The 72,089-nt window shown below is 46.3% G+C and overlaps 1 long non-coding RNA gene across 1 annotated transcript; it reads right to left on the reverse strand.

Annotated features, from left to right (window-relative positions):
• Nucleotides 1–27,927: 27,927 nt before the first annotated feature.
• On the reverse strand, nucleotides 27,928–34,179 carry LOC144370835 (uncharacterized). Its single transcript, XR_013430820.1, has 3 exons — nucleotides 33,910–34,179; nucleotides 32,201–33,488; nucleotides 27,928–31,668 (listed from the first exon to the last, which is right to left on the reverse strand). It is a non-coding gene; the product is annotated as an uncharacterized LOC144370835 (long non-coding RNA).
• Nucleotides 34,180–72,089: the final 37,910 nt, after the last annotated feature.

The raw sequence follows: 72,089 nt of genomic DNA on the forward strand, positions 1-72,089 counted from the left end.
TTCACTGTAGCTATTTGGATTTAGGATTTTGAAGGGACATACATCTTCATTTCCCGAGGGTTATGACTCATAAGAAATGGACAAACTATTCCCCAAATGGATGTGTCATTTGGAACTAACAATGTATGCGAACTCCAGTTGTTTTATACTCGATATTATCACTTTATAAAAAAAAATCTTTGATTTTAGCGAATCTAATAGGTGTGTAGGGATCTCTCATTGTGGCTTTCGTTTGCATTTCCCTAGTGAATGATGTCGTTGAGCATCTTTCCAGTGTGTGCTGTTTGCTGTTTGTCTATCTTCTTTGCTTAAGTATCTGTTAAAAGTTTTGCTCATTTCTTTTCATGGTGCTGTTTATTTTCTCATTATTAGGTCTGGAGAGTTCTTTGTATCATCTGGATTCAAGTCTTTTGTCGAATATGTGATTTGCAAATATTTCTCTTCCAGGCTGTGGCTTGTCTTTTTTTTGTTCTCTTGACTGTGTCTTTGGCAGAGCAGACGTTTTTAATTTTGATGAAGTCCAATTTATCATTCTTTTATGGATGATGCTTGTGGTGTCATTCCACCAGTTTTTAATTTTATTTTAATTCTCCTCAGGCTGTGGACAGTGTTAGGGTGTGTCTTCCAGGCAGAGGCTGTGTGGGAAGCTGGCTCCTGGTTGGTCCCTCCACGGATCCCTCCTGGGGTCCTCCCATACTCACACTGTGCTTATCTGCCCGAACCCCCCACCCCCCCTGCTTTTTTTCCCTAGGTGTCTTCTCATTCTAGAAGCTTCATCATTTTTTACAGGTCCCGAGCCTCAGCTGGGACGACTCCATCCATGCCATGGGTTTCTTTAATTTTGAGGATCAGGAAACAAGGCTGACTTACTTCTCCCCTCATCCAAGAAGGGTTTTGGACTGGATGTAATATCCAGGGACTGGAAGCTTCAGTAGACCTGCAAAATCCCTTTTTATTAATCCTGGTATACTGACCACACGAGGCTCCAGCCGCCACCTGGGCCTGGCCACTCTCAACTGGGCTTTTCGGTATGGGGCTCAGGACCTCTCCTTTGACTGCTGCTTCGACTCTGTTCTCTTGCACCGGCCCTAGGGGAAGACAAGGCTCTTGGGCATAGGTGAGGGTCCCTCTGACTTTGCCACAGTGGGTCTAAGAGTCAAATTCACGGTCCAGACCTAGCATCCTCGTATCCGTGCTTGGCAAATCTGGTATTAACAAGAGAGCTCTGGGGCTTGGAAGCTGGGCTGTGAAGTCTATCTCGCCTGTTCAAGGGAAGTGGTCATTGCCGCTGGGTTTGCTCCTAATGTAACGATAGTATTAAAATGTCAGCTGATTCCTGTCTGACCGAACGGGAGTCAGAGCTCAGTAGCTAAAGTAGATGTCTTGCCTGAGTTGTAGGAGCCAGAATTTGGAATTTCGCTTTAGTGGCGTGCACACACACAAAGAAACTTCTTCCTTTGTGTGGCCTTTCCCCCCTGGGGACTCCTGCACATAATTCTTGGTGAGAGGGGGTTGGTTGAAGACCTCGGAGCATCCTTACCTCACTTCGAGGCATTTATCCCCCTGTTCCAGTCTCCGAGACAATACAGCGATGTGTAGTGGTTGGTGACCTTCTGCTGCAGTAATTCCCTCCTTTGGGCATTGAAATTGATTTTCTTCCTTGTGGCATGTAAAGATTCAAAGTGTGCCCCTTGCTCCCTGTCCCAGGAGGGCTCCTACATCAGCAGCTGACTTGGGGACATGGAGAGTGCTGGCCAGCACTGTGGGTTGGGGGGGAGGGGAGGGGTCCCTGGAGCTTCTGCCAGCTCCTGAGCCACGTCTGTGTGTCCCACTGTGGCTGCTGGGCATGGGTTCTGGGGGGCTCAGACGGTGCAGCAGATTCCTTCTGAAACCAGATTTTAATAATAGAGAAGCAGTGGCCCTGTACCTTTCCGTTGCTTTCTTGGAAATTCTGCATTTGTGTCAGTTGTGTGGCCTCTCTGATGTGGGGTCTCTGTGACTGAGGAGGGTGGCTTAAAGCTCAAGGAGTTCTGCATCCATGTTGTCTTCCGTCACTCAGCATCCTGGTTGGGATGCGCCCTGTCCTGTGCATGGTGTCCTTCTGGATCCCCTCTTTGTCCTCCCCCTCCCCCTCATCACGAACCCTCTGGCCTGCCTCTGCCTACTGCCTGCTGCTGAGGTGGCCGAGGACACTCCTGTCACGCCCCTTTCCGGGTCATCCTGCCTCTGCTCCAAGACCCTGCCCCTATCTTGTTGTTGGGGGACCCAGGCAGGCGACTCAGCCTGGGGTGGGCGTTGGGTTTGGACTGCATCTCAGCTGCTCTTCTTTTCCAGAAGATCCACAGAACACAGCCCTCACCTGCTCTCTCTTCCCGCCCCTCGGCTCTTTTCCTTCTCTGCTGCTACCGTGATATTTCCAGAGGGCAAATCGGATCCTGTCACTCTCTTGCTTAAAATCCTCTCCTTAGTTTCTCGAGCATAAAACCCAAACACCTTCAAATCCCTTGTCAGTCTGCCCTGGGTTCAGATGACCGACTCAGAGTCCCTGCCATTTTTATGCCACAACAATGCCCTCCAGACACACTGTCCACTGGAAATTCCCCTGAAAGCCCTCCCTCCCTCCCTCCCTCCTGCCTCCGGCCACCCCTTGTTGACTTGCTTGTTTTCCTAGTCCCAGTCTCAGGGGCTGGCACTTGGTGAATGCAACCCCATTTTCCTGGCCCTTCAGGTCAGGTGCTTCTCCTCTGAGTTCACAGTCAATACCACAGATATTTCCTGCAGACTCTTGTGTGCTGGCTGCTGTGCTAAAGGGAGACAGGGAAATGGGGCAGTTCTTCCCCCACCCAAGGCAGGGACCTGAGGGTGCTCCATGGGAGCAGGACACAAACACTGAAGAGCAAGGGCATTAGCAGAATCATGCAAAACTATAAGACCTACCTTGGGGCAGCAGGCAGAGGCCCCTCTGAGATCTGATAGGAAGTCACTCCAGGCAGGAGGAGGAGCAGGATCAAAGGCTGGGAGTTGGGCAAAAGCTTGTCCAGGGGGACATCAGGACCGAGGTGAGTCTGGTAGGTCTGATACACAGAGGGGTGTCTCTTCCAACACCCTCTTTCCTCTATAGGCCAAAATGATTTCCAGTGATAATTCAGAAATGAAACGAAGACCAATAATGACAAGAAACGGAGGTGAGAAAAAAATCTTCTTTTGTTGAACTTCATATGTATCATCGTGTTAGAATAAAAAATGATAGAATTACAAAAAAGAAAGCTACGCGATAGACTAATACCACCAAATTGCATTAATGCGGACAAACTTACTCCTACCGGTTAGTCTGCTGCATCGTGAATAATAACATGATAGTTTCTCATTTTGAGACTTGACTCCTGCAAATTTGCCAATGGCTCTGCCCGTCTTTTCCCATATATTCATGTTCAGTACTCACTACAGCCAGATCGGTCAGGTTGTCTTCACCTACGGTTGGGCAAAGAACGCTTCTTTATTAATTTTAATTTCAAAGGATTTCTTTCCCATAGCAGAGATTTATAAAAATCCCATTTGAAATGTCTCCCCTCGTTTAAAATCACTAAGATATCATCACCAGAAAATTCATCATAAATTTCTATTTTATTCCGTAAAAACTTTCAAAGTTTTTCTCCTTTTACAAAAATCAGAAAGAATGGTTGAACGATAGTGGACCTGACATTAATGGATCCATTGCTTTTGGCTGAGTGTCCACTTCTTGGCGAAAATAACCAAGACGTTTAAGCTTTGCTTTTCAATTTTTCTTGGCAACGGTAGACCTGTGTCTTTTGTCATTTCTCCTGGAATTCCTTCTTAAAATTTGATTCTTCTTCTATCTAATTGACCATTTCCTTAGCTTTCTCTGCTGTGTGAAGGTTTTCCCCACAATTTCTGCACATGGATCTTCAAGGAGCCATTTTAAAGCTTAATGTTTCCCTGTACAAGGCTGAATCTGGCTGTTTATAGATGCTGTTGTGACTGATTAACCATCTATAATGTCACACCAGGAGAAAAGTACACAACTGTACCATCGCTATAAAATGTTCTTCATTCTCTTCTACTGTTCAATCAATTAACAATTGACAATGATGAATGTCATTTTTTTGGGGGGCGGTAATGGGGATTCAACCCCGAGGTGTTTAACCACTGAGCCATATCCTCAGATCTTTTTATTTTTTTTATTTTGAGACAGGGTCTTCCTAAGTTGCTTAGGGCTTACTAAGTCACTGAGGCTGGCTTTGAACCTGCGATCCTTCTGCCTTAGCTTCTCGCTGGGATTTTAGGTGTGTGCCTCTGTGCCCAGAATGAATGTCAGTCTTAAGAGTGCTATTAAAATTCAATAAATCATGCATGAACTAAAATTTTTTCTATTTATCAAACAAAAAAGTCACACACTTTTACACACAATTTTAAGGACACATGAACTTCCAAATATTCACTTTGGATGAAAGAGTCAGAATGCTAGAAGTTCTGTTTCTTTGCCTTTGCAATGACCAGTCTTTCATTGTTTATTTTCAATATGCATTTAATCCGTTTTGTCTTATTGTTGCAGATGTAGAACTATATAAAAATTTAAATATAGAGTATCAGCACATTATTATATAACGATAAATTTATAACACAACATTAATTAATATAATAAAATAACACATAAGCTCTAGAGTATGATATCCAACCTATGTTAATGCAGCATGTCCATTTCATTGAGACTTTTGGAGAAATATAAACTAGGGACTTAATGGGTTAAATGTAGGGAGGTGTAGTTCCACTGGGCTTGGAGACAGGTTCTGTGCCCAGATTGATATTCAGGGATTTCAAACATCTACAAACTTACTCTTAAATGCAGTTGAATCCATGTGTCTCATGGACCTCTACATTCCTGGGAGCTGTTTGGATTAAATTCCATGCAGAAATCAATGTGGATTAAAATGTAAATGGTAAAAATGTGCTAATTTGAAGTTTGCATGTATAGTATCAAAACTAAAAGCAATGGATGGGACCAATTGTTTAGAATCTAGACCAACACCCCACCCCTTGCAAATCCCAAGGCAGAGTATTTTTGGATCACTGGTATTATTTAGAATGGCCAGCGCCTGGTGAGATGTCATCAATACGCTACTGTAAGCATTGCCCATCCTTACCATGTGCATCTCGGGTGGTTCTTCACTGGCAAAATGCTCAGTGCTGTTTGAAGAACAGGGAAGGCTAATGAGAATGAGGTTGCAAGAGCCTGCAGTGCAGCGCCCCTGGTGGTGGGTGTGACTTATTTCAAGTGCACCTGCTCTCATAGTGCCAGGTGGACAAACCTCCCCATGGTAGAGCATGGGCAAGTCAACCAGGAAATTCCAAAACAATGGGATATTTTTTTCCCCATCTAAACATTACCTTCTTGAGGGCAGCAATCTGTTACATAGACTTCTGCAAACCCAGCATCTTTCTCAATGCTGAGAGAGACCGAATACACAGACAATAACCCGACCATATATAAAAATGAAACTCTGATCCACAGTTAGCAGCATCCAGTCAACCATTATTTGAAGTAACCAGTCCAAGAAATTAAACGACTATCTTTAGCAATCAGAGCAGGACACCAAACAATAAACCTTGTAACATTTGGCCCCAAGTGACCAGGACTTAAGTTATATTTATCACTGTCCCTATTTTTATCCTCGCTTCCAGCCTAGGACCAGTTGTGGAAAGGCAAATATGCACTTCTAACCAATCACATAGGATATCCTGCTTCTTCCTGCCTGTCCACGGCTTCCCCATGCCAACAGGGCACATGAAGCCTTTCCTTTCTTCTCTGTAAAACTTTCCACTCCTAAGCCTGCCTTTGAATCTCTGCCACATGCAGGTGTTGGTGGCTGTCTGACCCCTTCACTTGGCGATCTCTGAATGAACAGCCTCTGCTTCTCTCGTTTGGGTGGTCTTGGTTTTATTTTCACACTCAAGTGACACAATAAATGACTGAATGAATGAATTACAACACCGACATCCAGAAACTGACCAAAGTAATGGGGGAGATAGAGCCCAGGAGGGAAAGGATGAACAGCAACAGGGATGATTGACAATTCAAACACTCTAGCTGCGGGTAAAAAGATATGGCACAGATTTCTGAATTTCTGTGTCTGTTCAATAACCTTCTCTATATAACCTTCCTATATAAATGTGGGATCCTACCATTTAAAGTGGTTCCTGACCTGCATTTTCCACTTAATGCATTGTGAGCTATCTTTCCACTTAATGTCTTTCAAGATGCCATTTTAGAATGGTTGCATTGTATTCCACAAAAGCATGTGCATAGTTGCTTCTCATTTGAAACATGCAATTTCAGAGTCAAACTTTGTATCACTTTAAAAAAGTTTTCTCACGTATTTCCAAATTGTTTCCCCCCCAAATTAGAATTTTGTCCTCATATTAAAGTACATATGAACCACATAGTTTCCTGTTTCTTAATCAGCAACTGTGTTTTATCATCCTTTCCAATCATTGCCCATCTGAAAGCCAAAAAGTGTTCATTTTGTATTAGTTACTAATGGGCTAAACACTCTATTAATGTTCCTTGACTTTTCATATTCATGACTTTTTAAAAAAACTTTGTGGGCCATTCTAATCCTACAATTCTGTAAAATATTTTAATATATGATAGGTTAAATCCCTTTTAATTCCTGTTTTGTTTTTCAAAAATTTTATGAACATTTATCTCTTACAATGATTTTGAATGAAATCACATTATGAATTAATTGAAAATGTGTTATCTTCATAATATTATCAGAACATGATTTATCTCTCCATTTATCCATGTCTTCTTTGAAGATTCTTAATTTTTTATTTTGCTAATAGAAATTCTTCACTTTTGTTGTATAGCTTATCCTATGCAGTGAGATTTTCAACTTTTTTATTATTATTAATTGTGGTTAGCTTTTTGCTGGTCATTGTGGGTAAATAGGAAAGCATATTTTAATATTTCTCTGTAATAACTGATCAGACTGAGGTTTCTTTCTTCTTTTTCTGGTGGTGACTGGGATGGAGCCCAGGGTCTCCTACAAGCCAGGCAAATATTCTGCCACTGAGCCACATCCCCAGCCCTCTCTTAGTTGTTCCAATTTTTATTTTTAGTTAATTCTCTTGGGGTTTCTAGGTCAACAAACATTGAGAAATAGTGAAAAATTTGCTTCTATCTTTCTGATGATCACAAATTTATTTTTATCCTTGTCTTATTGAACTGCCCAGAACAGAGAGAACATTGTTCATGACAATGACGAGTAGCCTTGTTCCATTTCTGACGTGGATGGACATGGTGCTAGTTTTCTATGGTCATGTGTGTTACTGTCTGTGGTTTGGGGTAGCTCTTTTGTATGGTTTTCAGGTCAGATACTTGTATTCCAAATTTACTGGGTTTTCGGCTTGAAAGAGGTGTTGAATGCATACCGTTCCATTCGGCTCCCACCAGCGTAACGACACAGTTTTTCCTTTAACTTTCCCGTGAGATGAGCTGTAGTTAATAGTGATTTTAGGTTGAGGTGTCTCTGCGTTTTGGCAAGGAAACCTTGATCTTGTTGGATCAAGTTGTAATATTTTAGTTCAGATGTTTACATCTGAATTAATAAAATCGACTTGTTCATAGATTTTTATATTTTATTTTTGTTATATGTTTGGAACTTTGGGTGTTGAGATTGTGCCTGCTTTCCACAATGGCCTGGGAGACTCTCCAAGGTTTTCTTTTCTCTGAAATAACTTAAATGGCTTGGGAATTCTCCAGGCCTTGATCATCGCCACGTTTGGAAGAAATGCCCTGAAAACCTCACTATGGTGACTTGGTTTGGATGATCAGTTCTTCAATGGTTTTTCTTGTCCCTTCATGTTTTCAATTAAAAAAAAAATAGACTTTTCAATAATTTTTTTTTAGTTTTGATTCTCTCTCTCTCTCTCTCTCTCTCTCTCTCTCTCTCTCTCTCTATATATATATATATATATATATATATATATATATATATATATATATTTCCAAGAAATTCCTACATCTTACCTGATTTTTAAGACACTTGGTAAAACTGGGGGATGTTCTCTATAACACCTGGACTGTACTCCTCTCAACTGTCAAGGTCATGTTCAATAGGGAAGGGCTGAGAAACTGTCACAGACCAGGGGTGGTGAAGGGGACTCCATGGCTAAGTGGAAGGAGGTATCTTGGACAAGATTCCTGTACAGAGAAAGGACAATTACGGGGAAATTGCTGACATCCGAGTACAGTCTGGAACTTGGTTGGAAAGGAATCGGTGCGGAGTTACCATATTCTTTTACAAGGACAACACCATCCCCCATGGCAATGATTATTCTTTTCGATTCTTACAATGTTGTTGTTTTTTTTTTCAATTAGACTTGACAGGTATTCATTTGTTTTGAGGAGCTCATGCTTGAATTTATTTATAATTTATTTCAAAAATTACATTGTTAATTATTTTAAAAGTTTTGTTAAATTTTGTTATTATTTCCAACTCACATAAAAGTTGCAATAATTTAAGGAATTCCCATGTGTCCTTTACCGGTTGCTTAATTGTTTCAATTTGCCCCATCTCTGTACATGTAAATAATCAGTAGACTCTTCTGATCATGATAATTAGCATGCCTATACTAATACTTAGGATGCATTGGCAGGCACATAGTGTTTTTTTCTGAATCATTTGAGGATAGGAGACATCATCTCTTTGACTCCTAAATGCTTTAATGTTATCTCCCATGAACACTCTCTTACATAACCACAGCTTAGTTCCCAAGTTAGAAAATTTAATTCTGATGCAGCTACTGTGACTAGCCCACAGTCCATATTCCAATTTTGTCGACTATCCTAATGCCGTCTTTTATAGCTGTTATTTTTTTTTTCCTTGCAGGATCTAATCCAGGATCAAGTTTTGCATTTAGATGTCCTGTTTCTTCCGACTGCTTTAATCTGGAACAATTTCTCAGCCTTTGATTGTGTTTCTTGATCATGACATTTTTGAAGAGGAGAGGCTGGTTGTTTGTCTCTCCTTTGGGTTCATTTCATGATTCCTCACATATAGATACGGCTTATGCACTTTGGCAGGAATGTCATACTACAAGTGACACCGTGCCTGCTCCATGCACCTTGTTGGAAGGCATGTAGTGGTGACTGGTGCTGTTAACTTTGATCACTCGGTTAAGTTGTCTATCTGGATCCTCCACAGTAAAGTTACTATTTTCTTCTTTGAAACTAATAACTAATTTGTGGGGAGATGCTTTCACGCCAGGTAAATTGTCTATTCCTTATCAGATGACGGTTTCCCCACTCTCTCACTCATCCTACATTACGAATCAGCTTGCTGGTGCTCAAGAGAGCTTGTTCTCCCAACGCCCTTAATTAAAAGATCACTTACAAGTTTAGATCACTATGAAGTCTCAGACTCTTGATTTATTCAGTAAGTATAATCCCTTACTATCATTGTAAGAAAACATTTTGATCTTCAAGTTGTCCGGCAATTGAGATTCCTTCAATCTGGTTCTTGTCTCCTTGACATGTCTCTGTGCATATTTCCTTATTTTCTGGTACAGAAAAACATTTAGATGCATTTGGTACTTTTCCTGTCTCAGCTCAATTATTTCTGCAAGGATCCCTGCCTAGAACCAACCAACCAACCAACCAACCAACCAACCAGTAAAACAACCAACTAACTAACCAACCAACCAACCAACCATAAACAAAAACTAACTCCTAGCGGGTTTAGCTTCTCTTTCTTATAATGGAAATGGGTTAGTTTAGAACCAACCTTCTGTGCCTTACAGGGTTGCACAAATAAATATATATACTAAGGATAATGGGAGCTGGGTTTCTCATTGTTGGGGAACTATGTAAAGGAGAAGACAAAAAAAAAATGTACCCTATTGTGCTAGATTGGAGTCCAAGGTAGCTAATGAACTCATGGCTTTCAGTGTCTATCTTCCTATCTGTCTGTCTGTCTACTTATGTATCACCTACAGATAACAAAAATAAATATTGATGCCTGTGTCATCTGTGTGTGCAACACATACCCATATTTTCCAGCTGTCTGCTGAGAGGGCCAGTAGCAATGAGCACATCTTGTGCTAAGATGTGATTTTTAATTATTCATCTCAATTAAATTTTTAAAAAGTTTATCCTTCTTTTGTGCATGTTATATTATAGGAGAATTTTGTAAATGCTATGTAGCATTTTAACAACTGCATTCCGTATGCAGCTCTGACCAGCGGAACTTTCTGCAATGATAGAAATGTTATGTATCTCTGCTGACTGGGGTGGCATCTGCTAGACACATGAAACATTGCTAGTGAGAAGGAAGAACTGATTTTTCTTTTTGTTTAACTTTAATTAGCTACAATTTGAATTTCAATAGCCACTTGTGGTTAGTGGCTACCATGTTAGACCTTTGGGTAGGAGTTCTAAAATGGATTATGTGTGTTTGTATTCAAGTTTATTAATATGGGTAAAATCCATTTTGTTCAAAACTATATAGGATCTTTGAATATATGATTTTTGCATGTTTTTAAAAATTTATTTATTTTTTTAAAACTGGGGATTGAACCCAGTGGCACTTAACCACTGAGTCACATTCCCAGCCCTTTTTATTTTTTATTTTGAAACAGGATCTTGCTTAGTCGCTGAGGCTGGCTTTGAAACCTGCCATCCTCCTGACTCAACCACCCAAGCCGCTAGATTATAGGTGTGTACCATCATGCTTGGCTGATTTTTGCAGGTTTATATATGTAGTATATAATGTATATGTAGTCAAGTTTATTAATAGTCTTTGACAGATCCTCTGATTTTTGCCCTCTATATCTGCAAAGACTGAGAGAGAAAAAATTCATATTGACCATTTTACTTCAGTCTCTATCTTGTTAAATATTAATATTATCATCTCTGATTTATTTTTGTTTATGTTTGCCCTGGTAAGTCTTTGCCCATCACTTTTTTTTGGCACATAGAAAAAAAACCTAGTATTTATTTGTTGAATGAATAAATGCATGAATGAATTTTAAAAACTTTTTGGAACATTTTATCATAGGTCTGTTCCAAAACTATAGCACAAAACTGGATTTTTGTTTTTGACCCACACTAAGTCTTTTAATAGAAACATTTAGCTCCCTTCCACATTTGCATTTTGTGTTTAGTTGCTGATGTGGCTTTTTATATGAAATTAAAGCATATCCTGTATTAGTTTTTGTTCCCAGGGATCCTTTCCACATTGAAGACTTCCATATTCATGCACCCTAAAAAAGATTTTGCTTTCTTTTTTCCTTTTTTTTTTTTTTTTTTTGGTGGTGCTGGGGATCAAATCTAGGGCCTTGCACATGCTAGGCAAGCACTTTTCTGCTGAGCTGCACCCGGACCTGTTTTCCCTTTTATTATTAATTCTCTACCCTTCTTTAAAAAATTTTATTAGTTATTATTATTTTAATTGCATGCATATGTGGATAAAATGTGATCATCTGGTACATGTATGCAATGTATAATGGTTGAGTCAAGATAGCACGAACATGTTCTTAAACATTTAAAAATATGTTTTCAGGCATGATGGCACACGCTTGTAACCCCAGCAGTTTGGGAGGCTGAGGCAGGAGGATTGCAGGTTTGAAGCCAGGCTCAGCAATTTAGCAAGGCTGTAAGCAACCTAGTGAGTCTCTATCTCAAAATTCAAAAGAAAAAATAAAGGCTGGGGATGTGGCTCAGTGGTTGAGTGCCCTTGGGGTCAATCTCTGGTACCCACCCCCCAATTTTTTTTGACTAATACATAATAATTATCCAATTTATGAAATGTATATTTCACAAATAACTAGAAGAAAGGAGCTTGAGTCTCCAAACACACAGGAAGGATAAGGAGATGGAAACGTTAATCACCCTGATTTGTTCAGCACACATTGTATGTGTGTCTTGAGGAATCCACTCTTCTTTCATCCACGTTAAGTGCCTCTGTTTCTTATTTCTTCCTCATTTTCATTTATCTTGAGTCTCGGTAATATCTTGTGAGCTTGTCTTCTAATTCTCCATTAAAAAAATATGTCAATCATGTGTCTCACCCTCAAAACCATCTTTGCAGAGGTTTCCTTTCTACATGGCTTTTCTAGTTTCATGATTGAAGTGGCCTCCTGAAGATAACCCAGAGACGATCTGCATGCTTCTCCTCTTTCTTGCACTAACTCTGCCATATAATGTGACGTTGGCTCTAATTGCTCAGATTTATGTGTGCATCGTGAATGGCTAAATACTTCCACATGTCTTATGACTCTTCTCTTTTTTCTCTCTCCTCCAGGGTAGGTCAGGGGGTTATCTAATGATGGGGTTCTTAGAAAGAGGACAAGGGCTTCTGTTAAAAGTATCTGTGGATGCCCAGTCAACAATATGGACTTTCCTAAAAAAGCTAAAAATTGATCTATTATATGATTCAGGTACACCATTCCTTGGCATTCATCCTAAAGAGTTAAAGCAGCATGCTTTAGAGATATGCATATCAATGCTTACTCAGCACAATCCACAATGCATGGGTAAATTATATATATATATATATATATATATATATATATACACACACACACACACACACACACACACATACATACATATATAGAATAATTGGAGTTTCTTTTTAATTTTTCTTATTAATTATACATGACAGTAGAATGTATTTTGACATATTATGCATATATGGAGTATAACTTACCATTCCTCTGGTTGTACATGAAATGGAACTACATTGATAGTGTATTCGAATATGCACATAGGAAAGTTATGTCTGATTTATTCTGTCTTTCCTATTTCCATCCTCCTCCATTCCCTTCATTCCCTGTTATCTAATTCAAAGCACTTCTGTTCTTCACTACCCACACCCTTTATTGTGAGTTAGCATCTTCATATCAGAGTGAACATTTCGGCTTTGGTTTTTTGGGGATTGGTTTATTTCACTTAGCATGATAGTCTCCACTTCCATCCATTTACCCATAAATGCCATCATTTCATTCTTCTTTACGGCTGAGTAATATTCCCTTGTGTATATGTACCACATTTTCTTTATCCACTCATCTGCTGGAGGGCACCTCATCTGGTTCCATAATTTAGCTACCCAACGGAGTTTTATTCAGCCACAAATAAGATGGTAATTATGTCATTTGCAGGAAAATGGATGAAACTTAGACCGAAATTTTGAGCAGAATAAGTCTGACTCAGTGAGAAAATTATCAAATGTGGAAGGTGGAGGCGGGGAATTGGGCAAAAAAGGGAAGCCAAGAAAGTAGAAGAAAGCCATTAGAGTCGGTAAAGAGGCCAGGGGGAGGCGGGAGGGAAGGACAGGGTTGAAATTGATCAAATTAAGTATTACGATGTATGGGTATCCCACAATGAAATCCATCGTTCTTCATAATTGATCTGCACCCATTGGTGGGGGAAGGAGGGGAGAGAAATTTAGATTAGCCGTAGCTTCCCTTTGCCAGGTAGCTCCTGTGAGACAGCAGTCAGAGATGCCCTGGGCAGGGGTCTCTCCTCTGTGGTCAGGTGTGTCTGTCTCTCATTCGCTTCCTTCCTTCCTTCTTGGCCACGGCAGAGGTTAGAGTGGTGTTTCATGGTTTCAAGTCTTCCACAAGGTGCACGCAAGTGGAGTGTTTTGATGCTACGTAAGACACAAACTGTTAAAAGACTGAGGCAGGGAACCTCTTCAACTTGAGGGTGATTCTACGTAGGAATGGCCATCTTATCACTGTGCCCTGCTTACCTCCTCTGCCTGGACCAGGGTCAAATGGACACAACCCAAAGGTGTTCTCTTGTCTACCCTTCACTCTTATTTGTGTCTGAGGTTCAAAATTGGAACTCTCAGGTGGTGGAGTTTGGTTTGTTTTGGAACACAGGAAACTCTGTGTGTGTGTGTGTGTGTGTGTGTGTGTGTGTGTGTGTGTGCGTGCAGCTATTCTGTAGCATACCTGGGGAACTGATTTCAGACCCCCTGCAGATAGTATCTGCAGATGCTGAAACCCCTATTATAAAATGGCATAGTATTAGTACACAACACTCCCATAATCTCCCCCTGCTTTAAATCATCTCTAGATGACTTGTGATATCTAATAAGATGCCTACACAGCATTTCATTCACATGGATTCAGCATTGTACTCCACATATGACAAGTTCCAGATTTGATTTGAACTTTCTGGAATTTTGGAACCTTGTGGACTATTTCATCTAGATATTTTCAGTCTGTTGATTGAATCCATAAATGTGGAACCCACAGAGATAGGGAGGTGGCTGTGTATATGAACATGCTTTACAATTCTGTTCAAACCGAAATCTCAAATTACTATAGACCTTTTGAGAGTCATATCCACTTAACCTTAGGAACTATTGCCTGAGAAATGCCAAAGATGAAATTGTACCTCTGTGCCCTTCTCCAAAGTTGAGGACTTCTGTATAAAAATTCTGGTTTTGTCCTCACTGACCATATATCCTGAGCAATTAACTGAGTTTCTTTGAGTTTTATGTTTTTCATTCATAAAAGGGTGATTAAATATTCCCTGCCTCATAGTTCTGGTAATAACTTTAAATGCAACATGTATGTAAATACCCTAGCATACTGCCTTGTGCACAGCACAATTAATAAAATATTTTTAAGTTAAAAAAAGTAGCACCTCCAGAAAGGCAATAGAACAAGTGCACAGGATGTTGACTATAGAATTGTGGTGCTGTGTGGATATCTCGAGAAAAAAAAAAACCAAACCCAAATGTTCACGATGGGAAACTTTACACAAGGAAAGTTAGTACAGCTATTATGAAAAGCAGTATGGAAGTCCCTTAAAACTTAAATCTAGGGCTGGGGTTGTGGCTCAGTGATGGAGCGTGTATTTCAGAAAAGCTAGCATGGGCGAGGCCCTGGGTTCCATCTTCAGCACCACATAAAACTAAAAAAATAAAAGGTATGGTGTCCAACTACAACTAAAAATAAATATTAAAAAAATTAAATCTAAAACTACCATATGATCTAACAACCCCTCTTCTGGGTATATACTCAAAGGAAATTAAATTAGTATGTCAAAGACACATCTATACTCCCATGTTTATCGCTTCACAATTCACAATTGCCAAGATATGCAATCAACCTATGTGTTCATTAACTGCGGGATGGATAAGGAAACTGTGGCATAGATGCACAATGGAATACTATTCACCTATAAAAAATAAAATCCTGCCATTTGGGGCAACGTGGATGAACCTGGAGTACATTATACTGAGTGAAATAAACCAAGCGCCGAAAGACAGATGACCACGTGTTCTCATTTACAAGTAAAATCTAAAAATGTTGGTTTCATAGACATGGAGAAAAAAAGGGAAAGGGAACTGGAGGCAGGTTGGTCGACAGTTGGGTGCTGCAGTTAGATAGGAGGAACACGTTCTGGGGTGCTATTGTGTGGCAGGTAATTACAGCCAACAATAAGGTAGGGTGTATTTCAGAAAAGCTAGAAGGGAGGATTTTTGCATGTTCTCACAAAAAGAAATATCAAATTGTACCCCATAAATATGTGTAATTATCATGTCCATCAAAAAAATAAGATAAAACTGCAAACAATGGTGCATCCTCCTACAGAGTGCTATGCTGCAATTTGGAGAATGAGGCAGTTCTGTTTGTAACCTGTCCTTGGACAGAGCCCCAAGATCTATGTTAAGTAAGAGGTAAGGTAGTGGAACAAAACATTTGTATGATGACATTATGCAAAAAAACCCCAAAAAACAAAATAAAACAAAAACACGATCCAAAACAAAACAAAACAAAACAAAACAAAACTCCACAAAATTAATCTCCACACTGAGCAGGCAACCTGGGAAGGCTGGGCATGGGAATGTTCTGCCAAAGAGTTCTTGTTATGGAAGTTTTGGAAATTCTTCAAAAATTTGTCTTAGAATGTTTAGTTTGTAAGTGAAGTCTGATGGGACAAAGGACATGCACAAGAGCAGAGGAGACACGCTGGGTAGCAGTGCGGACCAGGGACTGGACTCAGATTGCTGGGAACGATGGCATCACTAGCAGCCAAAGCAGCAGCGGTGGTGGCAGCAGCCCTGGCCAGGAACACCAGTGGGACTTGAGGTAGGTGGCTGGCTCATCTATCTGTTCCTGGAGCCTGTCCCTCTTGTGTCTGTATAATCATTAGCTCTTTGACCTGAACACCAGGGCAGGAACTGGGGATGCTCAGACAGTAAACTTTCTAGGTGAATGATTACAAGAGGAAATTGTATATGTGGGTGCTGCCATAGAGGGAATCAGAGTGATCAGAATCCTCAAAGACTTCAGAGTCTCTGGTTTTGAAAACTCTGACCACATTGCAAAGCAAATAGCCACAGCTCTGATCTACGGGTTGTCACGTCTGATGGAGGAGCACGCTGTTTTCATGTGATGCTTCGGATGAACCAGTTATTATGGAGGAAGTCAATTTTAAAATTAATTTTTTCCCTGTAATTGAAGACACAGTGATCGAATGCATGAACGGGCATTTTGAATGATATCCAAATCCTGAAGCCACTTTTGGTTTCTTGTATGATGACCCCCACAAGTTACAGGAAATGTCAGAGGAAGCATTAAAGTGCCATCGTGTAAATCTACATGGAAAATTAAACCCAGACTTACCACAAAACTGATTGTGATGAAGAGTTAAATCTTTTTAGAAAAAATATTCCATGAGAATCATGGGCTGTCGATGTATGAACACATCAGAAACTCGTCCCAGTGCTGTCACAGCCTGTTAAATACTAAAAGTGCCCGTTAACAGTTGCATCAACAGAGAGATCATTCTCAAATTAAAAACGATAAAATATTACTTGTAATTTTGAATTTGCCAAGATTGACTAACATTGACTTTCCATAGCATCATCTGAAAAACCTGGCTGAAAGTATCAATTGCTGGGATCTACTAGATGAAATGGCAGAAATTTGTAGAAAAGTGGACTAGAAAAATTGTATGCTCAAACTATATCAGTAATAAAGTGTGATTCGCTGAATTATAGTGTGTACTATAAAACGATGACACCCGATATTTTGTGTGTAGTTTTTAAGTTACATTGTTATTCATGTAGTCATATTACCCCTATTATACAATGATACCCAATTGTATCATAGGGGGTAATACTTTTTAAAGGAAAAAGATTTTGCTTTTGTATCTCCATGTATCTTATCAATGGGGTGCATTATGTCTATATATTATATTACAAATGATGTTATATTTGATCACTTGATTAAGGAACCATCTATCAGGGTCTTCACTGTGAAGTTACTGCTGCTCCCTGAAAATTGGTAAGCATCTACTGGAGAGATTCTTTGAGACTCTGTAGATCGCTTATTTCATATCATACCTTTGCCCACTAATTTTAGCATCCACCACTGCTGATTCTTGCCTTCGATGATTATTACCAGAGTGTTTGACAAATGGTGACTTTTTCTTTCCTATCCTTCTTTCTGTGGATTGGAATTCTAAAGAAAGGGACAGATATCCCTTCTCCCCCATATATTGACGGATTGAATTATTTTTGTATGTCAGCACAGACAAATGGATAGAACATTTGTTGTATAGGTTATAATTACTTATTTTCTTGCTTAAATCATCCCAGATTTGGTTATTAAGAGCTCCTTTGATTTGTCTTTGAAGTCTTTCCATTTTAAGGCCCCCATTACTTGAGCTCTAAGTTACTTTCTGACCCCACAAGATTTTCCCCTGCCCCTGCCCTGAGAATTCCTCTTTTAATGCTGCATTTCCAAAGTGAGTTAGGAGGATTCTCTTTGAAGCTCTGGATCCAGATTAAAAGAGCGTCATTTGCCCAAGTCAAGTGAAGTTTGTTCTTTGGGGAGCTGTGATGAACAGGGGAGGGACTCAGCCTACCAGCATCTGGTGACAGGTGAGGCTTGATGGGAGTCTCCCAGGATGCAGGTGTGGACACACATGGATTATCCTGTCTTTTCTCTTAATCCTGCTGCCATGATTGGTGACCGGCTTTGTGGAACCAGCATCTTCTTTCCAGCCTGAATGGAATGGAGGGGATCCAAGGGACAGCTGGGGTATGGAGGTCCTGGCTGGGAGCAGGGACTGGGCACTGCTTCTCCGTTTCACTGACTCTACCTTGAATGCCAAAGAGCGTCTGATTTTCAGGCTCTGGACTCTTGGCCCAGCCTGCCTCTCACCATGATTGTACGCAGGGCCTTGCTGCTCATAGGTATTGTGGTACCAGCACCATTTCCCCAAGAAACAAGACTGTTTTGCCTGGAAAGAAATCTGGTGCCCTGATCAGTGACCTCAATTGAGAGCAAATGGCAAATATTCCAGATGTTTTTAAAAGAAATACAGACACTGCACTCCAGTGCCCGCCTTGCATTCCTATCTCAAATTTTCTTGGGTAGAGGTGTGGTACCTGAAACTTTGAGCCTAAATTGTGTATAATATTTTAAAGGCATTGGCGAAAAATTCAAAGTCACCTTGTTTAGAGTAAGAAACAGAACTTACATAATCTTTTGGTGGCTTAAAGATGGACCGCTTCAGTTTAATATAAAGGTAAAGTTTATTTAGGCAATACTTACAATTTTACCAATTTAATGTGTAACTGTATCCTCTTGTTACTGAAGGGGCCAAGAGGTAAGAACTTCAGTTTTCTTCTAGATTTCTGGCAGTTAGAGAAGGTCCCATTGGCATCAGTGGAAAACAGGGCATGTGAATGCTTTTTTTTTTTTTCTAGAGTCTTCCATGGGGTCTGGAAGTAGCAAAGGAAAAATGAAAGGACAAAAGAAACCATTCCTTCCACCTTTGCTTGCAAAGGTACGTTTTCCCCAACTTTAGCCATTTTTTATTGTATCCACTCAACAAACGTTGCATTTCACTGGAGAGTGATTGAGGATTTTATGCCAAATCATTTTGCAAACAAGTGGGGGTGTGCTCATTATGTAAATTTTTTTTCTTTTTTTAAAAAAAAAAATTGTCCCAATCTCATTTAAAAGTCATTAATTACTTAACTGTCTTTGGTGTGATATTAGGATGCACAGAGTACTTGTGAATATATGTTAATGCAGTGGTGACGATTATACAGTGAAATAGGGGTGTTTATTCATTCCCTACTATGTGATACAAGTAATTGGCATCATTAAAGGCAGAGGCAGAAGGTGGAATAGGGGTGAGAAAAGTGGCCCCAAAGAAGATGGCTGTGGGAGAACTGTGGCCTCAGGTCCCTGGATGCCCTGTTCTGGATTCTGGAAAGATGATCCATGTAGTACTAGAGTAATCCCCAGCGTCAAGGCCTAGTGATCCCCATGTCCCTAAGGCACTATGCCTTGGCACACACCAGGCTCTTGAAGAATTTTTTTTTCTTCTTATAGTGCTGGATATTCAACCTAGGACCCTGTGCATGCTAGGCAAATGCTCTACCACTGAGTAACACCCTCACGAGGAATATTTGTTAATCAATGAATGAGGAATATTTGTTGAATGAAGAGTGAGGAAGTACAGGTTGTATAGTGAGGGGGGATAATTTGCTGGAAGTGCACTATCTGGTAGGGATGTAAAGACTCCTATCAAAAATTGTTTAAAGCTCATTAATGATTTTGGGACATCATCTTGGGAGAAAAGGTGGCAGGGAGGCACTTTGTCCTAAATGTAGAATCCTGGGACTGGAGGAAACTCCTAATTCAATAGTGTTGCGGATCTTAAATGTCCCCCCACAGCCATGTGTTGAACCAGCCCCTGCCCGTGGTGCAGTTGGGGATGGTGGACATTTATGCAGTTGGGGAAGTAAGGTCACTAGGGACGTGACCTTGGAGGGGATACTGGGACTCTGGCCCTTTCCTTTTTCTCATAGTGAGCAACTTTACTCAGCCTCACGCTCCCCACCATGATGATGCCCTGCCTCACCACAGGCCCCCAACAAGGGCCAAGCAACCATGGACCAAAACCATGAACCAAAACAAGTCTCTCCTCCTTTTAAGTTGATTATCTCGGGTATTTTGGTGACAGTGATGCTAGCACACGTAGACAGGTGTCCAGCCTCTGCATTTCCACTCCTGGGGTACTCTGATACCAAAAAGGACAAATGTGGGGCTGAAATCTGCTGTCACATCATCCCAACCCACGCTAGGCCACCCATATCTGTCTTCTCAAGACGATTCATGCTCCCAACCCTGACACTCAGAAACAAGGGCCAGGTACAAAGCCTCCTTCTACCATGTCATAGCAGGTGATCCTGAACGAGTCCTTAGCTTCCCCCGTGCCCTGCCTGTGTCTCCGGTTCTCATCTGTAAACACGGGGCCACAGTCCTGCTGAACTGAATGGCCTAACGTGGTGGACAAGAAGGTGATCATGTGCAGAGGACTCAGCTCAGCTCTGGTAGCAAAAATCTCCGGAATGGCTAACCAGAGGCATTTATAGACAGTAAGCGTGTTTTCCGGAAATGTCTTCTCCTCCAGTTTCTCCATTTGTGGTTCAGTTATCATACCTAATAGCCTTCTTCCCATCCTGTTTGCTCCTCCCCAGGCACATTCTACTTGGGGAGAAAGTGCCCAACTAGAGTCAAATATGTTACGGAGGCTACCTCCTGGTACTGGCCACTGTGTTCCTAAAAATACAGACTGTGTTTAATTTGTCTAGGAACACATCTTAAAATCACCCAAGAAAGTCTGCTGCCCTCCAGTTTCAGCGTTTCAAATCTTTCTGGATTTGGAAACTCAAGTGAATGCCTCTATTGTGACCTACATGTGAGATGACCCAATACAGAGCCATCCTCTGGGGGCCACAGGTGGATGCCCAAGGACATGCACACCAACTCCTAGACTTGCTCCCTTCTCTCTGGCTGCCAGTCTGTCTCTCTCTCTCTCATGAGTCAATCTCATCTGTTTCTTCCCTCCCTCAGGATGGGGGACTCTGGATGGCAGGATCATTTTCTTCTTGCTTCCAACACAGGAATTTAAAACTAGTGCTACAGCTTCTATGAGAGCAAATGATTCCTTAGGATTCCACAGATGGGAAGGAAAGGTTTGGACTCAAGGTATGAGTGCCTTTGGAGACGCTAAAGACCATTGTCCAGTGACTAGCCACCATTACCTTAGATGCCCTACTCATCTGTGGTCTCCTGGGAGAAGGAGGAACCGGACCCTGTGGTTGCATCATGGAAGACCTTGCTTCGGGTCTCCACTTTCCCACTTCCTGAGACCACCACGTTCATCTATTCCCATCTGTTAGAGTTTAGATCTGGAATGTTTCTCAATGGCCCGCATATTCAAGGCTTGGTCCCAGCCCGTGGACTTCTGGGAGATGGCGAAGACTTTAGCAGATGTGGCCTCGTGGGAGGAAGTCAGGTCATTGGGATTGTACCACTGAAGGTGACAATGGGACTCTGGTTCCCGCCTGCTTCTCTCTTCACTTCCTAGCCAACATGAGGTGAAAAGACCTCTTCCACTATGTGCACCCACCATGACGTACCGGGCTGCCACAGGCCCAAAGCAACAGGGTCAAGCAACCATGAACTGAAACCTCTAAAACCATGAGCCACAATAAAGTCCATTATCTCTGATATTTTTTGGTCACAGCCATGGAAGACTGACTAACAACACCATCCTTGAATGGACTATGGTTTATTTTCTTTCTTTCCTGGTGATGCCTTTTAAAAATTAGCCAGAGAAGCTTAATATGAACAGAGATCCCAAGAACCAAGATCTGCATGCCCAGATCCACCTTCTAGGATAGGTTTGTGTGAATACAAGTGGAGAAGGGCAGCCTAGCTGATTGTTGACACATCAGACAGATGATATCCTTTTGCTCTATCTATATCCCCGGTTGTGAGCTCTGCCTGGGAAACCAAAGAAACCAGAACTGAGGCTTTTGTGCTAAAAATCTGTCTTTTACCTGTTTAAATTACAATGCTGAATAATTATGTATGTGTAAAAACTGTCAAAAGTAGGCTTAAATTGTACCTCTGCCGTGTGCTAAAATTACTTTTCATTATGACCTATTTGTACATCATTTGAACCAAATATCTCAGCCCCGGATATGTAAATGTGTTTTTGTTTTTGCTCTGCAGGTTAGGTCAGCAGACGTCTGCAACAAATATGATTGCAAGGGTGAAAGTGACATGATTTACTTAAATCAGGCAATTTCTCCATTAAAGCATTGAAGCCTCAATTCATAAAGATGCTCTTTAGCAGGTGAACTATAACGTCGGCCGCATTTGTCATATTAGGTGATTTGAAAGGAAAGAACAATTATAAAAATGAATGTAATTCTCTGTCGAAGGAAAAAAAAAATCCCGTTTTTGCAGCAGGGGGTGCTTAATTTTCCACCGATAAAAACAGGTTTCACAGCAATTCTGCTGCTATAACGTTCCACAATTAAAACATAAGGAGAAGAGGCGCCAGTGCCAGAGCAGGCAGTTGTAGGAATTAGTTGTTTGGGGATGGGGAAGCAGGTTTCCCCTCCAGCATCAAAGGTTATTGCATTCCCCATAGGAACCGCTCTGTTGCCATAAACGGGGCTGGTGTGCCCCTAGCTCCCCCACCTTCCCCCCGTTTCTGAGCCGCTTTCAATTAGCAGGGATTATTAAACTGGAAACATTTTAAACTGCTGCCGAAGCTGCTTTCCGGCCTTATGAGCTGAGCTAGAGGCGTCACAATAAAAGCTGATTGATTAGCAAGGAATGTACTTACAGCAACTGATGCCCAATGTCATTTTCTATGCATTTCACAGCCTCTGTCCCCTCCACCCCCACTGCATTGGGTGTTTTCAGGAAGAGTTTGACTTTGGCTTCTCTCTCTGGCATCTTCTCGAGCCTGGAGGCTTTCAGCCTCTATCCCCAATGCCCCATCTGGACCTGCCCTAGATGCATGCCACATCTCCCACCTGGGCCTAAAGAAAGACGATTCACAGGCTAGGGTGGGCCGAACCCAGGGGGAAAGCTACTGGGTTCCTGCATTATTGGCTTTTTTCTCTCAGCACATTAGGATAAAAGCAATAATAACTCATTTCCAAAGGACACGGGCCACAGAGCATTGCTGGCAGAGTGGAGGGTGGGGGCAGGTGTCTGCGTCCTTTTGGAGGGATTTGAAAATTCCAAGTATTTGCCTTAAAGTATTATTCATCCTGCATGACCTTCTGTCTTCTATTGATCTTTCTTAAAATTTATTTTATGAATCCTTTATTTCACCAACTGAACTTATTTTGATAACACATACTATTTGCTTAGGACTGTGCTGAGGTTTTAAATATCTATCTATCTGTCTGTCTGTCTGTCTATCTGTCTACCTATCTCTATCGTCTAAAGAGGTCTGGCCCTTTAGATTGGATTCTGCACTTGTGGACTCAACTAACCTGAAGATCAAAAATACTTAAAAAAAAAACTGTATCTGCATTGAACATGTACAAACTTAATTTCCTTGTCATCATTTCTTAAACAATGCCATGTAACAACTATTTACATAGCACTTAGGGTATTATAAGTAATCTCAAGTTGATTTAAAGGATATCAGAGGATGTGAGCAGGTTAGACATACTATGCTACTTTATATAAGGATGTGGACATCCTTGGATTTTGCTATCTGTGGGGAGTCCTAGAACCAGTCCCCTACTGAGGTGGCATTGATGGACAACTGTATTTAATTCCAGCAATAATACCACGAGTTAGGGACCATTAATCCCTCCATTTTTACAGATGAATAAGTTGAGGCTTTAAGTGATAGAGGCTAGCTTCAAAATGAGGCAGACCATTTGAACTTCTTGGACCAAACTTGTCCCAGTTCGGAGCTTCAGATTATCTGTCAAAAGAGAGGTGTTTTAGACAGTTTTTTTTTTTGTTGTTGTTGTTTTTTTTTTTTGTTTTGTTTTTTTTTGCTGTTGTGACTCAAAGACCTGGACAAGAACGATTTTAGAGAAGGAAAAGTTGATTTAGGGGCTCACAGTTTCCGAGGTCTCGATCCATAGATAGCTGGCTCCATTCTTGGGGGCTAGAGGTGAGGAAGAAGAGTGCGGTGGAGGTAAGCAGCTCACATGGTGGTTAGAGAGCAGAGAGAGACTCCACCTACCAGACACAAAATATATACCCCGAAGCCATACCCCTCGTGACCCACTTCTTCGACTACACCCTACCACCTCAGTTCCCACTCAGTGGATCCCATCAGGAATCAATCAACTGATTGGGCTAAGGCTCTCATAACCCAATCATTTCACCTCTAAACGTCTTGCATTGTCTCACACTCGATCTTTTGGGGGACACCTCACATCCAAACCATAAGAAGAGGTTTAGAAAGGATCAGTCTTTTTTCATGCATTGAATACATGCTTCCTGTGTGCTTGCCTTATACCAGCAAGTTCCTGGCTCTGGGGATGGTGATGAATTACTCAGATCAACCACCTCTTCTTGTGGGGACAGGGCCCATGCCCCAGTTCCTTTTTCCATCAGTTTGCAAGGTCAGAGTTGACCCTCCTGCTTTTCTCCATTAAACTCATGACTCTATTCAGGAGTCATTTTGGTTATGACAGTGTGGGCCCCGAGTCAGGGCTCCTTTATTTCTTGAGACAAGATGGTAGGAAGGTAATATTCAACCAAGCTGGGGCCCAGGGTCATCTGTCACATTACAACTAATGCATGCACCTACATGGCTGCTTGCCTTGAGGAAGCCTGGGCCCTTTCAGGTTTTTAAAAATTTTTTTGTTAAGTTGTAGTTGGACACAACACTTTTATTTTATTTATTTATATGTGGTGCTGAGGATCAAACCCAGGGCCTCGCAGTGCTAGGCGAGTGCTCTACCACTGAGTCCAAACCCCAGCTCCTGGCCTTTCAGTTTTGCATAATTGCTTCAGTTGCAAAGGCTCAGCAAAACTTGTCACAGCCCCTGTTGGGTGGAATGGAAGGAAGAGACGAGGGTTTCTCTTTGGGTGCACAAGAGTCTGTAGAAAACGGCTGGAGTTAAGGCCTGGGATGAAGAAAGCAGTTTCCCTAGAAGCAGGGCCTGGGGTGAGGCCCACCACAGTTATTCCTGGATTATGACTCAAAGCACACAAACAAGACGCATTTATTACGTCCAAAGTGGTGCTGGCTCTGTAGTGCTGAGTGGAGAGGTGAGGTATTGCAGCTGTTATCTTTTGAACTAACTGCTATTGCATGTCCCATGACCAGCCGTGGCAGGGTTTTTGTTCCCATGAATGAATGGGCTATAAATCTGTCGGAGTTGACACTAGTAGCAGTACTAGAGGGTGTAAAGAGAAAATGTGCAGAGGAATCTCGTGGTCTTTGCTTGCCTGGAAAATGAGTTCAATAAAATGGAGGTGATCAGTGCTTATTTATAGGGCAAACTGATACATCCAACACTGGCCGTCAGAACCTAACTTAGTGTTTTCTCATTTACCCTCACTCGGTAGAGAACATCCCCACACCCAGGGCGGCTCCAGCGGTGAAGAAAGAAAAGACTATGGCGGATGGAACAGCATGACCCTCTCTGTTTCTGACTTAACTGGAAGGGTTTTTTAGATTCGAGATCTGTAACGAGCAGAAAAACCCAAGTCGGTGAACATTTCCTTATTTACATTTCAGTTTTGAGGGTGAATGACAGGAAATGGGATAAAAATTAATCGCCATTTTTCAGCCCTCTGAAACAATAAATTCCAGCAACCATAAATTTGGAGCTGGGTTAAGTACTGAAAACAATTTATTGCTAATTTTTCCCTTAATTGCATTCCCAAGAAGAAGGTTGCACGCTTTACTGGTGGAAATTATTATATAAAAATTATTCGTGGGGAAGCACAATGAACTGTAAATCAGAAGCTTACCTGAAACGGGGTCAGGGTTCCCCACAATTCATCCTCCCCCTACCCAGGCTGTCTGCAAGCGAGATCCTCGGCAAATAAAAGGACCGGAGAGAAAGCACCTGCTCTCCCCTCGCCCCGCCTCCACCACACTGTGTGGAGATTCAGGGTCGATTCCATAAGGTTGTCTCACCTTCTAAAAGTGATCGTGTGAGTCATGTGGAAAGGAAGCAGAGGGGACGTAATGGAACGATCACCGCACGGCCTCTCTGACTCATTTAATTTGTTTCCAGGCTCTTCGCCATGTCAGGCTCACTGCAGTTGAGGCCAGTGGACAGCCTGACCCTGTTGGTGCAGAAAGTTGAAAGATGGAGGCATCGTGTCAGAAACTGCTGGGATGAAGCCCAAATCTATCCCCTGCCTGCCTGTTGCACTCTGGGTACTGAGAAGCATGTTCCGGGGGGGGGGGGAGAGCTTTCTCTGGCAGAAGGGGCTTGGTGCACTGGAGCTCAGAAAAGAGCAACGGTCCCTGTAGTCAGAAGCTAGTGGAGGTGAGTTGGTATCTCCTGGTTCCTTTGCAGGAAGGCTTGGCTCAGGTGGGATGGTGAAAGGTTATCTTCCGTTATTGCCCTCTGTTCCTTCAGGCCTGGAGAAAGCCACATCTTTGGGAACCCACCAGCTTGGATCAACCTCCTTGGCATGTGGCAGGACAAGAGAGTGTGGTTAATTTGCCTGACCAAACCAGCCAGGGACCCTGGCTGGAGCTTGTCCCCATCTGTGAGCAACCATTGGCTGAAATTGCAATTTTAATAGCCATTTGTGCCGGAGCCACTGAGTGTCTTGAGTGTTTGTGATGTAACAAGTATATTTGTCCTTGTGTCCATGGAGGGAAAGGTCAAAGCTCGAGAATGGATAGAGGGAGCTCTTCTCTCCCTTCCTGTGTAGAGAGGGATGGCTGGCTGTGATGGGGGACCCTCTTGTTGTTTGGCGCAGGAAATGCTGCCATTTAGGACAGGTGGTTTTCCATGGCTGATCAGGGGAAGAATGAAGGAAGCGGCATCTCAAGCTCTGTGGGTCTTCCCAGGGACCTGGCAGGATGAGGAAAGTGCATACTCTAGGTCAGAACAATACGGTACATTCTCATGTGACCTGGGGTGAGATCCAAAGTCAATGTGCAAGGTAAAATTAGAAAAAGGCCACAGTTCCCTTGAAAGCCTATTGGGGTGGTATCCAGTCTAGGCCATGTTAGACCAGCTGCAGAACCAGCCTTAAATCTACTATTCCCTCTCCATCACTGAAATCACTTGGTTTTGATGACGTGATCGGTCTACCAGGGTCTCAGAAAAATTGAAACCCTGTTAGTCATCTTTCTATCACTATAACAGACACCTGAGATTATCAATTAATAAAGAGAAAAGGTTCATTTTGGCTCAAGGTTTTGGACATTTCGGTCCACGCAGTTAGGCTGGATGTCTTTTGGCAAGGCAGTGCACCATGGTGGGAATGTATAGTGGAGCCAAACTGCTGCTCACCTTGTGGCCAGGGAGCAAAAGAGAAAGAGAAGACTCAGGTCCCTCAATCTCTTTCAAGGCCTTGCCCCCAAAGACCTAAAGGGCTTCCATTAAGCCCCACCCCTTAAAGGTTGCATCACTTTCCAATAGCACCACTCTGGGGTCAAGATTTTAACACATAGTCACCAACAGGGTGGCAAGCAGCAGCACCTCATCACTGTCTTAACAAGCACTTGTCAAGGAATCCGTGTAAATCCAACACTTGCACCGACTGAGCCTACTCTACCCAATTTTCTAGCAGAAGCAAGGCACATTTCTCCCATCTCTTCCTTTTTCTGTCCCTCTTCCTTACCCCTGTCTTCTACTTGGCCCAGGGGAAGCATGGCATCTGTCTGGGATTTATTGGGAAGAGAGAAGTGGTCAGAGAGCTGATAACGGAGAGCAAACAATGAAAATAAGGAACAGCAGAGGAGGCTCAGCCTGGAGGAGATGCCAAAACCAGTTCATGGAGAAGTGGGGGTAACGCGTAGCTTGCAGTAAGTCATTCAGACAGCTAGTGCTGTAGGGGTTCAGAGCATGCAAAGAACAAAAGCAAAACATTGCTTTCTGAATATAGGAGTAATACAAATTTATTTTTGAACATTCGAAAAACCTAGGGAAGTTTCAAGAAGAAAATAAAAACTGCCTGTAATTCCACCAGCCAGAGATAAACATTGTTAAATTTTTTATGCATTTCTTTACAGGCCCATGGGCATTTAGATGTATTATTATTATTTTTTTTCAAAATTGGGACTCTACTACATGTATAGTTTTTATATCCTGTCCCCTCCTCCTTAACATATTGCAAACACTTCCCGTGTCTTTGATGGTTTTCGCAAACTTTTTTTTTTTTTTTTTGCTTTCATTTTAAGAATTCGCAGAATTTCATTTTGCGAATAGACCATATTGTTTAACCATTCCCTTCTCGGTGAACATGGCGTTGTTCTTAATTTTTTTTTTTTTACATTATCCGTGAATTTGGGACAATTACCCTTTAATCTGAATTACAGGGTATCTCTCTGGTTATTTCTTTAAGGTGAATTTCTAGAAGAGGAAGTCCTAAATAGGACTAAATATTTTGCAAAAAAAAAAAAAAAAAAAATTGTCCCTCCGAGTAGGCTGGCCCTGCAGGCTGTGTGGGAGAGCAGAAGCCTGGATTCCCAAGCCAGGGATGGTCTTTACAAAACTGCCTGTTTTATAGATAAAAATATTTAAAATTGAGATTTCTTTTATGATTGCGGTTGAATACATTTTCCTGTCTCTGGTGTACGTGTATTTCTTCTCCAAGGAAGTGTTTGATGATTTGCCCATTTTTTTCTTAAGGATGGAGTCCTTACAAGAGCTCTTTACAGCATGAATATATCAACTGTTCATGGTTAATCCTCTCTTTTCTAAGGGGGCTGAGAAAAAAAGACATAGAGAGTTGGGGCTGGAGCCAGGCCTTGGGGAGTCGGGAGGAATTTCTTAGTTGGCTCTTTGTATCGGTCCAAAAGGCACCTGCTTAGGTGAGTCACAGGAAAGAGCTCTCTTAGGAAAACCACAATATCACTTTGTGCATTTAAAAATACAAACTGAGTGCACAAGGGCAAATTATTTTTGATCTTGGCCTCTGCTAAAAATAACACGTAAGTAACCATAAATGCGTATTTATCTATCGAAGGAGGTAGCTGACAACTTTCTTGGAGAGGTTTTTTCATTAAACAAAACAACATCACTTGGCCTTCCCTCCCCTTCCCCCACCAATTCTGGACCATCTAATTGGTCAGAGAGGCAGAGGCTGTTGGGGGTAAACAAGCAGCAGTTTTTCACAGCTGTATGCATATGTGTGTATGTGTGCATATGTGAGTGTGAGTGCATGTGTGGTGTGTGTTGGTTAGAATTGGATTCCAGAGCCCACCTGGCTGGAGATTTTATGGGGTCGTTGAAGGCAATTCTATTCTGAAGCTTCCCCAGCACCCCCTCTCCAATGGTGATTTTGGCACTTAAACACACGTGGGATTGGCCAGTACATCACTGGCTGGCTCTGAATTTGGGCCGTCTCTGATTGGCTCCGTGGTAGGCTGCTAATGATCACGACCATCATTTCCGAGGGTGTTGGCAAGGCGATAATGCAGTTAACATCTCCTCTTTGATAGAGAATGAGGTGAGGACAAGCTGACTTTGGGAACCTGATGATCACTGATAACTGGGAGAAATCCTTGAGGGGAAGATAACGGGGTTGTTTAACAAGTGCCCCCAAATGCATGGGTAGTGAGCCCACCTCCAATAAATCCCCACCTGTTCTAACCTTTTGGGATTGGGGTGGGCATGGCCATTCTGGAGCTTTATTTTCAGCAAATGTGTATAGCTAATGTGGCTAGAACCACGGGTGATGTTTCAGGAAATTTATTTAAAATTCAATTTGTACATCGTGACTTTAAGCACTACTTTTGGGGAAGTGTGTTTTGCAGGATGCTGTATCAGTTCGGGATTATGGACTCCCAGGGAATATGTATAATTTTTATGCACTATGTTTATTGGCACATTTGTGTTAATAGCCAATAAGATGATATTGCCATCTTAATACCATGTGAGTCTCTGCGACTCGGTGGCTAATGAGTGGGGCCTCTGAGTACCTGACTGAGGGAGAAAAGAGGCGAGATGGGCTTGGGGGTGGGGTGGGGGAATGATGTTGGAAATCCAAATATTGGCTTGGCAGATTGTGTCCCTGTAGTACAGAAGAGGGAGCCTCTATAATGCAGAGAGGGAATCTGGGGGCGGGGGAATCAGGGGACAGCAGCACCAAGGAGGCATTGACATGCTTGTATAGCAAAGTGACCTGCCAGGAGAGAGAGAAAACAATCTCCAAGACATTTAGTTCTCAGTTAAATAAAGCCTTGTCCTTCTACTTGTCTTGCAGCAACCCTTCCGCTCCTTGGAACCAGAGATTTTTGCTTTTTGCCGTGGAGTTGCGGCTACTTCTGGACGGAGCACAGTGTGGGATGGCTGACCTTCCAGCTTTGATCCAGCTCCTGGCTGTGGAAGGCATCTGAAGGTTTTCCAAGACCTACATTTCATGGCAGATTAGTCGTGAGAATGACACGAGAAACAGATATAGGTATAATAATCTCAAACACATTCATGCAAACATTGTTCATTGACAACTTACCAAAAAATAAAACACTCTCAAAAATAAAAATAAGATAATCAGGGAACGGAGCATTTTCTGCTTGGTGATTAGATTTCTGCATCTCATCAATCACTGGCTTCTAGGCAGCCAATAGTGATTGGGGGTTGAACCTGATCATGGATGTCCTTCCCCTTTGTGGAAGCCTAAGAGCTGAACTTCAGCAGTGAGTAGATAATGAATAGTTTTCCTTGCATTTTCTGAGTCCTGTTATGATTCCCTTTTGCACCAAGCCAGGTAATCCAATTATTAACACGTTGGGAAGTCACATTGATGGGCCACTTCTTTGAAGATTGGAGGAACAGGAGAGTTGGCAGCTTGAGTGGCTTCAGAACTTCCCTGGCCTTAGGATGTCAGGGAGTCTGGATCTTTCCTTCACCCCTGGACATTGAACCTGAGTGGGTACTGCATCTGTATTCGTAATTCTCATTTTATGGCCTAGGACACAGAGCATGGCCCACAGTGAGACCTCTGCAGAGATTTGTGGGTCATAGAATTTGAATTCAGCTGCCTTGACTCTAGGGGCTGACTTGCCCACTGGGAGGGGGGCTGTAGGAAAATTCCCTTCTGCAACCTAGAAACCGCGTGGGCTTCCCTTCTCCTTCTTCCGGTTCCAAGGACATTTTTTCCCTGCTTCTCTCCTCAAATCGGAATCAAGTTGTATGTATTCACCCAAGGACCATCCCCATTCCTGTGTGCTGTAGTATTGGGGAGAAAAAGAAAGCCACTGGCTACTTCAGGAGAAAGAATCCCTGCTCTCAGGGAAAATCTGCATCTTAATAAAGAAGTCTCCAAGGCCACCTGTTTTCAGCCAGAGGGAGGGGCAGGTGATAGGATGGTTCCAGGCAGCAGGTATGGCTTTAGAATGATATTTTGTGAATCTGTCCTCTTCCCAACATTATAAAAATGTTCCTATAATTTTCACCTGGGGTTTTATGTTTTTTTTTTTCTTTTTCCTACTTTTCAATCATGAATCTGCCTGGGATTACACTATTCTTTTAAAAATTTTAAAAGTGTTGTGAAGTATGGGTAAGACATGCATTTGATTTTTTTTTTTTCCAAGTGGCCTGTCTGCAGTGATAGTGATGTCATGTGGGCCTTGCTGGGTTGTGAAGTTCGCAGTTCCTGCCTTGGCAATCGCTTCTCTCCCTGTTGACAGAAAAGCTGAGATTTGTTAAGTGGAATTTACAGGTGGCTGTCAGTTTGGACTGAGCGCCTGCACTGGGCCCCAACAGACCAAACCAAAATGCAGTCACTCCTGTGCAAGTCCTAGGCCACCAAGCTGAAACTAAAACTGCATATCTGACCTTCCAAGAAACCCAGGGGAGACAGCTAGTAGAAAAATACCCTAACGGCCCACTTCTAGCCAGCATGATAAAGAAGTCACCTCGGCTTTAACCTTTACAGGGAAAGTGACCAAAATGACCAATCTGGTCTTTGTTCCTTATTTCTGTTTTCTTTAGCCTCTTCCTGTCTATAAATAAGGAATTTGTAGAATGGATCTCTTTGAACCTTTTCTGGTTCTGAGTGCTGCCATTGGAGAATCATACTTTGTTCAAATAAACTCTGTTAGATTTGTCTAAACTTTTTATCAGATTCAAGGAAATAGTCTCGCACTTTGGTGCTGGTGACACCTAGTTTGGGAACCGAGTTCCCAGGCTGTATAGTTGGGATGACTTACCCGCCCTCTCTGAGCCTTGGCCTTCTCCATGGGATGTGGAGCCACAATCCTTTCTGGGCTGGGAAGCAGGTTGGGTGCAGAAAGCTAGTTGCTGCTGTAGCTACACATCCCAGTGTATTTTCGTTCACAGGACTGAAAGACCAACGATGTCAAGGATGCCTGTATGGCCATCATCCTCAATCTGGTGGCCTCATCTCCAGATTAGCTCCTCTTCCCCATGTTGAAGCCAACCACTCAGACATCCAAAGAAGAAAATAAATGGAAAGGTTGCCCCTGCCCTTTCCTTCCCATTTCACCAGGTTTCCCTAATCCATCATGGAGGCACTTGGGAGGGGGCTCAGAAGCTGCCTTTAGTAGATTCTCCCCACTTACTGTTGCAGCCTTCCTCCTTCCAGCTTTAGGACCAGTTGCTTTCCATGCACACGTGGGCTCCTGCTGCCCCAGATGGTCCCTTGTCCCACTTGCACCTGCCAGCCAGGCCACCTGCTCCTTTTGCCGTGATGTATTTTCCACTTTCCATCTCTGTTCAGTCCCAGGTGTCCCAATGCTACCTTCTCCGAGAGCTTCCCTTTTGGCCTCTTTGACCTCCCCTCCCTTGGTTTCTGCTTCTCCTGTAGCCCTCCAGATTTCCCTGGCTGGCTCCTTCTAGGTAGGATGGGCCACTCCTTACACCCATCCTCACACTCTCCAGTACCTAAAATAGAATGCATTGGCTGCGGTTATGATGTTAACCCTGACTACCAATTTGGAGGTCCTAAGAATATCGCAGAGTCAAGATTCCAATCTGGGACTGGTTCCTCCAGAACCCTTCTATGGCAGAGTCACTGAGCATGGGATCTGAGCTTGGTGGCCAGAGAAGGGGGAGTCAATCACATTGCTTACAGCTCCCCATTTACCCCCCAGCACTTGCTCAGCCACCCTGCGGGGCACATCCCATGAACGGTCATTTTTGCCCCCATTGTATAGATGGGGCATAGAGACTCTGGCACGAGCAGTAGGTGAAGAAGGAGAGGAAGGATGGAAGGGTGGGGATGGAGAAGTCAAAAGCAAAGACAAAAGCAGTGACTGTCCCTCCCGCTGCCAATCATGCTTCTCACAGTAATTGGTCACCAATGGCTTCGTGACCCCCATACCCCCAGCTTGCCTCTTCCAGGGACTCCAGTCCCTGTCTGGAACCGACCAGTGTTGCTTCTGCTCTGGAGCTCAATGACCAAAAGATGTGACATCATGGGCCACCTTCCCTGTCCCCATAGGCAGCCTTCTTTTTGTAGACACTCCAAATCTCTCCCTTTTAAAAAATTTCCAATTTAATAACTGTACTTAGGTGTTTTTTTAGACCCCATAGTGTTTGCAACAACCGTTATGGCTCTATTATGATAATACAAGAAAGTTACATTACAAAATAAATGCATTTTAAGGTTTTTTTCTTCCCCTGGCAACATAATGTAAGGATCATTCTGCATGTTGGTACTAAAGAATCAAAAACAGTTTAGTGAGTGGATGTGAACACTGTTTCTTGTCATCCCGTTAATGGATCTACTGTAGTATTTGTGTTCCTTCCAACCCTGCTGCCGTACATCAATGAAAAATTATGTTTTTTTCCTCACTGCTACAACACCCGTCATCTTTATAGTCAACGCATTCCCCTTCAAGTCGTGCCGTGTAAAATGCCTACCATTTCTCGGCCCCTTTCCCTCCCCGTCATTTACCTGGTTCTCTGCAATCGAGGGTCAGTGCTTCCTCTTATTAATGTTCTGTGTAATAGAAATCAGTGCGCCTGTGTTACTCCCGTGGAAGCCCAAGCAAACAGCGGCTGTTAGTGTGCAAAGGGCAGACAGGAAGCCTGGCTTTATTTTTTTAACCCTCTTTGTTTACGGGATCTCTGCAGTCAATCACAGTCCCTCTTTGCATTTAAAGCAAGCCTGCCTGCCTCTTGGAAGCAGTCACCAGAGGAGGAAATACTTGCTGTTAGGCTGAGGGAGCCGGGCAGGATGCTGGTCTTATTTCAAAGAGACCCATAGGGACCTGGCCTTGCCTCTCGGAAAATCTTACTCCCTGAGTCAGCCAAGTTCAACCAGCTTCAAGGTTACCTGATGAGGCCCAGGAGAACATCATCAAAGGAGAGTTAATTCTCCAAGGTCACGCAATTTTAGGGCTACTAGGAGGTGGGGCTTGCTATAGCCAACCGTTTCCCGAGTGCACCTGGTTTTCTTTCTCTCTTTTCTCTCTCTTTTGGTGGTATTGGGGTTGGAACTTGGAACTCAGGGCTTGGTGCATGTTAGGCCAACGCTCTACCATTGAGCTACATTTCCAGCCTCCTTGGTCCTTTGGAACCCCTCTGACTGTGCTTTGATCTGGGGGACAAGCTCCATCCCATGGTCGGTCTCAAACCAGACACCTGTGGGGGCCAGGCAGGGAGCTGACATCTGTCAAATGGTCTAGAGAGGGCCACGGCTGCTTTGCCTCAGCGGGTGTGGCCAGATGGGAACGGGACTCCGTGACGCATGGTCCTCCATCCAGTCCAGGGAAGTGGTAGTGCAGATTAAAAAAAAAAAAAAAAAGTTAATTGTTGGCTAATTAGAGTAAAAAGGAATATGTGCATGCCAAACCAAGCTAGGCCACCGGGGGAGGCTGCTACTCTCTGCCCCCGGCCTCTTCTGGCATCCTGGGCTGGCTGCGTGGCCTCGGGAAGGGGATGGGGTGAAATTGCTTGGGTACCATCTCGCCCAGCCTTTCTCAGTGGGTTCTCAAGGTCCTTGGGGAAGTCCAGGTTGAGCAGCATGCAGTGTTCCCATTGTCAAGGAACGGCCCCCATGCCCAGGATATCCATGCCACTAGTAAGGATTGGCAAGTCCTGCCCAAGCACGCCTTTCTTTGCCTCCAGCTACAGAGTCCAGCTCCTTGTGAGTGTTCTGCCACAGAGTGGCTTCCTGGAACCCAGGTGTGAATACAAATCAATATTGCTGGGGTGTGTGGGGCTGAGGTTTGGTTCCTGGTCCTTGCCTGACCATGTGACCCTATGACTCTCCTGCCCTGCTCTATGCTGAGATCCTTCAGGGCAGGAACCAGGGCTGGCTTTGTTGTTTTCCTCTGCTCCGTGTATGCTCGGGGCTCTGGACCAGCCTGACATCTGAGAGCAACTGCTACTTTACCAGGGAGGTGCGTGTTGATGACGGGCAGGTGTGAGAGAGGACGGAAGAGATCAGCCTGTCCTGAGCAAGCAGGCCTGGTGAGCTGGCAGTTCAGTTACGGACGTGAAAGTGACCCCTGCCCCTGGTAGGGAGGGCAGGATGAAGACTTTGGTACTCAGGGTGCTGAGAAGGACCCACTGAGCAAGCATCCCATTTGGTTCCAGGTTGGCATGGGTGGCAGCCTAAATTATTTCAAAGCAATATCCTCCCATAGGTGGCTGACCGTGTGCTGGCTGCGGGGCTCCTGACTCAATGGTGCTGTCTCCGGTCAGCCTGATGCTGCCACTCATGTGCCATGAAGTCCAGTTCTCCTGCTCTGTCAGGTCTCTTGGAGCCAAGGAGGATGAGAGGAACTGTGTTCACTAGGATGGAGGCTGGGAATGTCAGAGCTTCAGGACTCCGAGGGACAGGGGCAGCGGCTCAGAGGCACATAAGAGTCCTGGAGGGTCAGGGCCAGGTCTGTAAGGGTTGGGGGCAGAACTGTCACCTTGGGTAACTGTGAGAGGCCTAATGCTGAGCTCACAGTGTGCTCTGTCCCAAGTGGCTCATGTCCCAGCAAAGTCCTGATGAAGTCCCAGAGCGTGGTGGCCTGTCCCATTTCCATGGCCTCTGCTTCCAAAGGTGACGTCAGTGGCTGCAGAGCCGGGCTGTGCTGGTTGGCTCTGGGTTCTGCATAGTGTCAACCCTCAGCGGCTGATGACAGCCGGGGGACGCGGCCTAATGGCTTTCTCCGGAACACTGAGCAGCATTGTTACCATTCCCAGCTCCCAGTGCAATCAGGCTGGACTCACAGAGTGGGTCTGCACATGGGGAGCCCTGGTGCTCCGAGCGCTAACTAGGGCACTGGTTGCTGTGGCTGCAGGGCCTGATGCCCAGGCTGGGATCGTCTCCACTCGTGCGTACTTGGAAATTCAGTGGGATTCCTTGAAAATGGCCATCAGCTTCCTCCACTCAACACACGCTTCTCCCTTCTGCCTGTGACCCACCCTCTTTTGAGGTCCCTTCTCTGCCTTCTGAATCCCCTTTTCTCCAGCACGTTTTTGGAAGACTGGGCTGAAAATGCATGGGAGAGGAGTCATGAGGTAGGGTCTGTCCTGCATTCCAGTCTCCTTGGATGCCAGCAGAACCAGTCTCAGTCTGCTCAGATTTACTACATTTCTGTACCTCAGTTGTAGCGGTATAGAGGTTGGGGATGGCTTAACCTTCACAGAATTGTCCTTTACTGAGATCAGTTGAACTGTGGGTGGGCATCTTCTCTGGTCATTGTAGCATTTGCCTCTAAGAACTCAGGAGGACAAAAATTTTCTCCCAAGCCCTCCCCTGCCTTCTGGTGAGCATAGGGTAGTAAGAGATTTGGAAATTCAGAAAAGAGAGTGTATTAGTCTGTTTTCCATTGCTATGACAAATACCCAAGGCTTGGTACTTTATAAAGAAAAAAAAATTTACTCAACTTACAGTTTTGGAGGCTGTAAGTCTAAGATGAGGTAGCCCCATTGGTATGATTTCTTGTCGGCCCCCTTGGCTACATCACATCATGGCAGAAGCTCATGCAGAGTGATCATATGGTAACAAGAAGCCAGAGAGGCTCTTTTATAAGTACTTGCTCTCTGGGAACTAACTCAGGGCCCCATGAGAACTAGTTTAATCCCTTTCAAAGGCAGTGTCCCTGGTGACCTCTTATCACCTCTTAACACCTCTACCCTGGGGTCCAAGTTTCCAGCATATGAATCTTTGGGGAGACACTCAAACAATAACCAAGCCCCAGTAGAGAGATTTTGGGGGATCTCAGCTGACATTCTGCACATCCGCAGAATTCCTGGGGAAGAGATGCTCTGAGCATGGGGACCTTGTTTGACAATCCCATCTTTTGGTCCATGGTGGCTGTGCCCTCCCTGCCCACTGAATTCTGAGACCCTTTAGGGCAGGAACCAAGGATCCCTTTACTGGTTCTCCATCCCATGCTCATCGTCTGCTCCTTCCTTCCCCTTCCTGCCCCGCCCTCGCCGCCCCCACCCGCCACCCTTAGTTGGGCCTGCTGCTCTTACCTCCCCGGCAGTGCAGACCTGCGATGTGGCCTTGAGGACAGTCCCGCGTCCAGGTTGCGCTTGGGGCAGGAGTGAAGGGGAACATCCCCCACCCCTGGTCCACCTCTCCGGACTCTGCACAGGTACACAGGTAGAGATTTGCCATCTGCCCTTGGAGAATGGCATGTCACACGCCTGGCTGGCCCAGCCCGACCCCTTGGTCTTGCTTTTGCAGACTGGAAATGTCTCCTGCCCCCCTGGAGGCCCTGCTCAGCTGAGCGAGGCCTCGGCCGGAGCCACTTTGTGCCTCTGCTTCATCTCCTGAGCAGGCGCCGAGCTGTCTTTCTTTCAAAGCTTGAGAGGAGCACAGAGCTCCACTCTTTCCTGCTGAGGTTTCCTCTGAGCTGAGGAGGAAGGAAAAGGGGAAGGAAGAAGGAAGGCCCCACTGGTCCCTCTCTGCCCCATGCAGACCACCAAGGCCACTCAGCAAGGGGCCTCTCCAAGGACAACAGGACTTCAGGTCCCTCAGGTCTGGTGTGACCTCAGCTGCCAACTTGGTCGGTCTCGGGCGGTGGTTTAATCCTGCCTTGGCCTTGAGACTTCCTGGGGAGGAAGTCGGGATGTTTGCCTTGGGAATTTGGAGGCTAAGGTCGTTACACCAGATGGTTAGTACATTTCTCTTCTTTCTGTTTGTTCTTCGAGGGCTGCTCTGTGGGGTCCAAGAGGCTCTGGACCTCAGGGTGAGGTCCTCCGGTTCCATCGGGGAAGAAGGCTCCCTGGCGCGTTATGGGCAGAGGATGAGGAGACACTTGTGCTTTGAGGAAGAAAGGGAAACCCACAGTGCCGCCTTTCACCGTGGGCTCGTGGCCGTGAGACTGTCGTCCACTGGAATCCCCGTTGCACTTGGTTCAGAATCATCTACCCATGATCCATCTATCCGCCATCCATTGTCTGCCTGGCTGTCCATCCATCCACCCACCCCTCCACCCATCCATTCACTCTTAATTGTATTAGGCACTATGAGGCTGTATACCCTCCGAGGGCAGGGGTCGTATCAAGTGCTTTGTTTTATCTGGCCCCCGACTTCTTCTGAACCCTTTGGGAGGAGACCAGAGTTTATTACTTTGTAGCTCAGGAAGGGAGAGGGAGAGATCAGTTCTGGGTGGCTGGATTAGAGAAGCCTTCATAAGATGAGCCCTGTAGGCTGCTTTCATGTGGACAGACAGATGGCAAGGTAGGAGTGTGTGCGTGTGCATGTGTGTGTGTGTGCATGTGTGCATGTGTGTGTGCACGTGTATGCACGTGTGTGTGCACGTGTGCATGTGTGTGTGTGCACGTGTATGCACGTGTGTGTGTGCGTGTGTGCGTGTGTGCGTGTGTGTGTGCGTGTGTGTGTGTGTGTGTGTGTGTGCAGGGGAGCTTCCATTAATGGGAGGCCCAGAGACGAGGACTGGCAGGTGTTAGGCTAGGAGTTGCCCTGTTCTGCCCTCCATCAGCACCTGGGCTCCCCTGGCTGACCTTCAGGTACTGTCTGCTGATCTATCCCTCCCTAGTGAGAGTCTGCACTTTGGGAAGGCAATCAGGCTGCATGCTGGAGAAGATTCTAGAAAAGGGTGGTTAGACGCCACCACGGAGGGGCTGCTCGAGGAGACTCTTCCTGCTCAGACCCCGGGAGAGACCCAGGTGGGACGCTTTCATGCCATTAGCATGTCACCTTGCCAAAGCCTTCCAGAGAGCAGGTGCTTCAGGAGGAGGGAGAGCCCAGCAGAGGTCCATGGACCCATCAGAGGGGTGGGCCACGCCCAAGCCACCTTTCAAGCGTGGTGGGGGGGAAACTTTGCCCAACTTAATGAGAGCGACCAACAAAGTTGGGTGGTGAGTGATTGGTATGCATTGTTTTGTTTCTTTCATTAATTCCTGCTGCCATTCGGGATGCAGGGATGAACAATAGCAGGGGCCTGTACAGATCAATACCAGATTGCTGATAGTGCCTATCTGTTCTTGGAGCAGATTATTTGATAAATGGCATGGTCCATACGTTTTGACAGGTGTTCGCCGTACAGCCCGGACCACGCTAGTTTCATGGAGCTCCATCACAGGAAACCAAGAGAGCGGATAGAATATTTCCCTTTTGGTGCAAACCCATATAGAAATGGTTGCTTTTAAGCTATAGATAATGACTTTCCAGGGAGAGATGGAGGGAGGTGGCGGGGGAGGCTGGGGGATCCGGGCTTTACTTCCCCCTGGGCTTGGGTTTCCGATTGGGTCCTGGCTCAGGGGAGATCATGAACGGATTCCTGTGCAGGCCGGGCAGTTGTTCACGGGGTGACGGGTTGGCAGGCGGAAGAGCTACCAGAGTCCCAGACCTCTAACGGGCCCCTTTGAAGGAACCCTAACGACGGGATCCAGGAATCAACTAGGGAGGCCAGAGACGCAGAGAATGGTGCCGACCCTGGATGGGACTCCACGAGAGGAGCCGGGGACAGCCAGGGCGGCTGGACAAGCCTGGAGCTCCCAGGGCCTCTGACCTGCGTGTGGCTCCAAACGGCGATGGGTGTTTGTGACGATGGGTGCTTGTTGCACCCAGTGGCTCTGTGTCGGGGTAGCCACGGACATCCGCTTTCCATTTCTGCTGTCGTTCCACGATCTGTCTGAGCCAGTCCCCGTTTGTCCTCCATCCAGAGGACACAGCCTTGGCTCCAGTCCTCTGCTCTGTGATGGGTTAGTCTTTGAGGTCTCTGTTTTGGCCTGCTCCACCTTTCCTGTTCCCCAGAGTCCCCTGGGTCTTGTAGAGGGCCTGTCACCCTGAGGGCGTTCGTTACTTGGGTTCCTGGGAGGGTACAGAGGAGGTGCTAAAGGGGCCACCACGGGATCAACCACAGGTCCAGACAGCAACGGGTGCAGGGGAGCCTGGTCCCAGACAATCAACGGGACAGTCCCAGGAGACCTGCAGGACGCAGGCTGATGGATTTGGGGTACTGTGGGGGTACAAAGCATTCTCAGTTGGGGAAAAATGTAAACCTCCCAGTTTCCCTGCAGAGTGGGATGAACATCTACCCCGCTGTGGCGCGGTACAGAAGGGAGGTTGAGGCTGCGGAAGAGGAACGACCGGGACGCGGTCACCTACGAGGAGGTGACTCTGAGAGCTTGCCGTGGCTCACCCCACCTCCGGGAGGAATAGCGAGCGGCCAGGGATGGACTTCGCCTTCTCTGCTGCTCTGACACTCACCCCTCTGCCAGCCCCGGTGGAGCCTCCTTCCTCGGGGGTGCAGTCCTTTCCCAAGAACTCGGGAGGCCATTCCGTGGGCCGCGGTGACCCTCCTCTCTCCGAGAGGGCTGGGGAGGCCAGGGCTGTGATCGATGGAATGTCAGACTTTATATTTTAGACTTTGCTTTTAAAAATCTCTCACAACCTCCCAAGGAATGATTTGACATCCTTAAGTTCAACACTGGGCACAAATAAAGCTTATGGCAAAATTAACATAAATCATTAGCATTAATCACGCAGGGTGATTGATAGCCGTACGCAGGCATGGATCACCGTCCTGGCCGGGGACTCGGGCCGGGCGATATTTCTTCCAGCTGTCTGGGGCGGCTTCGACCCAGATGGCGGTGGGGCACGTTTTCTTTTTCTCATTTTCCTCCTCAGCTTGAGCCATCAGGGCTGCCCCTCGTTCCCATTCACGGCCCCTCACGCTGGGCCGCCAACTTCTTTGTCTGTTTCTCTCTCTTTCCCACCTCTCTCTCTCCCTCTTTCTCTCTTTCTCATTTTTTTTTTTTTTTTTAGAAACTGGATTTCTCGTCTGGGTCAGAATCCATCAATGTCTGTGGCTGTCACCCACCACGTGACTACTGGAAGCAAAATCGCTGGGTGACAATTAGCGATGGTGGCCTACATGAATCAGTTTCAATTTGGTAGCCTTCACTTTTACTTACACATTCATCTGGGAAGCTAAGAAACACTCTTGCCCCACCCCACCCCACCCCGCCCCACTGAGTAGATGCTGGTGTGTTCTTAACGCTCCTAGATAATGTGCTTTCTCACCAGCCCAAGGTGCAGGGTGCGGAAGACAGAAAGTAAAATAAAACCAGGAACAGGGTTTTATTGTCATTGATGGCTCTTTCTTTCTTTCTTTTCTTTTTTTTTTTTTTTGTACTGGGGATTGAACTCAGGGGCACTTGACCACTGAGCCACATCCCCAGTCCTATTTTGTATTTTATCTAGAGACAGGGTCTCACGAAGTTGCTTAGTGCCTCGCTTTTGCTGAGGCTGGCTTTGAACAGGTGATCCTCCTGCCTCAGCCTCCTGAGCCGCTGGGATTATAGGCGTGAGCCACTGCACCCGGCCACCGATGGCATTTTGAATGTGGATTTCTTCTAAGCACAGAATATGTTACCTTGGTTGAAAACATGAGCAGGAGGAATTCCTTGTGTGAATTCACCCTATAGGTCTCTCTTCACAGAAATGTATTTGTGGTTTCATTAATGGGAATATAGAACAATGGAGGTGACGGGAAGGAGTTCTCGGCCATAGGGACCAGACCACACTGAAAAGTACTGTGATCAGCACAGATTGGGACAGGGTGAGATCCATGGGGAGTGACAGGGAGCCTTCAACTTAGACATATGGGGACCCAGAGGACCAAGATTTCTGGTTTTTCCATATTTGAAAAATTTCTAAAGGGGACTGGACAGAGAGTTTTGAGCATCCCCAAGGGAAGCTTCAGAGAGGTGGACATGTGCTCAGAGCAAGGGAAAACTTGAAACCTTCAGCACTGGACAAAAATGGCATTGCTTTGAGGTGGGGAGTGAGTTCTCCGTTGCCAGAGCATGCAACATAGTCTCTAGGGCCACTGAAGGAAGAGGGTGCGGGGGAGGGTAAACATTCGATTCAGAATGGGACAGATGGTGCTGAAGGTCCCTTCCACCCAGACAGAGCTTGGCATTCCTGTCTGTGCTCAGATCGGGATGGAAGATCAGTGCCGTCTCCCCCACTCCTCCTCGCCAGGGAGCTGCAGCCTCTGCAGGGAGCTGAGACCCTCACCCATTTGGGGAGCCGTAGCAGCCTCCTAGGATGTGATCAGATCCCGACAGAGCCATACAAATGGGTGGGAGGAGGCACTTTAAGCATTTTTCTTCCTTCACTCATAGGCCCCCTGCAGAATCCCAGAGATCAGTGAGCCTGGCCGGCAGGGGGCTGTTAATTAGCGACAGTTTGAGGCAGGAGCAATTTCCAAGTGTTAAAGGCTGGGATGGCCTAGCCCTTGACAAATAAGAAAAGAGGTCAGCCACAAATAAGGGAGGCAGGGATGGGTGTGCGCATTGGGAAGGGGCTGCTTCTGGAACAACCATTAGCCTGACCTGTGTTCCCTGGAAGCCTTGGGCTCCCTGACTCTCCTGGCCCGGGTGGTCAGCCCTGGTTTAGCACTGCTTTGTAGTTCATCATCTTTACCTGTATCGGAAGGAGGGGACCGGACAGGGATACAGGATTCGAGACAGGGCCTTCCACATTCTGGAAACGCTCCAGGTCATGAGAGCAACCCAATCCCTCTGGATTAAGCCAGAGGGGAAATTTTTTTTTTTTGAATTCTCTAAACAAAAACAAAAACAAAAAAAAGTTTCAAGTTGTGTCTGTTTCCGGTGAGGTTTGATCCAGCAGATGAAAAGATGGACCAGATTGATATTGGCTTCATCATCAGCTTCCACGTAGAAGTTACCTTCACCTTTCAGAAGCCCTAAGCCTTTCTTTCATGGATGCACATGCTTCTGGTGGTGGCAATCTTTGTGTCTACACAATCATGCACTAGTTAGTCAGAATTGGGTCATTAACTCCTGGGGTAGGAGTAAAGCCATATATTGATTGACTTATGACAGTTAGTACCCAGCCCTGGTGCAGTGTGTGAGGCCGATCTGAGGGAAGACTTCATAACCCAGGATGGAAGGGGCAGGTCTTCCCCAAAGAAAAATACCCCAAAAGAATTGACAGCAGCAGGGTGGAAAAATTATAGACCATGCCCACGTCAATCTGAAAGTGTCGAATCCTTGGAAGGTGGTTTCCCACTAGGAACCCTCTCTGCTTTCCTGGGGCATATTGGCATCTTTGAATTTTTTTTTTTTTTTTTACCATTTTTCTACCAGATTTTTGTAAAGTTTGGACCCTGAGGCATTTTAATTATCTGGGAGAAACAAAAGGAGGTGAATGCAGTTGAGAACGGCCATTCTCCTGTGTGCCACCAGTTTGCAGGCTCCAGAGGAGCAGAAGCGCCATCTTTCTTTAGTGATAGATCCGCAAGATGCTCCTTTGGAAGGGGGCTGGCTTTGCAGGAGTCCGGCCATGACGTCACTGGGTCACAGGAAGAGCCCAGAGACTCAGGGATCGTCGACAGAAGAGGTCGGTGAGGTTTCTTCAACTCACTTAATATAGTTATTTTTATACTTATTTATTTTTTTATTGCCACTTAATAATCACCCATATTTGTGAGGCAGAGTGTGGAAACTTAATCCCTCCTCTCCAGGTAGGTGCCCGCCATCCAACCCCTCTCTAGTCCCCTTGCGCCTGCCCTCCCTAACCCCCAGGGACCACTATTCCACTCTCACAAGAGCCTTTGCCTGGAAGCTTGGTCTCCCTCCTATAGAAGTGCCCCCCGTCCCCCAGTGCTCGCGGGCAGCCTAGCAGAGCGTCCTAACGACGGGGAGTGGCCTCCTCGGCAGGCATGAATAGGCCCCTTAATTTCATGGTTTAAAAATACGTTAGTTGACCTCAGTCTAATTCCTATGTTTTAGTCATTTACGTGTCATGACTCAGTACTCATTCATTAAATATAGTGCTTTTCAAATGAAGAAGGGAGATGGAGATTTTCCTTAATGATGACAAGTGATATAATTTAGTTTTATTTCTGTCATATCATGGTGCCCGTGAGCCGGGCCGTGGCTGAGGGTCTCTCTGTGGCGCCATCATGAGCTCCTCTTAGCCAAGGGTTCTGTTGGACACGTCGCTCTGGCCAAACCTGATCCTGTGGGTCTGAGCCGTCCCCACGTTGATCCTTGGTCCAGGTTGGTTTTTAGCTATGTGGATCCCATGGACCATCTCCATGAAGGCACACCTACTTTGAGGTGGGAGGTGATGGAGGAAGGGGGAGGGGGATGGGTTGCAGTTCAGAATCTTGGGTTTCGTGCCCTCGAGGGAGCTGGGTGAGGGGTTCGGGCGGAGCCTGTGGGTGGGCAAACCTCTCTTTTCCTCAATATTCCTCTTCCTAATTCACTGCGTAAGTGGCTGTTCATAGACTCATTTTGACAGCTTCTCACAGCATCTCGTTTCAGATGCAGTGACTTGTGCAGGGATTTCAGTGGCACATTTGTGACTGGGCACAGGAAGCCTCCCTGGGTTATTTTTTTTTTTTTCAATACCCAAATATATGACCATCTCATTTTGGAAACGAAAAATAACCCCTTTCTATCCTGATAGCTACCCAAACAGCTCTTCCAGGTCTGGGATTCAGGGACCAGGGACAGAAACCAGTGTCCCTGGGTCTTTTGCTGGTTTATTTCAGTGCCTCTTGAACGTGGACACCTTGTTCCGGGTTCGTCTAAAGGTGTGTTGAAATGATTACGCTTTATTGGCACCGGATGCTTGGCAGAGAGTGAGAGGCGGTGGAATCTGGCATTTGGCATTCAGCTCCTAGAACGTAATTTTCACAGATTATTTTAAAGACACCTCCTTCTATATTCACTAATATACCAATGTGGTCAAAGGCACCTAGCCCTGGACTTGCAGAAGGCCCCGAGTTATTGACCTTGAGGCAACACTGGGAGCAAACATTGAGCACATTTGTCTTAGTGAAACTTCCTGGGGGCCACGGTGCATCTGGAGTAGAGCATTCCTTCCCAGATCTGGCTCCTCCGTGGGTTGGCTTTTCCTGGGGTTCCTACTAGCTCCGGGGTCATTTAGAAAGTGGAGGCAAGGAAGCTGGGTGGAGCACCCAGGGTCCGGGGCACCCTGGGCTGGGAGTCAGAATTTCTGGCTTTGCATCCAGGCTTTTGGTCTAAAAGCCATTGGGCATGTCAGTTTTCCCATCTGTAAAATGGCCCAGAGGGTCTCTGGATGTCTCTCCTAGCCGCAGGAATCTGCAATATTCTTTGTTTTGCTGATTTTGAACAACTGGCAGGTATTTCTAGAGGGTGGGCTGTGCATCCAGACCCTGAGCCTGGGGAGGAGAGTGGGGAGAAGCCAGAGGCATTGAGGGAGAAGGCAGAGGTAGTAGCACTCCTGCGGTAGATACTTCATACCGCCTGGGCCCTGGCTCCCAGAGAAGAAGAAGTTTGATCCAGGATGGAAGTAAAAGTCATAGGTACTTTTTTCCCACTCTTGAAGCCAAGGTAAAGACTTAAAGGTGCCTCATGTTCTGAGCCTCTTCAGCCAAGCTTTGTGCAGCTTGCTGACTGTGATGGAGGATCATGATCACCTAGAGGTGGTCACCTTAGAGGGCCACAGGTACTTGCAGAGCCATTATTTAAATGCAGCTGAGGACAATACTGTAAGCTATGTGGTCCAGGAAGAGTGTCACAGAGTGTGCACAGGACAAGGAGGACATCCAAAGCTCCAGAGCACTCACAGGCCCTTTCTGGAACCACCGCCCTCCTGCCCCCCACCCCCGGTGCAAGGAAACCAGCTTGCTTTTCTACAGGAGCCTTTGAGTTCCACATTCCACTGAGGGTAGCCCTGGTCACTCCAGGCCCTGGATGGCCAGAGGGAGCTGGTTTTGGAAGGGAGGAACCTTATCCCCCTCCCCACTCTGCATATCCCTGCTCCCAGGACAGTGGGGAGGGTCCCCTCCAAAGCTCATGGGGACAGCAATGTCCTGAGGGACATCAATGAACCGGGGAGCCGTGGGATGCGAAGACTCCTACTAATTCCCCTGTGTCTTGGTTTCCCCTCTGGAAACTGAAGGCCGCCTGCCCTGCAGAGCCCTCTCCGCCATCCTCTCCTCCCACATTCACGTGGATATAATGTACCTCGATGCACATGGTTGCTAGTAGCCTGGAGGGCCCAGATCAAGTCCCTTTCTTCCACAGAGTTGAGCTACAGGGATCCGCACTGAGCCCTGCTTGGTCTATGAAGAGGTCTCTTGCTGCACTGACCCAGAGGAGACTCCACCAGGGCAGAGGCTCCTGCAGGAAGCCTAGAGTGCACTCAGAGCTCAAGGGGTGCAAATTAAGGAGCATTTCACGGTGGATCATTTACAAAGGAGTAGGTGGGCTTGGGAGCCCATGGCGTGGGGGTGGAGCCTCAGCCCTGGGATGGCTGCCCTGAGGAGGGAGCTGGGAGAAGAGGTACCACTCCCTTCCCTCCATCCCACCTCCTACTGGGGCCCCCACTGACTCTGCTGGGAGCCTATGGTGCAGTCTGTGAGGCTGCCTCCCTGCACACACAGAGAGATCTTGCAGAGGCACAAACCCCAAGCCTCTTGCACAAACCCCAACTCACTTGCTCTCCGCGGACCTCAGTTTTCCTATTTGCAAAGTGAGCATGAATTGATAGTTCCCATCTCATAGTGAAAATGAAATGACAGAATGTGGGCAGGTCCCCAAAATATTTTTGAGGAGTTTCTGTTTATTTAGGAGGACCACATACTGGGCCACAGACTGTGTTTCAGTGGAATCCTCCATGGGGCAGCTAGTGAGTGTCCAAACCTGGATTTGAATGCAGGTGGCTAGAGACTGGAGCACTTGTTCTCAGCTCCAGCCCTTCACCACCCGGCCTTGGCAATGGCTTGTGGAACGTGATGCTGGTGACTTGACAAGGAGGGGTGAGGAGCACGGGATGCTGGGATCCACTTGAAGATCCTAGGTGGCTGCATTACAGGGTTGTGTTACGGGGAGGTTGCGGACAGGATCTCATACAGGTCTGGGTTAGGTGGGGAGGTACCCAGGTTCCAGGAGGCCAAGGAATCCAGGAGAAGCACTAGGAATAGGAACAGGGGCTTAGTGAACCAGGAGGTTGGGGTCTCCTGTTCACTGTCTGCTTCTTGAGTGTGAGAGGGGGACAGTTTGTAGGACAAGCCCCCCCAGTCCTTCCAAAGACCTCAAGCCCAGGGCCATGCTGCGCAGACTCAGCATTCTCCTCTCTGGAGGATGACAGTTTCAGCACAGGAGACTGGAGCCTTCCTCGGCTGGGCAGGGACACTTCAACCTTGGAGACCCCAAACTCTCCAAATCAGCATGAAAGGAGACGGCTGCTGGGTTTGTTTGGAGACACGTTGTACCCTTTATTTATGTTTCTCTGAAAAGCAACCAATGTGTTTTGATGATTTCTGAAGAGTTTAAAAACAATATACTTAATTGCTATGAGTAATTTCAGAGCTCATTAATGTAATAAATCTCTGGAGGGAGATATTCTTAGTTAACGATCAGCATAAAATCGGAGAGTCTCACAGAGTCAATGGGAGCTCCAACTCGTTTTGCCGTGGAGACAGGATGGTGGAGGTGGGAGACAGAGGGCGCCTGTTCGTCAAAAGACAAACGTCCACGGCTCTACAGCTGTCTGGTGTCACCTTGGGACTGGGCAGAAACTGTTCTCTGCCATCTTGTCACCTGAAGGCACCTCATTAGCATTGTCATCAGAGGTTTTGTGGTCTTGGAACTTTGGAACTCCGGCTTGATGAATTTTGTTTAAGGCATGGGTACTTCCCATGAACCTTCACTGAGGTCAAAACTTGTCCCTAAGTCAACATAGGATGTCGGACTCCTGGGCTGGGGGTATAGCTCAGTTGGTAGAATGCCTGCCTCTCGCATGCACAAGACCCTGGGTTCAATCCCCAGCAACACCACACACACACACACACACACACACACACACACACACACACACACTCACACTCACACACACACACACACACACACACACACTCACACACACACTTCCTGACTTCTGAAATCCCTGATGCATCCTCCCCACCTGATAGCAGGTACCTCCCTCCACCCGCTTACAAAGCCAAACATCGAGGCCCATCACTGGCGGACATTGCATAAGGGGTCTGAGGCTGCCATCTCTGTCTGCTGTCTTTGCAGTGCCATCTGCTCTGCCTCTGAGACCTCTCCTGTGACTTGCTCTGACCACGGGGTGTTAATGAACATGAAAAATGCTCTGCGGTTGGGCTCTTCTGCCCTTCCACCTTGGCCTTCCTTCCCCATGAGAACACACCTGGGCTAGCCTGTTGGAGGAGGAGAGCCAGGTGCCCCAAGGGCCCCTCCTCCCAGTCCACAGCCAATTTCCTGCCCGTTTGTGAGCAAGTGCTGTCCAAACCAGAACAGCCCGGCCAAGCTCAGACTCAGTAGCCAAGTTCAAGCCCCTGAGCTGGGGTGTTTTCCATGCAGTATTATTATGGTGGACAGACGGCTGAAGCATATCCTTGATTCCTCCTTCCCTGCAAGCCTCCTCCACATGCATGTTTCCTATTCAACACCACATCCAGTTGGTTCCATCCTATGTTTACATGCAAATATTACCCAAAGGCCATGTGTTGAGATTAGCTCCCCAGCTCATGGTACTATTCAGAGGTGGTAGAACCCTTCAGAAGTGTGACCTAGGTCACTGGGGGGTAGTTCCTTTAAAGGGGATATTAGGACCCTAGCCCCTTCCTCTCTCCCTGCTTCCTTACTGCCATGAGGTGAACAAGCCACCCCACCATGTGTTCGCACCATGTGCTCCCACCATGGTGTACTGTTACTGCAGGCCCAAAGCAACAGGGCCAAGTGTCCATGAAGTAAAAACTCTGAAACTGTTAGCTGAAACAAACCTTTCTTCCTTAGAAACTCATTATCTCAGGCATTTTGTCATAGCAATGGAATGCTGACTAACACAACCTTCAAACATCCCTTGCCCAAATTTTTATCCATGCTCATCTAGGACAGGAGGCCATGTAGTCTCTCTTTCCCATACTTAATTTATGTATCTCACTGAAGTTCTAGTGTTCTTTTTGGCAATGGAGAATTTTGCTTACTTGTTTGATAACTTCCGATGACTTTCGATTTATTGAAAATGAAATATTGCCTTTTGACCCTGGTCTACAAGGCCTCATATCTCTCCATTTTTGTGCCTTTCTCTACCCTCTGCTCCTATGGTTCTCACCCCTTCTTACTCACTGCAGCCACAGGATCTTCTTTCTGTACTTTGAGCACACAAATCTTGGGTGCTGCTTCAGGGATTCTGTGGTTGCTCATGCCCCATCCAGAGGTGGCAGGTGGCCTCCTCTTTGCCATGGGTGCCTCTGTTCAAACGTCTGTCTCCTCCTTAAGAGAGCCCTGGGTGGCCCCACCACAATGGCGGGAGGCTCTATCCTTCCAGGCTCAGATGCCCATCACTCCTAACATCTGCTTGCAGCTCAATCTGATTTGCAGTGTCTTCTGAGACTGGAACCCGATCCAGGAGGATGCTCCCAATAACTTGGGTAAAACCCAATTAAGCCTCTGGCCACACATGGAGAAAAGTCCTGAGAATGGTGCTCTGAACATCCTCTGGAGCACCGGGGGAGATGGCTGCATGAAGCTAGGGACCCCACATGGACATCTGGCTGGACAGGGAAGTGGGGAGGGAGCAGAAGTGGGGGCTTCCCGTGAACCCTGGAGAGCCATTCTGATGCTTCTGATGCCGAGTGTTAGTCTGGACTTGGAATTCTTTTCCAGGTAAATCTGAAACTCCACCCACATTCTGGGTTTACAGCTTGCTGGATGCCTGCTGGGCCGTAGGCTTCTCAGCCTAGCAATGACTCTCCTTTGGACCTCAGCCCTGAGGCGTGCTCTCTTCCCAGATGGATGATCGGGATACATGGCAGACCACACCATTACTCCTATGTTAGTGGGAGTCAGGGTGGACCTCAGCAGGACAACATGGTACCCTGAAGTCTCAATGCCACCAAGGCCACATCTTATTGGCACAATGTAATGTTGTGTGGCCCTGCTTTAAAGACACCAGATGGGTTGTCAAAGCAGTTTCCTTGTTCCATCCCAGTTGGTTGGGAGGTGAGGTTTCTTTAAAGGAAAAGCCTATGTCTAGGGTTGTGAAGTGTTAGGTGTTGAGTGACATCAGTGTGGTAGAGGCCCAAGTGGAGAAGGCATGGTGAATAGCGTGTGTGTGCGCGCGCACGTGCGCATGCATGTGCACTAGTGCATATTTCCAGGTGGGCATGTGCATACGTCCAGGTCAACAACAACCCCTTCCTGGGTTTCAGAGGTGCAGCCTCTCAACCTCAATGGTTCCATCTCCAGAGAGGGGTGGAGCTGGCTTGGCTGAGAAGGTCTTGCAGGAATCCAGGCGCTTCAGGGAGACTGATTATTGGGTCCCAGTTCAAAGAATGTCATATTCTAACACAGCAGCAGCTGCTTGGCTGACGAGGTGTGTTCTTGGACCCCTCTCTCTTGCTGTCCCTGTTATCTTCTGGAGGATTGGAGCTCAGAGGCATGAGGAGCCCAGGGAAGCCATTTCCCTTTTCTCTCCCTTTTCTTCCTGAGCCCCTCCCCCCATGCTCTTGCAGGACTCTGGGAGTGGAGGACATTGTCTCTCTCACGAGACAGGCTGTACCTGAGCACAGGAAGAGGAGAGATGCAGACAGTGGGGATGGGACCTTCACGGCAGAGACCTTTGAACTGGTGTCTTTACCCACTCTTTTGGAAGAAGAGACTCACATGGCCTCACCGTGGAACCCCACCCGGGGCTGCCACATGACTGGCCCCACCTTCCCAAGAGCCATTTCAAGTGGCCCCCAAATGGCATGAAGAAACAAGCTCCTTGGGGTCTTAGTGAGGTCTCCTAACAAGATTTCTGCAAGGCTCTCTCCTGTAGATTTCAGTGTTTCCTACTTATGCAAAGGAAAGATTTCCATTAATACCCATGATGCTAGGAGGGTGCCTCAAAATGCTGTCTACGTTTTTATTGAGCATTCAGGAATGCCAAGAAAGTAAAGGAAAATAAGGAGGAGGGGTAGCTTGAAGCAAACGTCAAGCTCAAGATTGGCTCACGCACGCTGCCTGCAATTGCCCTGCACCTTGTGCATGATAAGCAGAGAGAGGGCGGGGTGGGTCTTTGAACCAACGTAGCCCAGCCATGTGGAGGTGGGTGGTAATAATAAAAGTTGGAAAATCCAGAGTGATTGGAAGAGTGTGTTGGTACTCTGTTTCATTTTCTGCTTGGAGCTAGCAAACATTTGCTCCCTAATAGTCCTGGTGAGTTTTGTCTAAGACGAAGAGCAGGGGAAATATGTCACTGCAGTCTATGAATTATCCATGTGACTGGGAAGTGTGTTTCTTTACTTAACTTCCTCCATTGGAAGCAAACTTATTTTTTTTTTTCCTCTTGTAAGTCTAGGGGAAAAAAAATACCCTAACCCCTCAGACAGTGACATTACTGTCACCTGCTTAAAATAGTATGACGTTCTTCAAGTCTTAGAATACTCTCTGGGGCTCTCTGTTTTCCATGAAAGCATTTATTTCAGTCAAAATACTTCATGTTTTTCTCCACTCCGACACTTCACTAAAAAGGAGTTGTAAAAGAATATAGCAACTCAAAACTACCACGTGATTTAAAAAAAAAAAAACAATCTATTTCCTTTTCTCGATTAATAAACCTGCCTCAGGTCCTGGGTGCAGCCAGTGGGTGGGTGTGGCCTCCAGGCTGAATGCCCAGGGGTACCCTTGTCTTGGGGGGTCTTGGAGTCTGCCTGGGAGGGGCTCCCGGAGCAGGGGAGATGACAGTTCTCTGCCCCGGTACCCAGAGGTGCCCTGGCTGCTGTGTTCCACCTGTGATCTCCTCCCCTGATGGAAGCCAGGGACAGGTGCTCCTCCCAACCCCCCGCTCCTGCCTCCTGCAGGCCTCATCTGGGAAGGCTGAGAGGGCTGCCACCTTCATCACCCGCATGATGAACCTTTTGAATATTCGGACGTGGGCTCCTGGCTGGAGATGTCATGTCTTTCCCTCCGTTGTTAGTCCGGAGACAACACAGACTCCCCTGGTTTACCTGTGTAGTCCCAGGGCGTCTCAGGTGCCGTGTGCTCCGCGTCTCCTGTCAGATGTGGTTGGCGAGAGACGAGGACAGCATGACCACTGGGCACCGTGCACTACAGAGGTCAGCTCGCAAGGACAGCGGGATGGCAGTGATGTGGCCGTGACTAGTTGTCAAGTGAGTGGAGGAAAGATCTGGAAGGGGGGGGGGAGGAAGTGGCAGGCAGGGTGGTGGAGGAGGAGGCGGGGGTGGACTGGGGAGAGGAAAGTCTTGTCATCCCTGATGAAATATTCAGTGTTGTCGGTGATGTTCCATAGGCTGTTTCCCCCACGGGGATGGGTTTCTAGATCATTCTTCAGGCCCCTCGCCGGCGACTAGAGCACTTTGTTTAATAGATTGGTGGTGCTCATCAGAGACATCTGTAATACATTAGCAGTGGATTAATGCTGTGGGATACTGGAAGGTCCAAGCAGGTTTTATTGTGTGTTTTTGCATCACACACGTGTGTCCGCGTGTGCAAGCGAGCCCTCGCACCCGGGGTCTGCGTCGTCCCTGCCAAAAAAATGACTTTTTCCTCGAGCATGCCACCTTTTTAAGCCTATAGGACTCCGAAACTGCTGTATAGTAACAAGTTTGTGAGATTTTGGAAAGGAAACCACAGTAATGATGCCAGTTCTTATGATCATAAATAATCATAATTAACAGGACTGCTGTATATTTATGTTGGTTTGTTTTCAGACACTTTTCATTTTATTTTGAATTTTTTCATATTGTGTTGACTTGAAACACTTCTGTCTATAGCGTGGCATGCTCTGCAGAACACTGGAGAGCAGCAACATACTTTATTTGTCCTCGGAAACAGACCACAATAATGTGGTAACTTCTATCTGCTGGCAGGTTCACAGCATGGCAATATTAATCTCATTGGAATGGCTGTGTATTAGAAAGAGAACTGAAAGCAAAGGTTCTGAGTTCTTTCTTGGACCAATAACATTTTTTTTTTCAGACTATCTTCATGTATCTACAGTGCTGTCCCGGGAGGGCTCATATACATATTTTCCAGTTTAAATTCTTGATAAGCTTGGGTGGGATAACTTGACGGTGAATAATGGCTCTCTGTCTCAAAATGTATGGTGACTCATGGTTAAAAGCCTGGGAAGGGGAACGATGGCTCTCATTCTGACACTGAAAGAGAGACTGTGGTCTGGGTCCTGAGTGATCAATAATCCATAATCCATACATTGATCTTTGGGATGGGGAAACGTTTGGTGACACACTCAGAAAATTTAATGTGAGCACGTGTGCAAATGCTGAAGTGCTCCTAGGGTTGGAAATTAGACCTCAGGCACAGGATGCGGATGTCAATAAGCATCTGATTGTTTTTCCGGAGGACAAACACATCCACTGTAAAGTAAATTTCCAGTCGTGAATCTGTGGCTGGGTCTCTCTCCTCTCAACTTCCCCCTCTGCCCCTCGGATAGGGGGGCTCCCACCTTGACACTTCATCTGTGGCAGGTGCCCCCTCCCCCATCTCTTGGAGGGAAAACAGGACTCCTCCCTGGGGCTCTGTGGACAGCTTCGGAATGGAGCAAACTTTCCAGAGAGAAGAAATGAAGCAAAAGTTTTGTTTTTTTCTTTTTTCTCTCCCTGGGTTGTGATTTTTAAACTTGTAATATGTGTATACTGGTGAAGCATTGTCCCTACTTAAATTATTTGTCTCCCTGTTTGGCAGTTTTGTTGGGAAATGAACTATTCATGCAGCTTTTAGAGTCGCCGTGGGTTTAAATTTAAGCCCTAGGCCAGGTCTACACAGGCAAAGACCAAAGATGATTATGATTATGGTTTCAAGCTCTCCTTGCGTGATTATCAGGATATTTCATCCAGAAGCAATAGTAATTTTATTTTTTTTTCTTTAATTTCTTAAGTCTGTGTCCTCTGGCCAGTGGGGCTCCCTAGCCCTGGCCTCGGTGGATCCTGGAGCGCCTGAGTCCATGACGATTCCTCAGCTCCAGGCAGCTGAGCCCTGTTTGACTATGGTCCTGGGTAGGAATTGATCCCAAAGTGGAGCTGGATAGTGGAGGGCCTCTACCCCATTTGGGGCAGGGCAGGAAGGGTTGAGGATGATCTGGAGAGTGTTGACGGGTAAGGGGAAGCAAGAAAGTGCTGAGGGGAATGTGAAAGGGAGTGGCTCCTCCCCACCATTAGAGGTTCTGCTCTAGCGCCCCCTGGAGGTCTGGAGACAGCTCCTCCAGGTGATGCAGGGCATCCCTTATAGTTTCCATGGAAACGGCCCTAGGACCAGGGGAGCAGAAGTGAGGGGCCAACATGGTGACTACTGTGTGGGGTCTGTTGTGGGTTCATGGAGACGTTTGTGAGTGCCTGAAAAGCTCCCATGGAGGACTCCTAGGGATAACTGGGGGTGCTCTGCAGAGGTCATTGTAGTTTGGTATTTAAAATAAATGTTCCCCCATTTCAGACTCCTGGATGCCAGGGACTTGTGGATGTGCCAGTTTCACAGATTTGCCCGGGTTGAGACCATTCATGCTTCTCATTCTGTCCTGCCTCCATGTGTAGGGGTCCCCTCATCTGCAAGACGGCAACAGAAGGTATTTTCACTCTTCATGAAATCATGGTAGGAAGTCTGCTCTGAGCTGACTGCAGTGAATTTTCTCACCCAGTTGGATCCCATGTCCTAGCAAGGGATGGATGCTCAGTCTGGCTGAGAAAACACAGAGCTATTCTAATTAGTAATATTCTGATGAATTGACAAAAAATCAGAAATGTCTGTCCTGAGATTTTAGTGTGCTCTATGTCAACCTTTTAATGACTCTTGGAGACAGGTTAAAAAAAAATAGAAATTGGGGATCCATTTTACAGATGAAAGAAACTAAGGCTTAGGTGATGAAATAAAAATTGTGCTCAAATTCCCAGAACTGGTGGAAGAGAGGTCGAACTCAAGCCGTCTGGTTCCATGCCTGTGCTCTCAGCCTACTTTATGACAAAGACCTCGTCCCCATGTATTTCCCATGGACCCTGCTTAGCTGGAGAGTCAAGAGTCCCGGGCCTTGATCTCTGTGGTCCTGAGCAAGTCACTCTCCTTGAGTCTCAGTTTCCTTATCTGTCAACTAGAGGCTGGGAATGGATCAACCTCCAAGATCCACGCAGGAGCCAGATCAGATGTGCTCCTGAAATGAAATGTAGACTATGCCAGGGGCATTTACTCAGGGCTTTGGGGCTAGACAAGCATTCCGGTGTGTTCTAGTTGTTTCTAGTGGTGTTGCAAACCTGCCCCTGGTGTCATATTCCTTCCTCAGAGACCAAACCAAGACTCTGGCACTGAGGGTCGGAGAAGCAAGGGTAAGGAGAAGCAAGAAAGTACTGAGGGGCCTTGTGAAAGGAAGTGGCTCCTGGCACCATTAGAGGTTCTGCTCTAGCGCCCCCTGGAGGTCTGGAGGCAGCTGTGCAGTTGTGACTGACGGCCTCCAGGCAAGCCTCTCCCTCTCCTGTTGCCCTGTGGCCTTGCTCTCCTCCAGCCCATGCCAGTCTGGACCTCAGTGGAGGGGAGACGAGGCGGGGACTTCTCCATGAGCCCTGGCAGGGATCCTTGTGCAAAGGCATGGAGAACCCTTGGAAGGCAAATAACCCTTCTCTCCTCTAACGCGGAACTTTGCTGTCTTTTTTCAGGGCCGTGTGTCGGCAGGGCCTATCAGCTCTGGTCAGGGGGGTCCTGGGCTCATCCCACTCAGGGAACACTGCTTCTTCCCTGGCCTTCAGTTTTTTCCCCTCAACCAAGCCTCTTCCGCCTAGTAGGGTACCCAAGAATATCCCTAGTAGTAACAACAGGTGACGTCACAGTCTTCCCGGTTCCTAGAGGAAACCAAACTCAGGGAGACCCTGATGGATGGCCCCAGTCACAGTGGAGTTTGGTGCACCAGCCGGGACTCCAACCAGTCTTCCGATTCCCAGTTTGGTTCTCATTTGTCCAGTTCTCCTCCTGGGAAGATTCAGCTTTGTAAAAACTCTTGGTTGTTCATGGATGAGAAACTTCCTTCCACATTGAGCTTGGCAAGGAAGAGCGCACCAGGCATGGGATCCACAGATTTTTCCAACGGTTTCCACTGTCTCCTGCAATCACCGCCCCCTGTTCCAACTTTAAATGAGAACTTTGAAGTTTTGGAGGCTCTTCACGATATTAAGACACATAGGAAGCTGGCTGTGTGCCCTATTGGCCAAATTGAGAATATAAAGGAAATGATTAGCGAAGGACAAGTGGAATGTGTATTTACATGTTATGATCTATGTGTGGGTAAAATGAGTGGTACAAATGTATTTTTAATTTGTGTGTATTTATTACTTGCGAAAAGTGAAGACTAATTACGCTGTCTCCATCCCAGCGTTCTGAGAGAGGGCTGTGAGTAAGCCTGTCCTGCCTTGTTCTGCCACCAGCACTGCCGGCTGCAAGGGGGCCTGGGTGGGTGCTGGGAGAGGTTTCCGGAAGGAGACTTGAAGGACGAAAGGGAGACAGATTTAGCTTCCCTTGTCACCTTCTTCTCAAATTGCCCATCCAGGTCGGTGCATAATTGTGACTTCCTCCCGCAACTTCTCAGTCTTGCATCTGAGGCTGTAATTCATTTCCTCCCCAGTGGACTTCAGAGGGGGCAACCCACCAGGAGATGCATGTCAGGTGGGGCGAATCTGTCCACCGAGGTTTTAAATCACCGGGCTCACGCCGAGGCCGCCCGAGTCCTGGCTGTGGATGGGCTGTGCGTTCCCGGAGTTGCAGTGAATTCTAATTACAGGCTCCAACTGGCATCCAGGCAGTTAGGAACTTGGGCGAGGGCAAGCAGTTATTCTTGGTAGCTGACACAGGCGCCTGACTTATGAGGAGGTGCCATCCTGGGGGGGACTGAGAGAGGAAGTGGTGGAGCAGGACCGAGGGGGATTCCCTGGTGGAAGTCAATCTCCTGTCTCCACAGGCCTCTGATCAGCCCTTGTGAGTCGCTTTTCCTCTCTACCCCGGGTCCATGATTTAGAGGGAGGACTTCCAAGCTCTGCCCTGTGGTTCTCGACCTTGGCTGCATAGCTCAAACACTTGGGGAGCATCAGAAATCTCTGGCACCCAGGTGGCACCCCAGACCAATTAGATAGGAATACGTGGGGTGAGAGCTGGCTGATTCCATTGTGCAGCTAGGGTCGAGAAGCGTTGCTGTGGGGTGTGGCAGAGTGGGCCTTCCTGAGGATGGTGTCGAAGAAGAATACTTCCCAGGGGCTATCTCTATAAGGTGGCATTTGTTATGAGAACCACTTGAATTTTGATTCTCAAGCTTCTAAATCCAGAAACTGGATTTTATCCTGAGATGATGAAAGTGGATCTTTCTTTTCGTCATGAACTCACCTTAGTCAAGGTTAGGGGACGGTCCTGCTATGGAATGGTGAGACAGAACATGGGACTGCTGGGATTGGCACGAGCTAACTTTTCTCAGGCCAAGATATTTTCTTACAACAGCATTTTCTACCTACTCTCCTCCTAAGTGGGTCGTTTCTGATCCCTTGGAAGAAGCAGAATCCGGCAGGCAGAGAAAGCTCCAGGTAGCTTTGCAGAGACAGAGGGAGTCTCAGAGGCCAGAGCTGACGTACAGAGCGGCAGACACTGGGCTCCATGGTACCTGTTTCTCTACCCCTTGCCTTCAAGTTCTATTTGCTAAAATGTCTGGGACATGGCATCTTGGACATCATTCTGGAGAGTTCGTTCAATGATAGACTCAAAACAATCACAGCAGAGCACGTGTCTTAGGGGACAAGTGGACTGCTTTGGGGACCTCACACGGGGCCTGCCCCAGGGTCTGCATTCCATTCTGAGGGGTTCTTGGTGGACTGCAGAGGTTTTCAATAGTCCCTGCGCTGGACTTGGGCATGCGTAGGCTCTGGGAAGGCTGAAGGAGGCCAGGCCGTACCAGCCAGGCTTATCTGTTTCCATGAGGTGCCCACAGCGAGAAGCTGGCTTCAGAGCAAAACCGATCTTGGGGTAGGTTGGCTGGGTGAGAACCCACATGAGAAATGCTGTTATTTTTTTGCATTGTTTACACTGACGGTATTCAGTTTTAGGTATTACTAATACATAAATGAAAAATGCATTTCTTTCGCCCTGCCATCTCTCATGGTAACATGCATGTTGGGCTGGTTTGTAAATGCATGGTTCTAAGTGGCGCGTGGCCGGAAGCAGTTAGCTCCTAGTGCTAGGCTCCCTCATGGGCAGCTGCTGAACCCATTAATGAACTAATCCCAGACTCTCCAGCGAGGCTGCGTGGGCTCCTCGGCACTGCACTTCGCATTTCAGCTAAAATCAACAACGTTAAGGAAAGAATTTAAATGAATTAGGCTACTTATCTCCAGAATCAGACAATGTGTTCAGCAATCATGAGAGGAGCCTAGGGTATAGATTTATGGGCTCAGGAAAGAGATGAAAACTTTGCTCACCAGGCACTGGGCCACCTACCTTAGTCAGACATCGGTCGTGGTGATCCAGAGGTCTGACTCTGTACCCAGACCTCTTGTTCCAAGACTCACTAGCTGTGTGACTTCAGGCAAACCACTTAGCCTCTCTGTGCCTCCGTTTCCTCACCTGTGAAATGCGTTAGTGATGGAGTCTACATACAAGGGCTGCTCTGAGGATTAAATAAGAATTAATGTTTTCACAGTGCTTGGAAGCAGTTGACCTGTAGGACATGCCATGACAAGGGTTGTGCCCATTCATTTCTTACACAAATATTTATTAAAAATCTATTGGGTGGGGCTGGGGTTGTGGCTCAGTGGCAGAGCGCTTGCCTAGCATGTTTGAGGCACTGGGTTTGATTCTCAGCACCACTTATAAATAAATGAATAAAATAAAGGCTCATCAACATCTAAAAATATATATGAAAAAGAAATCTGTCATGAGTCCTGCAAAATTCTTAGTACTCGGTATTCAGTGCTCGCCCACATAGGGTTTATGTTCTATGTGGGACTGTAAGAAAAGGTGACTTCAGGTTATTAGGAACACAGTGAAGAAAAGAGTGACATCAGTCAGAGTCGCAGAAAGTCTCCTCGCTAGGTGCTGTAAGGAGAAGAGGCCGGCCGAGGGAGTCAAAAGAGTGGTCCATGTGCTGAAGCCTGGCCGGGGACCGAGATCTCCGTGGACAGTGCTGCAGAGACACGTGGAGTCCGGGAAGCCACTGCACGGCCAGCGTGGGGATGGGCCTGTGCGCCTTCCTTCCATCTTAGCGTTGAGTAGAAATATCCCCAGCCCACGGGCACTTGAGGGGGCTGAGTCCAGGTGAGGCCCTGCCTGGGGCAGGGGGCTGAGTCCAGGTGAGGCCTTCCCTGGGGCAGGGGGCTGAGTCAGGTGAGGCCTTCCCTGGGGCAGGGGGCTGAGTCCAGGTGAGGCCTTCCCTGGGGCAGGGGGCTGAGTCCAGGTGAGGCCCTGCCTGGGGCAGGGGGCTGAGTCCAGGTGAGGCCTTCCCTGGGGCAGGGGGCTGAGTCCAGGTGAGGCCTTCCCTGGGGCAGGGGGCTGAGTCAGGTGAGGCCCTGCCTGGGGCAGGGGGCTGAGTCCAGGTGAGGCCCTTCCCAGGGGCAGGGAGCTGCCTCATGGAACTTCCTTTCCGTATTGTCTCTGGCTTCTGGGAAGTGACCCTCCAAGACGCCCGTCTGACAAATGCTTTATCTTCAGTCTCTGGTAGTCAGAGGGTGAGGAGGGTCCATTCCCCTGGAGGGGACCCACCAGAGACCGTTCTCTTACTCTGCAGCTGCAGGAAAAGCAGATGGTGGGTGGCCTTTTCAGCTTTCTGGAAAAGTCCTTCTTAATGTGTTTCCTTTTCCTCTTTGCGTTGGCCCCGGGGAAGCTGGGGGCCAGGTTCTCAGTGTGTTTTGTTAGGTATATATATATATATTTTTTTCTCTGATCAAAAGGCCTGAAAAGAAGAACCTGGAGGAGGAACGTTGACTTTGCTCAGGGTTTCAGAGGTCCACCGTCAGTCAGCTCCATAGCTCTGGGCCCAAGGTGACACAGAGCGTCATGGCGAAGGTCCTGGCACAGGAAGGAAGCTCAGGACATGGTCCTGAGACAGGAGACAGGGAAAGGTGTGCCCGCCAGTCACCCCCCAGTGACCTACTTCCTGCAGCCACCCCTACCCCCTTCGATTACCACCCAGTTAATCCATCGGGGGATCAAACCACCCATCAGGTCACGTCTCTTATAATCCAGTCTTTTCTCCTCTGAACTGTCGTGCATGGTCTCACACGTGAGCTTTGGGGGGATGTCTCATATTGAAACCATAACATATGGGGACACTGTATGACCGTGTGACTATGAGTGGACCTTATTGCTGGCCCTGGAGTTGCTTTTCCTACGGGAAACATTAACCAGCGTCCACTGTCTGTTTACTTGTTCCTTTTTTTTTTTTTTTTTTTGAGAAGAAGGTGGGAAGGAAGGAAGTCAGTCAGTCATGGTCATGGTCATGGTCATGGTCATGGTGGGGCATTCCTGCCCTGAAGCTGGTCACCAGGAGAGCAGCCTGGAGCGCTGTGAAGGCTGTGTGAAGACCTGGGGCTGCTGCTGCTTGGTTGGCCTAGCGGCCGGACGACCTTGGCAGTGGCTACTGGCCCTTCTGGCAGGTGCCTCTTGGAGGTGGAGCATCTTGCTGTGGGTCATGGATTCTTAGATACACAACAGTACGGTCCCACAGACAGGCCAGCTCCATCGAGTACTCAACCCAAGAAAGAAGGGCCAACCAAAGATGGAAGAAGAGCTGACCGTATGCTGTCACCAAGAGAAGATAAGTTGGTCTCCAATGCTGGGCGGGACTCAGGGGCTTCCAAGGGTATTTTCTTTTTTTATTCCAACACCAACTTCTTGGTGTGTGTTGACATTAGTTGTGTGCAGGCCAAGGGAAGTCTGTGGGACGATGGGAGGGACAGGAGAGCCCGGCACAACCCCATGGTTCCGCTTTCCATCAAAAGAGCTGCCCCTGGGAGGATAAGGGCCAAGCCCTGCCAAAGCTGCTTCTGAGTCCCACTGAGACAGGGTGGCTCAGGCTGCACCTCAGGCCAACTTGTGCCCCTAGAACGTTGGGGGTCACCCCTGGAAGTGAGGTTGAGGCAGGGGACTGGGAGTGGGTTGTCTTGGATGGACGGTGTGGATCTGGTCCCGCTGCACCTTCCAGTAGACAAGTGGGGACAGTTTGGAGTCCTTCCTGTTCTTTCCTTTGGGGTTATTTCCACCACCCCCTTGTGATGGCTTTCCCCTCACTCCCCGATGTCTGCATGCAGTGGTCAGTAGTTGGCCGCCCATTCCTGGGAGGCAGGGGCTTCCTTCCCTATGAAGGACAAATCACCCCACAGATCTTAAAGCCCATCTCTGCGATGGAAGCTTTGGGGAGCTCAGGAGCATCCAGATGAAGTCTGAATATCTGAAGATGGGTCCATCAGCCCTAATTTGCACTGCATCACATTTGCAAGTTGCAAAATGGAATTTGCAATTGCTTTTCAGCAATGTTCAAATTAGCACTTCTTAGCATATTAATGAACTACTTTTTTTTTTTTCATTATGTGACCAATTTTAATGTAAATAGCAGTCTCCATGCAAAGATTAGGTCAGGGCTTCATGGGAATACACTTCCAAAGCTTCCCTTGGAGGCTGAGATTCTTGCTCTTGGATGGGCATGGCTTCAGCCCAGGGTGGTAGCCCCAGATGCTTGGAATTTTTTGTGCTCCTGGGTCAGGCAGACATTAGGTCTGGGGAATGCTTCTGGCTCAAGAGAGTCAACAGCCATGAGAAGGTTACAGGTCCTGGGCCTGAAGAGGCTGGTGACTCAGCTGGTCGGGCAGGAGAGTCAGGGAGATGCTAAGTCTGTAGTACATCTTCATCCATGCATGCCTAAACAAGGAGTCAAGGTAAGCTGGGCGAGATGGCACACGCTTGAATCCCAGCAGCTAGGGAGGCTGAGGCAGGAGGATCTCAAGTTCAAAGCCAGTCTCAGAAACTTAGCGAGGCCTTAAGCAACTCAGTGAGACCCTGTCTTGAAATACAAAAAGGGGCTGGGGATGTGGCTCAGAGGTTAAGCATCCCTGGGTGCAATCCCAGTAACAACAACAACAACAACAGGTCAAGGTACACCACACACAACAGATCACTTTCATATCTACAAAGGGGTGATTTTCTTCCCAATAGGTTAGGAGCAGCTATGACCAGGTCCTGCATGCCTTTCTCTTCTGAGATGTTTTCCTGTACTCATGGAGCCCCGGTATATGCTTTAAGTAGCTGGCTGCAGGTCTTTTACATTGTCCACAATCCAACTCCAGCATTTTCTGGAGCCATGCCAGGACAAATTAGAAGGGTCTCGTCGTTCCTGGTCATGAGCCGCCCAGTGATGGGACCCAATGCACAGAGGAGAAGAGAGAAAATCAACACATGGGACTTTTAAACCCAGCCAGAGACCCCAGACAGAGCTGTGCACTTTCCTGCCCTTTTGCAGAGCCGGCATTTGGAGAAATGAGAGATCTGAGTGTGGGTCCCCAAACTGCCGGAGCCAGAGGAGCCACTGGACTACAGGGAGTCTGCCTGGATGATCTCCAATTGGTTGCAGCTGGCTGACTGGAGACAGGGGCCTGGGCTCTCTGCAAGGAGTGGTGACCTTGTGCATCACACCAGGCTTTTGAAGACAGGAATGGACCCCAAGTTTCCCAAATGGCAGTGCTTTCCTGGTTCATTATTCAAAATGAGCTGATTATTCATCCCCAGCTTGAATTACCAGCTAAATAGTATTTTCCTGCTGAGTGTACATTTGAAATGCTCTCCATTTCATCCTGTGTGATAGCATTTACCTTCCAGGGGCTTCAGCTACCTATTCTTTACTATCTATAGATGGGCGCGTGGGTGTGCTGATTGCATTTTAAAAACAAGGAGTTTGTGTATCTGATGGATCTGGAAATAATCAGTAACTAAGGTAGCAGAGGAGGAAAAAAAAATCCAGCTCTTGATGAGTAATTTTAAAACTGTGAATACTTCACAGCTTGATAGAAGAATCCTGGGGAAAGAGTCCTTCAGTCACGGTGCATCCCCAAATGCAATTGAGCCAGCAGCACACTTCTTTTTTTGGAGACCCTGGGAACCTGGTAGAGGGGACTCTTCTGCATCACATTGGTCCTGCGACTTCATAGGGATCCTTATGCTGGGGTTTGAAAGTATCCCCTCTTTAGGCAGTAAAACTGAACAGCCAGTGAGATATCATTAACAGGTGGGAACTTTAAGGGGTGGTTGTGCCTCCAGGGTTTCTCCCTTGGGAATGCAATTAAGGTTCTCATAAAAAAAAAAATACTTCACATGGTATTTAGCTCCTCAGCCCTTGTTCCTTCCACCTTGTGAAGACCGGATCTTCCTTTACTCCTAAGGATGCAGCAACATGGCACCCATCTGGGAAGCAGAGAGCAGCCCTTACCAATCAGATCTGCCGAAGACTTGACCTTGGACTTCCCAAGCTCCAGAACTGTGAGAGAAAAAAAAAAATTCTGTTCTTTATAAATTTCCCAGTCTTGGATATTTTGTTATAGCAGCACAAATGGACTAAGATGCATTATATGTCTTTCAGTCTCTCGGTAAGCAACAATCTCAGTCAAGGTCCTTGTACCGATGCTCAAATCAGATGGACTTATCAAATTACAGATTGTTTTAGCTCTGGTCACTAAAATATGTCAGAGTGTAGAGAGCTTCAGGAATGGTTAGATCCAGGGACAAGAGGGGTGTCAGCAGGATTTAGCTTCAGTGTCCTCTGCCTTGATTTCATTTCCAGGCAGTTTGGACTCTTGTCTTTGTGGTAGCAAGATGGCTGCCAGCAGCTCCAAACACTCATCTATCTTCTCAGAAACTCAAAGTGAAATGATTCTGTCTTTACACAAAGACCTGTTATGGAGTCAGGCTGTGCCTGATTTAGGTCCCATCTCCGCCCAGAGTCAAGTCAGTGGGATGTGATGTCCTCATGGTCCTGGTCTGGGTCACTTGCCTATCCCTGGAGCTGGGGGTGGGTTCAGCTCCACCCAGGACCACATGGATGGAGCATGGCGGAGGAGTGATTCCTCCAGGAAAATTGGGATGCTATTTCCAGTAAAAAGGAGGAAAGCGGCTGGGCAGGCAAAAACAACAGATGTCCACTCCAACAGCTTTTCAGTTAACTATTCACAGAAGTCCAGGAGCAAGTTATATCCAGAGAACAGAAAAGGAGGCTGATTCTATGGATTGAACTATTTTTATTTTTCTCGGTGAGAGGTTGGCCCCCATCCTGTGGGTTTCCCTCTACCCGGGAGCTAGGAACTCTTGCCCTTTGTTTGCAAGCTCAATAACATCTGCTGGGCTCACTCGAGAGAAGATCCACGCTCCCCTGAGTGGGGACAGATTGGACAGGAAAACCTGACTCTGTCACTGGTTAGGGATCAGGTCAGGACTCATGGCTCTTTCTGTTCCAGCTTTCTGGGTGTCAGATGCTCATGGAGTTAGGAACTGGGTGGCTGAGAGGAGTCTTCACAGATGGGCACCATTCTTTTTTCTTTTTCCCAACATTCCTTTTTTTTTTTTTTTTTTTTTTTGAGACATGTCTGTCCTTACAACCTGGATGTCGACTCTGGGGATGTTTTCTGGAACGCATGACTCATGCGGTAGCTGTTGAGTCAGTCTTTTCTCACCTAGCTCTTGCAGATTTAGCCATTTGGGTCCCGGAAATGCTGGAGAGAGCCACACGCATCCCAGCTTTCTATTCAGGGCGCCTGGGGTGGCCACAGCTGGGAGACTCGGTGGCTCTTTCTCTTCTGCTCTCTCCTCCCTTTCTCCTTTCTCCTTTCTCCATCCCTCCTTACCCTTTTCTTCTCACTGCTTGCTTCCTGCCTTCTCTCCTCAATCTCCTTCCTCTCCTGGGTCCTGGAAGGAATTAACTGGAGCTCTCTGAGTCCCTTTGTTAATTTCACTGATATGTGCTCCCTGGGACTCCGGCTGGGGTGGGAAGGTGGTCTGGGGAGGAGAAAGGGGAGAGAGCTGGGAGAAGCAGGTCAGAGGCTGCCCTCCTGCTGTTTGGACTCTGTCCACACCAGCTCCCTGCTCTGGAAGACCGGGAGGGGACAGATTCTGGCTGCACCTCAAGGGGACTCAATGGCTGGTTCAGACAGGAAATGACCTACATAGCTCATCCTTCCCTACAGGTGTGTGCAAAGCTCTCCTTTGGATTTGCCCTGCTTTTCTCCTCTTCAAAGTCCGCCTTCCCTTCGGAGGCTGGACCAAATCTCATGAGGACAATTCACAGGCAGGGAGCCGTGGACACCTCCTTCCCACTTATTAGGGCAGAATCGCTCTGACGAAGCTGCAACGGCCCAGCTAGAGCCTCATTATTTTGGGCTTCATTGAAATGCACGGCAGAGCCATCCCGGTACTTTATGTACTAAACTTAACTACAGTAATGTATTCAAATCATTCTGAATTTATCTAGCCTGAGCATCCTTTTCCCCCCCTCTTCCTCCTCCTCCTCCTCCACTTTTTTTTTTAATTCTTTTTTTTTTTTTAAAGACAGAGAATGTATATTTTGAAACAACAGTTTAGGGCCACTTTTTCTGTGTGGGTGGGACAGGTGGATCCTTTCTGCCCATCATGGCTCATGGGCTCCCCTTTCCCAGATGCGGCCGCCTAGGGATTACCTGATGGCACCTGGGTTTGGGGAATGACCCGGGGCACCTTTTATGGTTCCGTAGTCCACCTTTCTTTCCTGCATCCGGGCCATTCTGGGGAGGAGAGCTCTGGAATGGGAATGACCTGCAGAGCTAGATGGCAAACTCCCACCTGGGGAGTCAGAAAGGTGGCCATACCTGGGGAATGTGGAAACTGTCCACTTGGGGGACAGGAGTACAAAAAGCAGCAGAGGGGGACAGGGGTACAAAAAGCAGCAGAGCCCAGGTAGAGGCCCCGGGGAGGTAGGAAATCAGCTCTCACCCCAGTTTGCACATTGACCTTCAGGGTGGTTTTGGAAAACTCTGTCTTCTCCTCTGGGTCTCAGTTTCCTTGATAGAAAACTCATGGGTGGGACAGTTCAGAGGCTCTTAGCCTGGGGTCCAGGAGTGAGCTCTGGGTGGTCTACAAACCTCTTAAAATTATAAGCAACATTGCATTTTTTTTCTCTAGACAAGAAAAATCCATAGCTTTCATTGAATTCCCAAAGGGCTGTCATCTATCAGGAGTTAAAATCTCATTTACAGGACCCAGGGCCCCATGCACCACAGGTCCAGTGCCCTGATTTTACAGATGGGTCTATGGAAGCTCAGAGAGGGAATGAGCAGGTGCTGTGCACAGTTCTGACAGTGATTCAGCCAGGCAACCAAGTAGAAAGAGACTGGGAGACACAACTAAGTCCCATCGGACACTTGTTTTAGAACCTGATATCTAGAGGGGTGCTGGGAAGCCCAGCAGAGAGCAGAGATGTGAGCGTCTACAGACCAAAGCTTTTGACAAAAGCAAGCGCAACTTTGTGATGCTGGCCAGGGACCATGTTTGATATGGGTTTCAGCCTGCACGTCTCTTTTACAGCCACAAAATAGTGGCCGTGGTCCTCAAAGGGCTAAAGTGTAGCTGAGGATGGATGGACATGTGGCATCTGCTGGTCATTCTCTCATTGGCTACAAAGGGGATTCTTCACTGTCCAGAAATAACCTTGTTTATGCGACACTGGGCATCTTCACACACCATTCAACATCTTTGCTTCTCTTTAGTGTCTCATTCTTGTGACAATGGTCAGAAAGTGGGGCTACCTTGAATTGGTGGGGAAGAAGGCACCCTGCTCTTCCCGCCCTACCAGTGGGATCATTCTGGCTTCCATGAGCTCGCATCTATGAGATTTGCCTCCTGCTCTCTGCTTTGCTGGAGACAGGCTACTGCTGAACCACACAGTCTGTCCTGGATGGATCTGTCTTTCCACTGCTTCTCTTGGTGCAAAGCAGCGAAGCCCCCATCCAACCTGTCTGGGTTCCTCCAGGTTGAACTTTGCAAATGGCCCTGCTGTCAATACCCCCATTGGATTTCTTTTTGCAGCTACAGGTTCAGTTTGGTCCCCAACAAGAAAATCCTGATCCTCAAACAATACTCCTGTTTGCTTAGAGATCCTGCTTTGTCACAGCCATCACCAATCCAGAAGACACCTGTGCTGAGTATTTATCCCCTATACTCTGGCTAAATCATTGTTTCTACTAACTAGTCATGGAGGGAATATTAATATAGTTATTATTTTAAAAAGTTAGTTAGAAGACATCATAGTTCTGCCATCTGTCAAAAATCAAAGACAAGCTTCCTGTCGGGATATGGAAGGGCCATTCTGCACAGTCGAGGAAGAAGTTCTTTGTGCTCACCATTAAATAAAATTTTATAATGAAAATTTTGTCTTATGAAGGTGAAACTTTGAGAACATATTAGAATTCTCATTTTTCTATGCATAGCAATCAAATGACCTTCCTATACTGCCACATAAAGTATAGATTTAAAGTTAAATGATCCAGTCAGTCATTTAACATTTTCTTAAAAGAGTAATTTCTTCTGTAACTATGGATGTTTACATATGGTTTTCTTTTTGGTATTTACATTTTAAGAATTGAAGAAAAACTGACATTCTTTTTTGGAACTGTTTTTTAATAGCCTTTGTTTATTTTTAATATGTGGCGTTCCAGGCTTTTGCTCTAATGATTTTTTTCACACTGCATTGATAATTAAATTCATTCATTTTCCCAGCTGCACAATTCCTTTAAATAAAAAGTTATGGGTAATAACACCTCTTACGCTCAAAGTACAGAGGAGAAAAGGGCATATCGGAGCTCTCTGTGGAGGGAAATCACACAACTGTGCAGGTCATGGGTTAAGGCAAAAATCTGTGTACAGGCTTTCTGGTATTCGGGTCTTCTTAATTCGCAGATTGTGATCTGTGGGTTGTGGTTTTTCTGATACTGGAAAACAGACCCTTTATTTCTTTCTGTTCACCAAGGTATAATTTATCTCTTTATATCCTCTTCAGATTTTTTTTTTTTAGTTCATAATTTGTAGTCATAAGCATCATCAAAAATACTGGAAGCGTTGGTTTCTCTTAACTGATTGGGGATGGTTTTGCATGCTGTTACCAACCAGTATCCATATATAAGAAGGGCAGTAAAAAGTGAGCTGAGATATTTGGTGACATAAAAAGAACCATGTAGATTTGTGAAAATGTAAAACTGTGATCACGGAAGAGGTTCATGAAGTAATGAGAGGAATGCTTCCTCTCTGGGCTAGTGATTCACTTGTAGCTTCTGTAATTTCATGGATGCTATAAGGATTTGGTTTTTACACATTTTAATTTAGTCCGGAGATGTTCCTATTTTAATTATCCATACACAAGGGCACAGTATCTTTCTATGGTTATTGCTATATGTTACGTTTATATATGGCAATAGCAATTTGAAAAAAAAAAAAAAAAAAAAAACGACAAAATACACTCACCTCGATGGCCGAAGGGTTACACTCATTTCTTTTAATGACGCTACCTGGACCTTGGCATTCTCAAACAGGATTTGCACATACATGAGATGCCAGGCACTCATGGATGTGCACGCTAACAGATACTTGCCAGAGAATAAAAAAAAGAATTTGTTCAGTGTTCCTCCTTTTGTGAAAGATTTGGAGGTACGGTGTCTGCAGCCCCCTGCTTTCCTCACTGAGATCCGAATCGGGCAAGTCACGAGCTCACGGATTCCCTCGAAGCTCTAGTGATCATATTTCCATCCATAAAAATCCATTTAAAGGAATGCAATATTTTAGTTAGTATGTTGGGCTAAATCTGTAGATGTTAACAAGAAGATACAAGAGACCAAAAAAAAAAAAAAAAAAGAAGTATATTTAAATAACATATAGAAATGCATATACTTAAATATATTTATATTCATATCTATTTAATATCTACGTATGCACATAATCAAATGTATAATATAGAAAAGACATGTACATATGCTTAAATGCATGAATTTAAATACATTTATATTGTATCTATTTAATATCTATATAAGTATAAATAAATATATAATATATAACATAGCAATATGTTCTTAAATACATATACTTTAATATTTATATCTATTTCATATCTCTATATAAATATCTATAAATACATAATCATAAGAATAATAGATACTTAAATACCTCTATCTGAGTGTGTTTATATTTATATCTATTGAATATTCATGTAACAATATAAATGAATACATAATAACTTAAAGAACAATATATATTTAATATATAAATGTATTTGTATCTATTGCATATCTGTGTATGAATACATTCATAATATAGATACAGAACAATGTATATATATATATACCAAAATGCCTAATATATTTAATTTGATATTTACTTATACACATCAGTAAGTAAGTACATAGTAAAGACAATCTGATGAAAGCTAATGTTGTCAGAGACTGAAGCTCGCATAGCCCAGGTCTTACCGTTAGAGGCTGCTGTGAAAAGCGCTAAACCTTCCTCTGTCCACAGAGAAACAGTGAGCAGAAATCAGGGGCATCTAAGGGAACCTCTGGTAGGCCCTTTTGTCCTGAGAGGCTGTCACATCATGGGAGCTAGGCGCATCTGACCACCCTACAGGAACAGAAGATAGGCCCTGGATGTCGGAGGCCCAGAGGGTCCCTTCCACCAAGAAACCTTTGCACTTTGACAAAAATGACCTGGTCCTGCTGACAAGTCCCATGGCTTGTGGGCGAGCATCCTTCTGAAGGCGTCCCAGCCTTGCCCTGCTCAGGACCTTTCCCTGGCTCCATAGTTCCATCTGCTCACCGTGGTGGTCTCTGGCTTGGGGTAAAGGGGAGGATCTTTCAGGATCTGGTTCTACCAGAGTCACAGAATGGGTGTCTGGGAGGGAGACGCCCAACCTCCCGTATAAAACATACGTCAATATGTATATTTTACATAGCTGGAGGAACCGTAATAGGTATATATATTTCTTTGTATTTATTAAATGTGCTTTGCTTGGTTCTCTGATTATTTCCAAGGAATATGAATTTGTGGCTAAGGTTTAATAATCGGAGAGTTCACATAATTATTATCTGGGTTTTCTGACTTTGTTTGGATTATTGGAAGGGCTGGGAGGACCCGTCCCAGGTCCCTGTGGGACAATGGATCTCTTTAGATGGTGCAGACCTCCCTGGGCCTCCACAGCCCCGGGGCCACTGGCAGCCCTCTCCACCCTGGGCTCTCTGCCTGGCCTGGTACACATCTGAACTTACAAATACCTCCTGCCACTGCTGGGGTCGACACAACACTGCTGTCTGCTTGGGGACTATGTTCCCTGTTTCCTGGGCTGTTTTGGCCATGGCCTTGGACAGCCTTGCCACCCCTCACAGAGTGGCCAGCTGGGGTTTGTTACAAGTGACAACTGGGCTACAGAATGTCAGCCATGATACTCAGAGGTGGGATCTTTTGTATTACCCACGGGGCCTTGTTCTTTCAGCATGGATGCAGCCGTGCTCCTGAGCACACGATCCTTCCAGCCTTCTGGAAGGACCACCAGGTGCAAAAAAAACCCGGTCCCTGGAGGTTGATGTGCAAAGGGTTTACTGCGCAGCTCCCTCGCGATCTGCGACAGCTGGAGTGGAAAGTTAGATCCATGCACCTGCTTCAGCTAGGAGTGCATTCCTATGACATTCAGAGACGCTGAAAGCCTCTGCAAATGGGACTTGTTAGGGTTTGGGGCCTCATGATGCTGTTGTTCCCAGTGATTTATTTTTCTTTTCTTTCAGTAGTGGGAAGAAATGTGTGTGCATGTGTCTATATGCATGTGATCTCACACGATGTAGCCCTAGGCCAAGAAAGCCCAGGTGGGGGTCTCTGTAAATGCCTTCTTGTTTGGCACGAAGGGAGAGGCTGCAAGAGCGTGGTTCTGTGCAAGGCCATTCCCATTGCCGACACACAGACATCTCCAAGGGCCTGTTCACTGTCACTCTCCTCTGTGCAACAGGGTGCTCCTTGAGGACAGGAGCTCTGTCACATTTTTATCTTCATATTTCCAGTACAAACCCAGTAACTGGTGCTAACTAAATGCCCAGACCACAGATTCATGGAGAACTGGTTCCGTCCTCTCCATGCACCTGGAATAGAAAATTGATAAACTCCCATGGCTATTGCAGTGGAACACATCTGTCACATAGTGTGAGAAGCAGTCTAGCCTGGAGGAGGAGATGTACCAAGAAGGCCCATGGGTCCCAGACCCTAGACTTGATCTTTACTGCTTCTCAGCCATCTCCTTCTCTAAGGAGGTTGGGCCAGATTTTCAAGGAGGATTTCTTAATTCCTTTACTCTTTCCCCACCACCTGTGTTGTGTGCTCCACACACCTGCCAGACTGGACCCAGGAGCACAACATTTATTTATTTATTTTTGGAACACAGTTTTCTTTAGGGCCTCCTTTAGACCTTGACTGCTCTGAGACAGAGGGACCATAATATACCTACTGGTAGGCAGTTAGCTCTGCAAAACTTCATTTTCAGGGAGAACTTGCCATCTTGAAGTGGGATGCATACCCTTCTTTTCCTGCATTCTCTCTGAAGTATCCCTACCTGATGTTGCAGGCATTGATGGTGCTAGGACCTTGCTCCTG

Source organism: Ictidomys tridecemlineatus, chromosome 15 (genome assembly GCF_052094955.1).
Source record: "Ictidomys tridecemlineatus isolate mIctTri1 chromosome 15, mIctTri1.hap1, whole genome shotgun sequence".
Classification (NCBI taxonomy): Eukaryota; Metazoa; Chordata; class Mammalia; order Rodentia; family Sciuridae; genus Ictidomys; species Ictidomys tridecemlineatus.